The 70,627-nt window shown below is 46.9% G+C and overlaps 2 protein-coding genes and 1 long non-coding RNA gene across 4 annotated transcripts; 2 read left to right on the top strand and 1 right to left on the bottom strand.

Annotated features, from left to right (window-relative positions):
- Nucleotides 1-10,433: 10,433 nt before the first annotated feature.
- On the bottom strand, nt 10,434-14,166 carry LOC716081 (PRAME family member 18). The gene is made up of 3 exons (XM_001106795.5): nt 13,880-14,166; nt 12,912-13,493; nt 10,434-11,641 (listed from the first exon to the last, which is right to left on the bottom strand). The coding sequence occupies exons 1-3, from the start codon at nt 14,164-14,166 to the stop codon at nt 11,068-11,070; spliced, it is 1,443 nt and encodes a 480-aa protein (XP_001106795.2). The 3' UTR covers nt 10,434-11,067.
- Nucleotides 14,167-38,920: 24,754 nt separating this feature from the next.
- Nucleotides 38,921-51,780, top strand: LOC716116 (PRAME family member 20). Of its 2 annotated transcripts, XM_028839612.2 has the most exons (4): nt 38,930-39,211; nt 47,734-47,744; nt 48,526-49,107; nt 51,160-51,780. In XM_028839612.2, the coding sequence occupies exons 1-4, from the start codon at nt 38,930-38,932 to the stop codon at nt 51,719-51,721; spliced, it is 1,437 nt and encodes a 478-aa protein (XP_028695445.2). In that variant the 3' UTR covers nt 51,722-51,780. The 2 variants fall into 2 exon arrangements, with proteins under 2 accessions (XP_077829891.1, XP_028695445.2); XM_077973765.1 differs by lacking the exon at nt 47,734-47,744 and having other exon boundaries at nt 38,921-39,222.
- Nucleotides 51,781-65,677: 13,897 nt separating this feature from the next.
- LOC114678336 (uncharacterized) lies at nt 65,678-69,967 on the top strand. The gene is made up of 3 exons (XR_003729689.2): nt 65,678-65,750; nt 66,243-66,337; nt 69,873-69,967. It is a non-coding gene; the product is annotated as an uncharacterized LOC114678336 (long non-coding RNA).
- The last annotated feature ends 660 nt before the right edge of the window (nt 69,968-70,627 follow it).

Below are 70,627 nucleotides of genomic sequence, written 5' to 3'. Positions count from 1 at the left end.
CACCTCTGCCTCCCAAGTAGCTGGGATTACAGGCGCACTCCACCATGCCCACTAATTTTTGTAATTTTAGTCGTGATGGGGTTTCATCATGTTGGCCCAGCTGGTCTCGATCTCTTGACCTCAAGTGATCTGCCCATCTCGGCCTTCCAAAGTGCTGGGATTACAGGCTTGAGCCACCTCACCCAGCTTAGAGTGAGTTCAGAAATTAAAAGGGGAATCATCAAAAGAGACAGTGCAGACTCTTAAACCATAACATTGGCTTTGAGGACACGGGACAGGCACAGTCTTGGCCCTACTAGAAGGTAAAGTGTGTTTATTCACAAAAATGATGGGCTCCGCTCAGAAAACCAGCTTGGGAAGATGGAATCTGAGAATGTGAGCTGGGGCACAGGCCAGAGAGAAGCAGTGTGGCCAGACCTGGGAAGGGAGACTTTGCCAAGCTGGGAGTCACGGAGGAAGAAACTGTGGGCTCTACAGGATGTGAGAGAGAAATGAATGAGGGTCCATATGTCCCTGTCATGGCGCTGTCATCTGGAAACCTTTCCTTTAGGCTCAGGGATCTTCCCACAGTGGAACATTTCCCAGCAACCATCAGCCCCAGTCATTTTCCAGGACCTTCATCCAAATCTTAATCTCACCGAATCCCTTCCCACTCCAGTTTCATAATTTATGTTTCCTCCTTCTTAGAGTCCTTTCCTGTCCCTAATATTGAACATAGAGATTCTTATCAGGGTGTCACCATTAGGCCTACACAGAAAACTCAGGACTAGGCACAGTGGCTCATGCCTGTAACGTCAGCACTTTGGGAGGCCAAGGAGGCCTCGGATCACGAGGTCAGGAGACAGAGATGATTCTGACTAATACGGTGAAACCCCGTCTCTACTAAAAATACAAAAAAATTCGCTAAGCATAGTGGCAGGTGCCGGCACTCTCAGCTACTCAGAAGGCTGAGGCAGGAGAATCGCTTGAACCTGGGATGCGGAAGTTGCGGTGAGCTGAGATGGCGCCACTGTCCTCCACCCTGGGTGACAGCGTGACATTCTGTCTCAAAAAAGAACGAAAGAAAAAGCAAGCAAGCAAGCAAGCAAGAAACCAACCTCAGGCCTCTAATCCCAGCACTTTGGGAAGCCAAGAAAGCAGAGTGCTAGAGCTCAGGAGTTTGTGAGGAACAAGGGCAATGTGGTGAAACCCTGTCTCTAATAAAAATGCACACTATTAGCCGGGGACGGCAGTGTGCACCTGTAGGCCAGGCTGCCCGAGAAGTTAAGGCGGGAGGATCACCTGAGCCAGGTGGGGCTTCTGCTTCCCACGCCCCACTTTGTAAACCTGAGGCTGAGAGTGAGCTCAGCACCAAGAATGGTTGTGAGAATCTCTGTTGACTGAGCATCCACAAGGCACCACAGACGGCTGGTACCGAGCATCCCGGACCTCAGCTCTCCTTCCTGGAGAATCTAAGGCCCGTTGCTATTTTCTCCATTTTTAACCTGGTAAACCTGAGACTTGACCAGAGAAAAACCTGCCCGTGTTCTGGCAGCAAATGATTGGCAGACCCCTCAGGTGAGGGGCTCAGTGGAACCGCCAAGGTGTTCAACAACCTAAATGTTGGAAAGAACTGACTAACTTCCCATTCCTGCCCGTTTCAGGGGGCCCAGCAGCACCCCCAGTACCCCAGCAAGAATCCTGCACTTGGAAGCTTTTCTACCATGTCCTGTTGCCTGTTCTTCTCAAGGTGCTCATCTGCTGCCCAGCTCAGAGCAGCCTTTGAAGCCCATCTCTGGAAATGATCTGACCTATTCTCCAGTCCCACAATCCACACTGGGATTCCAAAGCTCCTACGAGGACCTTGCTCAGGTTCTCTAGAATATTCCTGAGCCTCTGTTTTCTCCCCCAGCCTGAGCTGATGGGGCCGGTGTCACTTTATGCATCCCAAGGACATCAGCCCATCTCTATTTTCCCCAATTTATATTGACCGATTTTGGTGAACATGGCAAGGCACAAAGCAGGGAGCTCCACAGCTGCTGCTCCGGACCTAAACAGGCGCCCTGGATTTCTGGGTGGTGACACTGCCTGGCTTGCAGAGGAAGACCTGACCCCTCTGGTCTTCCAAGGCTGCCAAGATGATGGCAGAGCCTAGGACAGGTCCCCAGTGCAGGGGCCATCCCTTCCCACGTCCCCCCTGGCCCAGCCTTAGAGTTGACAAGGCTGCACCTGGAATGCAGTAGGTATTTTTTTGTCCAAGTCAGGTCTCTTCTTAGCCTTAGGTGAGGCTTTTTTCAGGCGGGTGCTATGGAAGAACCCCAGGCCGTGGGCATCACTGCCATGACCACATGGTATGCATGTGTGTGTGTGTGTGTGTGTGTGTGTGTGTGTGTGTGCAGCCACCTAGAAAGGTAAAACTCTACCTGTCAGAGCTGATTCCATGGAAGATAAAAGTATAACATCCCATGTCTCTGGGAGGACAACTTCCTCTAGGAGTCCAGCAAGAAGATGTGGGACCTGTGGACAAGAGGTCCCTGAGTAAAAGCCCTCATTTGAGGATAATGTGTAAAGTTGAACTTTAGACCCTGAGGACTCTATACCCTTCCCAGAGGGTTGCAGTGGAGCCGGCACTGACTCCCAGGCACAATAGCCCAGAGAGATCTTGGGAGGGAGGTAAACCTGCTGGGGCCTCAGGGCTCAGAAAAAGCCCTGGACCTATCACCCAGTCACGCCTCTCCCACTCCCAAGTGTCTCTGGCCCTGGAACTGTCGGAGACCTCTGTGTCTTTCCCATGTGCTCCTCTTCTCCTTTCACTCAGACCTGCCTTTGCCAATGCTCCCTGCATTTGCCTCCATGTGGGGCCCCCTACCCCAGGCTCTGGCAGTGGCTGGGAAGCTAGAGGTTTTTGTGCCCACCTGGAGAAAGCCTCACTCAGCACGGGCCCATGTGGATTCTGCAATCTTTTCCTACACAGGGCCACCTACAGGTGTCATAGATGCATCTTCCCTAGAAGAGCCAATGGGGGTGGGTGAGGAATCTGCAATCACTCAAGCACCCCACATACAAATGAGAGCGAGGATCCCTGCAAGCACAGGCCCCGGGGTAGGTCCTGGCCCTTGTTGTTGCCCTCTGATCCCAGAGGCCTTGGGTTTGTGGTCATAGGATCCCTACCTACTCCCTATGCACCCCCAGCCCAAGATAAACAAATTCCTGCAGATTCCCTGGTCCATGTACTTGAGATCCCCAGATCGTGCCACTTCACTCCAGCCTGGGTGACAGAGCAAGACTCAGGGCCAAAAAAACAAAAATGTAGCCAAGCATGGTGGCGGGCACTTGTAGTTTCAGCTATTCGGGAGGCTGAGGCAGGAGAATCGCTTGAATCCGGGAGGCAGAGGTTTCAGTGAGCTGAGATCGTGCCACTACACTCCAGCCTGAGCAACAGAGCAAGATTCCATCTCAAAAAAAAAAAAAAAGAAAAGAAAATCAAAAGCACTAAGCTGTGTTTTTAATGAGATTCTGCCCCAGGAAGTCAGACATCCAAATGAAATTTCCTCATTTTTATCAGTTCCCTCCTGTTCTTTACTTCTCTTTACAAATCTATTACCTCCTCGCTTTGTTCTGCGGCTGATCAGTGGGTTAATACACACAAGATGCACACACAGGGCCTGGACATTCTATGTGGGCAATGAGTGTGAGTCACTCAAATAAAATCCCTTCTCAGGGTCCCTCCCTGCTAACCAGATGCTGAGACCCTGTTCAGTCCTAATGGGCAGATCCAGAAGAATCCATTTCTGACCATTAGCTGTGCTGGGAAAGAGCTTCGCTGCACAAGGCATGGCCCCTGCTTTGGAAGGGGACATTTACACCAGTGATTATCTGGAGCCTCAGGGCATCACCAAGCCACACCTGTCCTGATGGTGGGCAGTGGTCCTTCCTTAATTAAACTAATTGTGTCTTATAAAGATATCAAAATTCCCTTGTAGCAAAATGCTACCAATAATATAAAAATACGGCCGTGCACAGTGGCTCATGCCTGTAACAGTAGCACTTTGGGAGGCTGAGGCGGGTGGATCACAAGATCAAGGGATCGAGGCCATCCTAGCTACCACGGTGAAACCCTGCCTCTACTAAGAATACAAAAATTAGCTGGGCATGATGGCACGTGCCTATACTCCCAGCTACTCGAGAGGCTGAGGCAGGAGAATTGCTTGAACCTGGGGGGTGGAGGTTGCAGTGAGCCGAGACTCTGCCACCACACTCGAGCCTGGTGACAGAGCAAGACTCCATCTCAAAAACAAAACAAAATAATATATGAACACTAACAATCATATAGACATAAAACATGTTTAAAAATTTCTTTACCACATTCAAAAATCAAGCATGTTTTTTGGAGATCTTTTCTTAACACCCTTCCCATATCTAGCAGAATAAAGAAGAAGACTAGTGTATATAAGGAAAAGAAAGAGAGATCAGACTGTTACTGTGTCTATGTAGAAAAGGAAGACATAAGAAACTTCATTTTGACCTGTACCCTGAACAATTACTTTGCCCTGAGATGCTGTTAATCTGTGACTTTTAGCCCCAACCTTGAGCTCACAGAAACATGTGTTGTATAGAATCAAGGTTTAAGGGATCTAGGGCTGTGCAGGATGTGCTTTGCTAACAAAATGTTTACGGGCGGTATGCTTGATAAAAGTCATCGCCATTCTCCATTCTCAAGTAACCAGGGGCACAGTGCACTGTGGAAAGCTGCAGGGACCTCTGTCCTGGAAAGCCGGGTATTGTCCAAGGTTTCTCCCCATGTGATGGTCTGAAATATGGCCTCGTGGGATGGAAAAGACCTGACCGTCCCCCCAGCCCGACACTCGTGAAGGGGCTGTGTGAGGAGGATTAGTAAAAGAGGAAGGCCTCTTGCAGTTGAGATAAGAGGAAGGCCTCTATCTCCTGCCTGCCCCTGGGAATGCAATGTCTCAGCATAAAACCCGATTGTACCTTTGTTCTATTCTGAGATAGGAGAAAAAACTGCTTTGTGGCAGGAGGTGAGACATGTTGGCAGCAATGCTGCTTTGTTGCCCTTTACTCCACTGAGATGTTTGGGTGGAGAGAAACATAAACCTGGCCTATGTGCACATCCAGGCATCGTATCTTCCCTTGAACTTATTTGTGACACGGATTCCTTTGCTCACATGTTTTCTTGCTGACCTTCTCCCCACTATCACCCTACTCTTCTGCCACATTCCCCTTACTGAGATAGTGAAAATAGTAATCAATAAATACTGAGGGAACTCAGAGACTGGTGCCAGTGTGGGTCCTCTGTATGCTGAGTGCCGGTCCCCTGGGCCCATTTTTCTTTCTCTATACTTTGTCTCTGTGTCTTATTTATTTTCTCAGTCTCTCATCCCACCTGATATGAAGTACCCACAGGTGTGGCAGGGCAGGCCCCCTTCAAGTGTATAAAATTGGAGTGTGACAGGTCCCATCAGGTTACGTAAGGGCACATGTCCCCTGCCTGAACCCTGAAGGCCAGGTGGGAAGCCAAGACTCTCGTGCCCAGCCAAGAAGGTGTCCCCGAGAACCCAAGCATCTCAGACAGTATCTCAGAACCTACCAAGCAAATGAAACTGATTGCTCAAAATCAGTGGACAAAGAGCTAGAAAATTCACTTAAAAGCAGTTTGGAGACAGGAGGTGGCGCAGATTTTGGGGGCTGTTGCTGCTGCCCAGGAGTGCCCTGCATGTGAATCCTAATCAACTCATGTATTTGCCAAGCTGGGCTCGTCTGAGTCATCCTTTGATCTCTTGACTCCTCTCCGGTTTGGCGGGGAAAATGATACAGCCCGGTTTTTCTCGGAGCAAGCATGTTTTGGAATCACACATCCTTAGAGGGCAGATAATAGTCAAGTGCCTGCGGGTGATGAGTGACCTTCCCTACGGTGAGAAACCTTACACAAAGGGCATCCGAGTGAGGACCCTGCTGAGGACTCAGGTGAGAAACCCTACACAAAGGGCATCCGAGTGAGGACCCTGCTGAGGACTCAGGGCCTGGTGTTGTTAGGCAGGGACCTTGAGCAAGAGCCTCAGTTTTCCTGAAAAATGAGGATGGTGATGCCCACCACCTGTGTGACCCTGGTAGGATCCAATGAGATGGGGCAAGTTAAGGGCTTGGCATAGGGCCTGGCATCCAGGAAGAGTGAAATTAATGCATTTTTTTCCTCCTTTTTCCCTTCCAGCAGAAGCCCCCATGATTACTCATCCCTTGTTCTGAAAACTAAAAATAAAATCCTAAGCTCCCCCTATGTACTGAACAGATTCCCTCTTGGTCAAGTGTGCCCACCAGAGAAATCTTTAAAACTGTTCCTGGCCATGGCGAGATGGGAGGTTAGACATGTCTCATTTTATTTCCTTTCTTTCATGGTTTAGACACAAAAACTGACCAGCATTCATGTTAAAATAGAGATTATAAGGCTGACTGAATAGACTAGGGTCATAAGATACCAAGTTATATACAGGACCTAAGGTCTTCCCAGGCAAGGGTTAAGTCAGGGGCCCCTATCCTTAAAAAATTAACTATACACCTTTTTAACTAATTTTTTTTTGAGGTGGAGTCTCGCTCTGTAGCCCAGACTGAAGGGCAGTGGCATGATCTTGGCTCACTGCAACCTCCGCCTCCCAGGTTCAAGCAATTCTCCTGCCTTAGCCTTAGTAGGGGGTATAGCTATAATGCACTGAAATGTGAAGTCTCGGTGCAGCGTGGTGGTTCACACCTGTAATCTCAGCACTTTGGGAGACCGAGGCAGGCAGATCACCTGAGGTCAGGAGTTCCAGACCAGGCCGGCCAACACAGTGAAACCCTATCTCTACTAAAAATACAAAAAGTAGCCAGGTGTGGCGACACGTACCTGTAGTCTCAGCTACTTGGCTGAGGCAGGAGAATCGCTTGAACCCGGGAGGCAGAGGATACAGTGAGCCGAGATGGTGCCATTGCACTCCAGCCTGGGTGACAGAGCAAGACTCTGTCTCAAAAAAGAAAAAGAAATGTGAAGTCTCCACCCCAAAGTCAACATGGGAGGTAAGCCATGTGTGTGTTTATTCAATATGCATGTGTTAGGCCTCCTTCATGAATACTCAGCCCATTTCATAACCTGTTGGGTGGCTATACTTGCCAGCCCACTCAGCATAAATTCCTGCCTCATCACTTCCTCCCTGGAAGGACCAGTGGAGGATCTTTTCTGAAAGCTGCACTTTCCAGCCTGAGGCATGGCCAGCCTGCAGGCCGTAAGCTACAGAAATATATCTTTTTTTTTTTCCTTTTAAGTAGAGACAGGGTTTTGCCTTGTTGTCCAGGCTAGAACTCCTTGGCTCAAGTAATCCATCCACATCAGCCTCCCAAAGTGCTGGAATTACAGGCATGAGCCACCTTCCTTGGCCTATAGAAATAGATCTTTTTTTTTTTTTTTAAGAGGGAGTCTCACTCTTTGCCCAGGCTGGAGTTCAGTGGCACGATCTCGGCTCACTGCAATCTCCACCTCCCGGGTTCAAGTGATTCTCCTGCCTCAGCCTCCCGAGTAGCTGGGATTACAGGCATGTGCCACCACGCCCAGCTAATTTTTGTATTTTTTAGTAGAGACCGGGTTTCACCATGTTGGCCAAGATGGTCTCGATCTCTTGACCTTGTGATCCACCCACCTCGGCCTCCCAAAGTGCTGGGATTACAGGTATGAGCCACTGCGCCCGGCCTAGAAATATACGTTATAATAAAAAAGAGCCATGTGTGGTGTCTCATGCCTATAATCCCAATACTTTGGAAGGCTAAGATTGAAGCACTGATTGAGCCTGGCAGTTCTAGACCAGTCCAGGTAATATAGAGAGACTCCAGCAACATGAGACCTCCAGTACATGTTGAATAGGAGTGGTCACGTGTAGATGCTCATCACAGCACTATTCACAATAGCAAAGACATGGAATCCACTGGAATGCCCATCAGTGGTGGACTGGATTAAAAAATGTGGTACATATACACCATGGAAATCTACACAGCCATAAACAAGAACAAGATAACGCCCTTTCACCGGGTTCTCTCCCTCCCTTTGCAGCAACATGGATGAAGCTAGAAGCCATTATGCTAAGCAAACTGAAGCAGGAACAGAAAACCAAACACTACATGTTCTCACTTATAAATGGGAGCCAAACATTAAGTATACATGACATGATAATGGAAACAATAGATGCCCAGGACTACTGGGGAGTGGAGGGTGGAAGCGGGGTGGGTATCAAAAAACTAGCAAAACTGGCTGGGCATGGTGTCTCACACCTGTAATCCCAGCACTGTAGGAGGCCAAGGCTGGTGCACCATTTGAGGTCAGGAGTTCAAGACCAGCCTGACCAACATGGTGAAACGCTGTCTCTACTAAAAATACAAAAACTTAGCCGGGCATGGTAGTGCAAATCTGTAGTCTCAGCTACTTGGCAGGCCAAGGCGGGATAATTGCTTGACTCTGGGAGGCAGAGGTTGCAGTGAGCTAAGATCAGGGCACTACACTCCAGCCTGGGTGGCAGAGTAAGATGCTGCCTCAAAAAACAAAAAACAAACAAACAAACAAAATACCAAAATTATCTGATAGTTTGTCTATGATCTATAGAACAAACCTGCATCTGTCTTTCTGAAACTAAAATACAAGTGTGAAAACCTGTGATTTTCAGTGATTGGTTAGAGAGCTGACAAATCACCATCTCTTTAGAGTCACCCACTAGATTTCGGCTTTATCATTTTGGGGAGGTCACGGTTTCCTGTTTGCTCTAGTTTGTTGTAGATGTAGATCTATATTTTTGCACTGAATGAGGAATGATTTGCTCCAGTTTTCTGTCTGGCTTGTTTTGATTTGGACTGAATACATTCCCTTGGTGAATCTTCACCACTAGGTTGCTGCTTCTTCTTGACTCCAGGTGGTGGTTTAAGCTCAGGTTTACCTAAGTTTTAGTAAACCACGAGAGTGCTGCCAGTCCCAAATGGGAGAAGTCCCAACATGGCAGTGTAGGAGCGCTAGCTAGGTCAAGCCCAGGTTTTTCTGTTTTTTGATAAGGAGAGAAGGGAGGTGATAGGAAGATCTCTCATTGAAATGAGTTAGTTTCCAAAAGGATGTCTATTTCCATTAATGAGGGCTGGAAATATTTAGAATGTATTATCCACCTAAATGATTTTAGCAGTATTCTGAAAGAGAAAGTGGATGTCTTTACTGGACACAGTTACTTTAATTCAGTAAACCCCACTAGTCACCATGAGGATAGGTCAGTGCCCTGGTTTTCCTGTTTTTTGATAAGGTGTTACAGGAAGGTCTCTCCTTGAAATGACTTAATTTCCAAAAGGATGCATATTTCAATTGCTGTGGGCTAGAAATGTTTAGAATGTATTATCTACCTAAATGATTTTAGCATTTTTCTGAGAGAAATTGGACATCTTTACTAGACACAATTATGTTAATTCAGTAAAACCCACTAGCCACCATGAGGACAGGCAAACGTTGGTGATGCCATGAGGCTCCCGCTAATACACCCTATGGCCATTCCCTTCCAAGGCAGGGGGCCGCATCTTTGTGCGGTGAAGCCCTTTCCTGACATGGCCAATGATCAGGAACAGATTCTCCCGGATCTGCCCATGAGGAGTGAACAGGGTCTCAGTATCTGGGGCGCAGTGAGGGCCCCTGACAAGAAGAGGGTTGACTCAATGGCTCATCATCACTGCCCACACAGAACGGTCCAGGTCCCAGGCAGGCATCTTTTGTGGCTGAACCCGGTGAACAACTACAGGAGAAAGTAAGGAACAGATGACTGGAAAGGTAAAGAATGGGCATAAATTAATCAAAATAATCGAAGTTTAGGCCGGGCACGGTGGTTCACGCCTGTAATCCTAGCACTTTGGGAGGCTTCCTTGAGGTCACTTGGGGTTAGGAGTTTGAGACCAGTCAGGCCAACATGGTGAGACCCCGTCTCTACCAAAAATACAAATTCCCTTGAACCTGGGAGTTGGAGGTTGCAGTGAGCCAAGATCGCACCACTGTACTCCAGCCTAGGTGACAGAGCAAGACTCCATCTAAAAAAAAAAAAAAAAAAAAAAAAACCAGGTCAGGCTCAGTGGCTCATGCCTGTAGTCCTAGCACTTTGGGAGGCCAAGGTGGGCAGATTACCTGAGGTTGGGAGTTCGAGATCAATTTGACCAACATGGAGAAACCCCGTTTCTATTAAAAATACAAAATTAGCCAGGCATGGTGGTGCCTGCCTGAGATCCCAGCTACTCGGAAGACTGAGGCAGGAGAATCGCTTGAACCCGGGAGGTGGAGGTGCGGTGAGCCAAGATCACACCATTTCTCTCCAACTTAGGCAACAAGAGCGAATCTCTAAAACAAACAAACAAAAAAAAAAAAAAAAGAAAGAAAGAAAAGAAAAAAACAACAACAAAACGAAGTTTATTTGGATTCCTTTATTTCCTGCAGATGAACCTAAATCACAGATGAACTAGTATCTCTTTTTTGAATTCACCAGTAACTAAAGATTTCTGATGTATAAATCACTAAAACAGGCTAATCAATCATGAAGGACAGCAGAGTTGCCATTTAGGTTCTCTTTACTTCTGAAATTTCTTTGTATCCATCCTTGCTGAGATAACTCCCTCACTCTAGAACTTCAGGTTCTATTTCTGACTGTCTAGGACACAGGTCCCTGAGTCTCATTGACTCCATTCAACCTTTTCCCCAGTGCTGCCCCCTACTGGTTTTTGTTTTTGTTTGTTTGTTTGTTTGTTTTTTCCACTCACAGGAAGCACGTGCCTGAAGCAAAGGATTCTCTGCTCCCTTTATAACGCACCTATAGAACTGGCACAGCAGCTCCTGCCTGTAATCCCAGAATCTTGGGAGGCCAAGCAGGAGGCTCGCTTGAGCCTAAGAGTTTGAGAACAGCCTGGACAACATGGGGAAACCCTGTCTCAAATTTTTAAATAAAAATTGTAAAATAAGGAAAAAGAAAAAGAAAAGGCATCTATGTCCCAGATTTTAGTTTCCAAGTGCCTGGAGAAAAAGCTTTTTATACCTCCACCCCACTAGGCAGGGCTTCTCCAGAAGCAAAAACTGAGCTCCAGTTGTTCAGTGGGCGACGTGCCACAGCAAGGGCAGGAGACGGGACCGAAGAAGATCCTGTTGGGCTGCCTTACTTCCCTCAGTATACGCATCAGCTCAGCCTGAAGTGGGGTGAGGAGCCCCCAAACGACACGACCCCTGTTGTCAAGACTCTCCCGAGGGGCAGGATATGTTTCCAGGCTCAGCTTGCTCAGCCTGCCTGTGTGACGCAGCAGGTCCTTCAGAGTATCCATGGAGGTGTCATTGCCGTGAAAGCAGAAAGTGGTGAGGTTGGAGCAGCGACTCAGGGCAGGCAGGATGACCCTGAGTTTGGAGTTCCCAATCCCACAGTCCACTAAGAAGAGGGTCTGAAGAGTGGCAGCAACTTTCTCTAGCAGAGCTCGGAGGGGCTCAAGACGGAGGAAGCGCAGCACACCGTGACTCAGATTCAGCTGCTTCAGTTGACTGAGACTTGGGTACCGGGGCAGACACTTCAAGTCCTCTTCCTCTAGGGAGCCATAAGTTAATGCCAACGTCTCCAACGGGCTCTTGAGGCACCTGGGGAGAGCTAGAAGTTAGTTCTGGGCAATGGTACCAGTTAGAGGAGGGTGGTGGAAAATAACCTCAAGGGAAGAGCCTGGTTCACCCAAACACAAGTTTGTTCTCATCATCTAATCATGGTCCTCCTGCAAGGTGCTGCCTGGTGAGGACTCTGATCATTCAGGGGCAGTCCCATTTTAGGCTCAGTCCTTTCACCATCACTCGTGTGATTGGTTCAAGGCCACAAAATCTCTAACGCCTCTTTTCTTCATCTTCCAGCAGAAATCTTCATCTCTGGGCCACAGGGGGCCTGTGGAAGATATGCCCAAAGAACTGACCTGAGCAAGGTCTAGGGACATCAGTTAGGGCTGCCTGCCTTCAGAGGTTTCCTGACATGGCCACATCTGCAAACCACCTATCTCTTTGTACCACTCTCATGCCTGCTCCCTCACCTCCATCCCAGAAGCATGCGTTTCCCATGTCAATTACCTTTCCTAGAGTTCAAAACAACCTTTTACAGACAGAGAATTAGAGACAGGAGGCCGGGCGCGGTGGCTCAAGCCTGTAATCCCAGCACTTTGGGAGGCCGAGGCGGGTGGATCACGAGGTCAGGAGATCGAGACTATCCTGGCTAACATGGTGAAACCCCGTCTCTACTAAAAATACAAAAAAAAAAACTAGCCGGGCGTGGTGGCGGGCGCCTGTAGTCTCAGCTACTTGGGAGGCTGAGGCGGGAGAATGGCGTGAACCCGGGAGGCGGAGCTTGCAGTGAGCCGAGATCACGCCACTGCACTCCAGCCTGGGAGACACAGCGAGACTCCGTCTCAAAAAAAAAAAAAAAAAAAAAAAAAAGAGACAGGATCATTCACGTTCACTAAGCTGTGAGGACAGAGCGTCTTCTGTGAAACGCACAGGTTTGATGCACTTTCTCTTCTTTTATACCCTCCTTTCTGTTGCCTCTTTTTTTTTTTATCATATTAACTTTAAACATACTTCCTAACAAGGAATTCACAAAAGCACCCTCACTACATCTGAACCCCCACTAACCAGCTCCCTACACGATGTCCCTCTCTGTAGCATCGACCCCCTGTCATCCCTCCGCCCTTACTGGAGCCATCCCGTGATATCCACTTCAGGATATAGAGCACCAAACAGGACAATACATTCTAGTGTCCCCTTCCCTGTGACATCGCCAGTGGCTGGCACACAGTAGATGCCCACTAGTGTTTACTATAACAAAAAAAGGCTGTGCCATGGCCCACAGAGAAAGCTCACCATCCTTCCTCACCTGATCAACCGGTCCAGGTAGCCTTTGAAGAAGCAGATCCTTCTTATATAAAGCGTCTGGAGGTAGTCCAGCCTACGGAACACAGAGCTGAATGCAGCAACTAACTGTTCTTTGCTGTCAGGGCTTGGCAGGTAATAATGACAGCCATCGGAGACAAAGAGTTTGCGAAGATTCCTCATCTGGCTCAGGTAACGGCTAAACTCTACTATGATACATGACCAGCACATGTTCCAAATTTCCAACACTTGGATACTGTCTGGGTATACTGTTTCCAATATGTTTCTGAAATTTAGAATGCACGTTGAATAATTCACCACCTTAGTACAGCACAGGTATACTGAACCTCTTCTGTGCTGGACCCACCCAGAGAGGAAGCTCAGACCTTCATCCAGGGATTTCTCCTTGAAGCAAACATCCATGAACACCTTCAAGGGCTGCTTCTCTCCTGTCCTTGGGCAGTCCTCCACTGTCTGCGTCTTACTCATGGCCTTTGAGGAGCAGGACAGGGGCCTGGCTCCAGACCATATGGTCCAGAAATTCTCATCAACATCCCGCAAATCCAGCACCTGCAGTTTCCACCTCCTGTGAGTCACATGGGGGAAAAGCTCAGAATGTAGGCAAGGACCCACCCCCGACCTGGGCTTTCACTCCGCATCGAGGACCTCAGCTGCTTTTGTCCTCAGTGCCCCTCCTTCTGTCTCTTCTCCATCCCTTTCCCCCTTGGATTCTACCTGGTCCCCACTTCTAGTGCTTTTACCTTCCACTGGGAGGAAGCAGGTTCCTGTTTCCTCGGTGGACCCTGCATGGTGAGCAGTCTTTTCCCAGAGGAGCTGGGCAATGGCCAAGAACTGTCCCAGCTTTCTCACTGGCACCATCAGAAGCCCCCGGGCCACCCTCGGGCTCCCAATTTTTCTGACCCAGCTGTTTATTCCCTGGACACCTGGGCCCTCCCCACCTGGGTCACTCACCTGGGGCGAACCTTTTGGGCAAGCAGGCAATCAATCCCATCCACTACATAATGTAAGATCTCCAGATCAGGCGTCTTCATCAGGGACCCCAGAGGGAGGCGGGGGAAGGGCCAGGCCCGCACCATCACCTTCAGAACCTCGCAGCGTCTCCTAATGAAGGCCTCTACAAACAGCAGGGGGAAGAGCTCCCTGGGCAGCTCCTCCAGGACGGAGATGGCCAAGGCCTCTTCCCTCAGCAGGCTCTGCCCTGCCAGCTCCAGTAGTCTGGGTGGGGTCTGGAGGTTCATCCTGCTGCAAATCTGCAAGAAAGCAAATCCAGAGAAAAGACAAACTTCTCAGGCCAGTCCTCTCACACCCTGACTTCTCCTAGGGCAGACGTCACTACTCTGGCAGGTGTGAAAGGGTTCTTAGTTTACCCCAATTCCATTCTGCAATAATTGCCCACAGAGACATAGTTCTGCCCTTCTGGTACCAGGAAGAGTGTCTTCCAACCTCCAAGGAGCAGGCAAGACCACTCCTACTCCACGAATTTTCATTCATTGCTCCCCCCAACTTTACTAGCTCTGGGAAGTGTTACTCAGGATCTCCAAAGCTCAGCTCCTTTTTTGAGAAAAAAAATGTCTTCTCAATGTAAAGGTCTAAAACAATGGTCATGTGGCTGGGCTTAATGGTTCACAACGGTAGTCCCAGCACTTTGGAGGCCCAGGTGGGCGGCTCACTTGAGGTCAGGAGTTAAGAGCTAGGAGTTAGGAGTTGTTGGCCAGCCTGGTCAACAAGGTGAAACCCAGTCTCTGCTAAAAATACAAAAAGTAGCCAGGCATGGTGGTGTGCGCCTGTAATCCCAGCTACTTGGGAGGCTGAGGCACAAGAATCGCTTGAACCCAGGAGGCGAATGTTGCAGTGAGCCTAGATAGCGCCACTGCACTCCAGCCTGGGTAATAGAGTGAGACTCAGTCTCAAAAAGAAAAACAAAACAAAACAATAAAACAGTAAAACAATGGTAATGGGAGTCTCCTGTGACCCCAAACAGCCTGCAGTCTCAGTTCCCACGATGAACTTGGCTGGGAGAGACTAAAGGGATTTTTTAAAATTAGATGCCATTATGTTCTCTCTAAGAAGAGTAATGAGGGGCAATGCATGGAGGCTCAGAACTGTAATTCCAACACTTTGGGAAGCCAAGGCAAAACAATCACTTAAGCCCAGGAGTGGCTGACCAGCCTGGGCTACATAGTGAGACCCTGTCTCTCCAAAAAAATACAAAAAGTAGCTGGATGCACACCTGTAGTCCCAGTTACTCTGCAGGCTGAGGTGGAAGGATGGCTTGTGTCTGGAAAGCAGAAGTTACAGTGATCTGAGACTGTGCCACTGCACCCCCAGCCTGGGCAGAAGAGCAAGAGTCTGTCTTAAATAAATAAAATATTACCAGCTTTGGAATGGAGTCTAGAGAAACAAATGGATCCCACATTCAGAACAAAGACTCCATTCTTGAAAATGGTGCATGAGATCAGTCATGCTGGCTCATGCCAGTAATCCCAAGACTTTAGAAGGCGAAGTAGGAGGTTTGCTTGAATCTAGGTGTCCCAGACCAGCCTAGGTAACAAACTAAGACCCCATCACTATTTTAAAAAATAAAGTAAAATAGGCCCAGCACAGTGGCTCACACCTGTAATATCAGCACTTTGGGAGGCTGAGGCAGGCAAATCACCTGAGTTTGGGAGTTCAAGACCAGCCTGGCCAACATAGTGAAACCCTGTCCCTATTAAAAATACAAAAATTAGCCAGGCATGGTGGCACATGCCTGTAGTCCCAGCTACTCAGGAGGCTGAAGCAGAAGAATCACTTGAACCCGGGAAGCAGAAGTTGCAGTGAGCCAAGATTGTGCCTCTGCACTCGAACCTGGGCAACAGAGTGAGACCCTGTCTCAAAAAAAAAAAAAAAAAACATGACAACAAAAAATTAGCCAGTTATGCTGGTGCATGCCTAAAGTTTCAGCTACTCAGAAGGCTGAGAGAGGAGGATTGCTTGAGCCCAGAAGACAGAGGTGGCAGTGAGTCGAGACTGCAATATTTCAACACTGCACTCCATCGTAGGTGACACAGCAAGACACTGTCTCAAAGAAGAAAAAAAAAAGACTTCAGTCAATTTCATTCTTTTTTAACTGCTTGATTAGGAACTTTGAGGTTGGGCGCAGTGGCTCATGCCTATAATCTCAGCACTTTGGGAGGCCGAGGTGGGCAGATCACGAGGTCAGGTGTTCGAGACCAGCTTGGCCAACGTGGTGAAACCCTGTCTCTACTAAAAATACAAAAATTAGCCGGGCATGGTGGTGGGCTCCTGTAACCCCAGCTACTCAGAAGGCTAAGGCAGGAGAATCGGTTAAACCCGGGAGGTGGAAGTTGCAGTGTGCCAAGACCGCACCATTGTACTCCAGCCTGAGCAACAGAGCAAGACTCTATCTCAGAAAAAAAAAAAAAAAAACTTTGAAATAACATCAACTAAAACACAAATAAAATATTTGGAGTGAAGAGATAAAACTGCATTAGAGAAAAAATTAAAGCCTACATCTGTTTATCTGAAAATCGGGCAGGAAAATTCTCTGCGCCGCCTTGACCTGCATGTCGCCATCTCTGCTGGCTGACTGTGGGCCATAGAGTGCCCTTGTGGAGGTCCCTGACTTACCAGATCTCGACTCACTTTGCAGTCTGCTGGGACCTCTTGGAGAACCAAGCAATAACTCCAGGCACCACAGCTCAGGGTCTCTTCTGCAGATGTTCACAAGGTTTCTTGGACCTTTTTTTTTTTTCTTTTGTTCTTTTTTTTTTTCCCGAGATGGAGTGTCACTCTTGTTGCCCAGCCTGGAGTGCAATGGCGCGATCTCGGCTCACCACAACCTCCACCTCCCAGGTTCAAGTGATTCTCCTGCCTCAGCCTCCAAAGTAGCTGGAATTACAGGCAAGCGCCACCACGCCCAGCTAATTTTGTGTTTTTAGTAGAGACGGGGTTTCACCATATTGGCCAGGCTGGTCTTGGGAACTTCTGATCTCATGATCCGCCCGCCTTGGCCTCCTCAAGCGCTGGGATTACAGGCGTGAGCCACCACACCTGCAGCACCTTTCTTAGACCTTCCTAATCCCACCTCCCTTATCAACTTCCAGCTTCTTATTAGAGAGTGATGCCTGATTGGATTTCTGAGCTCCACCCAGTTAAGTCTGACTGAAGTTTTGGCTTTCAGCAGAATACTGAATGGAATCAGATATCCAATCATGAAACTGAAAGCACTGTAATTAGGGTGGAAGTCAAGAACTCATTTTGATGATTTTGATGTGACCAAAAAACTCCCAACCATAAGACTTTCAGGTTTTGTTTTTCTGTCTAATCTCAGGAATAGGTTGAACCCTTCCCTGTCTTCCACTCAGGACTACCGAGGTCACATATTACTACCACTCATCTCTGTTTGTGGAGTGCATTAATGAATGAATTCTTGACTTCCACCCTAACCTTAACAGGCACCGATGGAAATTACCAGTATGTGACCTTCTTTGTCCTCAGTGTGAGACAGGGAAGCTTTCACTCTGTTCCTGACATTAGACAGAAAAACAAAATCTATAAAGATTAATGTTGGGGAAATGTTTGGCCCCATCAAAAGTATCAAAATGGGCCGGGCGCGGTAGCTCTCGCCTATAATCCCAGCACTTTGGCAGGCCCAGGCGGGTGGATCACGAAGTCAGGAGATCAAGACCATCCTGGCCAACATGGTGAAACCCTGTCTCTACTAAAAATACAAAATTAGGCTGGGCGCGGTGGCTCAAGCCTGTAATCCCAACATTTTTTGGGAGGCGGAGGTGGGCGGATCACGAGGTCAGGAGATCAAGACCATCCTGGCTAACACGGTGAAACCCCGTCTCTACTAAAAAATACAAAAAAACTAGCCAGGCGAGGTGGCGGGCGCCTGTAGTCCCAGCTACTCGGGAGGCTGAGGCAGGAGAATGGCGTAAACCCGGGAGGTGGAGCTTGCAGTGAGCTGAGATCCGGCCACTGCACTCCAGCCTGGGAGACAGAGCAAGACTCCATCTCAAAAAAAAAAAAAAATACAAAATTAGCCAGGCATGGTGGTGGGCACCTGTAATCCCAGCTACTCAGGAGGCTAAGACAGGAGAATCGCTTGAACCCGGGAGACGGAGGTTACAGTGAGCCAAGATCGTGCCACTGCACTGCAGCCTAGGTGACAGAGAGAGACTCCATCTCAAAAAGCAAAACAAAATAAAATTATAAAATGTTTCAGCCAGGCACGGTGGCTCATGCCTGTAATCCTAGCACTCTGGGAGGCCAAGGCAGGTGAATCACAAGGTCAGGAGATTGAGACCATCCTGGCTAACACAGTGAAACCCCATCTATACATATATATGTGTGTGTATATATATATATGTGTGTGTGTGTATTTGTGTGTGTGTATATATACATGTTTGTATATATATATTAGCCAGGTGTGTTGGTGCATGCCTGTAATCCCAGCTGCTTGGGAGGCTGAGGCAGGAGAATTGCTTGAACCAGGGAGGTGGATGTTGCAGTGAGCCAAGACTGCGCCGTTGCACTCCAGCCTGGGTTACAGAGTGAGACTCCACCTCAAAAAAAAACAAAAACGAAAACCTACAGATCACAGTTGGCAGGCTTCCAAGCCAACTATCCGGGGAAGGACTTAGGATGCAAGCCTTACATCCTGTCCCTGCGTAAATATGCTCATCATGAGCTTCTCAGACTCTTCAACTACTCACGAAGGCTTCATCTTCTGACATTGAGAAGGACACTGATTTGATTTTGATCATGAAGTTTGGCTGATTGTCTTGTGCATCATCAAGCATTTTGGCCTGTTCGTTGTCAACCTTGGCCAATGATTGTAACTGCTGTATTGTACCCATCATTGAAGAAGGACAGCTCAGCCATGAGGAGTCCCACTGCCTTCTACACTCTCATGAAAGCATTCCAACTTGTAACAGACTTTGGAACACACTCACTTTGTTGCTGTGGGTTCTTGGGTCAATTCTCACATTCGGCTTCCAATAAACTTTTATCAAATTATTTCTCCTCAACAGTCTTAATTTCCACTGACACCAGATTGCGTGATGGTGGTTTACATTGGGATAGAGGAGCAAGTATGGTGGTTAACACCAGTAATCCCAGCATTTTGGAAAGCCCAAGTGGGCAGATTGTTGAGTCCAGGAGTTCAAGACCAGCCTGGGCAATGTGGCAAACAAAACCTCATCTCTACAAAAAATACAAAAATTAGCTGTGCATGGTGGCATGCACCAGTACTCTCAGTGACTTGGGGGACTGAGGTGGAAGGATCACTTGAGCCCAGGAGGCAATGAGCTGAGATCTGCCACTGCACTCCAGCCTGGGTGACACAGTTAGAATTTGTCTAATAAATAAATAAATAAATAAGACTGGGCTTGGTGGCTCACTCCTGTAATCCCAGCACTTTGGGAGGCCAAGGCGGGCGGATCACCTGAGGTCAGGAGTTCAAGACCAGCCTGACCAACATGGAGAAATCCCGTCTCTACTAAAAATACATTAGCCGGGCGTGGTGGCACATGCCTGTAATCTCAGCTACTAGGGAGGCTGAGCCGGAGAATCGCTTGAACCAGGAGGCAGAGGTTGCAGTGAGCCGAGATCACACCAATGCACTCCAGCCTGGGCAACAAGAGTGAAACTTCATCTCAAAAAATAAATAAATAAATAAATAAAAATAAATAAATAAATGTAGGAAGAAAAAGTATTTTAATGAATTAGATGAAGTAACCATTGTATGCTACCTCCATTAAAGGATAAGTAGCTTCCTCTACAAAATGCCCTGATTACTGATGCATCTAATAAACCAAACTATTGGCCGGGTACAGTGGCTCATGCCTGTAATCTCAGCACTTTGGGAGACCAAGGTTGGGGTATCACTTGGGCTCAGGAGTTTCAGACCAGCCTGGCCAACATGGCAAAACTTCTTCACTACTAAAAATACAAAAAAATTAGCCAGGCGTGGTGGAGAGCTCCTGTAATCCTAGCTCCTTGGAGGCTGAGGCAGGAGAACTGCTTGAACCCAGGAGGCAGGGGTTGCAGTGAGCCAAGATTGTGCCATTGCACTCCAGCCTGGGTGACAGAGTGAGACTCTGTCTCAAAAAAAACAAAAACAAGACAAGCAAACAAAAAAAGCTATTATTTATTTCAAATAGTAGAACTGTAGAGGCATTCCCTTTGCCTCTCATGTTTCCATTAAACCAATGTCTAGTTTTTTGTTTTCTTTTTTTTTTTTTTTTGAGATGGAGTCTTACTATGTCACCCAGGCTGGAGTGCAATGGCACGATCTCGGCTCACTGCAACCTCTGTCTCCCAGGTTCCAGCAATTCTCCTGCCTCAGCCTCCCAAGTAGCTGGAATTACAGGCCCTCACCATAATGCCCAGTTGATTTTGATATTTTTTTTTTTTTTTTTTTTGTATTTTTGTAGAAACAGAGTTTCACCACGTTGGCCAGGCTGGTCTTGAACTCCTGACCTCAGGTGTTGATTACGTAGTAGAGGGTAACATGATCATGGTCATGTTTTGTTTTGTTTTGTTGTTTTGCTTTGTTTTAGACAGAGTCTCACTCTGCTGCCCAGGCTGGAGTGTAGTTTTCCCATCTCAGCTCACTGCAACCTGTACCTCCTAGGTTCAAGCTATTTTCGTGGCTCAGCCTCCCAAGTAGCTTGGATTACAGGTGCCTGCCACCACACCCAGCTAATTTTTCTTGTACACCACATCCATCAATTTTTCTTGTAGAGATGGGGTTTCACCATGTTGACCAGGCTGGTCTTGAACTCCTGACCTCAAGTGATCCGCCCTCTTCAGCCTCCAAAAGTGCTGGGATTACAGGCATGAACCACTACCCCTGCCTGTTGCTTTTTTGTTGTTTTTTTGTTTTGTTTTATTTTGTTTTGTTTTTTGAGATAAGGCCTTCTTCGCTCTGTTGCCCAGGCTAGAGCTCAGTGGCACAATCATAGCTCATAGCAGCCTTGAACTCCTGGACTCAAGTGATCCTTCTGCTGCAGCCTCCTGAGTAGTGGTCATGTTCTAATTCTATATCTATTTCCCTTACACATAGGCTTCCAATCTCCATAATGTGTGTCAAACCAAAGAGTCTGATTACAGAGGGAGTCTGGAACACTGCCTAGTTAAACCCAGTTGCACTAAGGTTTTCTGTGCACAGAAATAAATTTCCAGGCCTTGCTTGGTGGCTCACACCTGTAATCCCAGCACTTTTGGAAGCCGAGTCAGGCAGATTGCTTGAGCCCAGAGGCCAGGAGTTAGTGACCAGCCAGGGCAGCATGGTGAAACTCTGTCTCTACAAAAAATAAAAAAACACTAAACCTAGCCAGGCATGGCAGCACATGCCTGTAATCCTAGCTATTTAGGAGGCCGATTTGGAGGATTGATTGAGCTGGCAGGTCAAGGCTGCAATAAACTGTGATTGTGCCACTGCACTCCAGCCCGGGTTGCAAAACAAGACCCTGTCTCGAAAAAGAAAAACAAAAATAAAGATTTTTTTAAAAATGTATACATAGCCAGCAATTGCTTTGCTTAGTGAAAGAAGCTAAACTTTGCACAGTAGAACTTAGAAAATGTTCAGTTTGAGGCCAGGCACAGTGGCTCACACCTGTAATCCCAGCACTTTGGAAGGCCAAGGTGGGAGGATCGTTTGAGGTAAGGAGTTCGAGGCCAGCCTGGCCAACATGGTGAAACCCCGTCTCTACTAAAAATACAAAAATTAGCCCAGCATAGTGGCACACACCGGTAGTTACAGCTACTTGGGAGACTGAGGCAGGAAAATCGCTTGAACCTGGGAGGCAGAGGTTACAGTGAGCAGAGATCGCACAACTGCACTCCAGCCTGGTGACGGAGCGAGACTCCATCAAAAAAAAAAAAAAAAAAGATCAGTGGTAAAACTTTTGGTTAGGGTAATCTAGTCTTCCCTGTAGGTGTAGCTAATTTTATTTTATTTTTATTTATTATTACTTTTTTGAGACAGAGTCTTCCTCTGTTGCCCAGGCTGGGGTACAAAGGTACGATCTCGGCTCACTGCAACCTCTGCCTCCTGGGTTCAAGTGATTCTCCTGTCTCAGCCTCCCTAGTAGCTGGGAATACAGACGTGCACCACCATGTCCAGCTAATTTTTGTATTTTTAGTAGAGAATGGGGTTTCACCATGTTGGCCAGGCTGGTCTCGAACTCTTGACCACAAGTGATCCACCCGCCTCAGCCTCCCAAAGTGCTGGGATTACAGACGTGAGCCACCCTGCCTGGCCTGATTTCGCTAATTTTAGTTTCAAGATATCATGTGTTCATTTAACCTTTGCAGAAGGCTGAGGATAACAAGAGCAATGGTAGTGCCATTAAATTTGTAAAATCTTCTTTAAGCATTTAATAACCTGTCCAGTAAAGTGTGTTCCTGAGACAGGATTGTTCCTTTGACCTTGACCTTCTTCATGCGCAGGAACTAGAGTGACTTGTTTCACTCTGGCTGCAGTCTGTGGATGGCTAAGCGTGAACAGCTCAGTGTAGGGTCAGGGCGACAGCTTCCCGCACCTGCCCTTTTTGACATCCAAGTTCTTACTCAGTGTAAAGGAAGAACCAGGTCACATTAACTTTTTTTTTTTTTTTTTTTGAGACGGAGTCTCGCTGTGTCACCCAGGCTGGAGTGCAGTGGCGCAATCTCGGCTCACTGCAAGCTCCGCCTCCCGGGTTTACGCCATTCTCCTGCCTCAGCCTCCGAGTAGCTGGGACTACAGGCGCCCGCCACCACGCCCGGCTAGTTTTTTGTATTTTTAGTAGAGACGGGGTTTCACCATGTTAGCCAGGATGGTCTCGATCTCCTGACTTCGTGATCCACCCGCCTCGGCCTCCCAAAGTACTGGGATTACAGGCTTGAGCCACCGCGCCCGGCCAACTATTTAAAGAGTAGCATATGTCAAGGATTTTATTGGGCGATAAATGGGGCTCTCAGTGAAAAGGGGAGTTAGAAAGGGGATGGTGCAGCAAGAAGGTGATCTTCCCCTGAAGCCATACCACCTGAAGTCAGCTGCATCTCTCTCTAGGCTTTAATGCTCATCAGCTTGTATCCCCAGCGTTCAGCCACTTGTATTCCGATGCTCAGCATCTTGCATCCCCGACCACTTGCAACAGCCGCTTGCTCTGCCAGCTGGTCTTTTTATGGGCCCAGGATAGGGTGTGGGGAAGGCCAAAAGGACAATCATTTGGACAGAAAAATGGGGTTAGCTGTTTTCACTTAGGGCCGAGGTTCCAGACTTGTGGATGGGTTTAGCTGGGAGCCCAGCTGTTCTGTATCATTTCCCTATTGCTGGCCAACAAGGTAAAACCCTGTCTCTACCAAAAATACAAAAATTTGCTGGGCATGGTTGTGTGTGGCTGTAGTCCCACCTACTCAGGAGGCTGAGTCAGGAGAATCAGGTGAAGCCAGGAGACAGAGGTTGCAGTGAGCTGAGATTGTGCCACTGCACTCCAGCCTGGGAGACAGAGCAAGACTCTGTCTCAAAAAGAAAAAAAAAGAAAAGAAAAGAAACACAATAATTTATTTGGTGTTTGTTTGTTTGTTTTTAGAGACACAGTCTGACTCTGCTGTCCGGGCTGGAGTGGCACGATCTCGCTCAAGTGATTCTCCTGCCTCAGCCTCTCAAGTAGCTGGGATTACAGGCACCCACCACCATGCCCAGCTACTTTTTGTATGTTTAGTAGACATGGGGTTTCACCAAGCTGGCCAGGCTGATCTCAAACTCCTGACCTCAGGTAATCCAACCACCTTGGCCTTCCAAAAGTGCTGGGATTACAGGCATAAGCCACTGCGCCTGGTATAATTATGGTTTAGGAGTCATGCAGCTGGAGGCTACAAGATTCTGGCCCTCCCCAGAGTGCTCATGGGGATAATATCACCATTGTAAAGCCTAACATTGGTGCTTGAGATATTTTGCAGACCCTGCACTTGACGGATCAGCTGGCACCACTCACATCAGTAAAATGGCTCATCTGATCCCATGGCCCCCACCCAGGAACTGACTCAGTGCAAGAGGACAGTTTTGACTCCCAAAGACTTCATTTCTGACCCAGTCAATAAGCACTCCTCGATGACTGGCTTTCCCTAACCCACCCAGTTGTCCTTAAAAGCTCTGATCCCTGTATGCTCCAGGAGATGGATTTGAGTAATAAAATTTCGCTCTCCCACACAGCTGGTCTGTGTTAATTAACTTTTTCTCTATTGTAGTTCCCCCGTCTTGATAAATTGGCTCTGTCTTGCCCAGGCTGGAGTGCAATGGCGTGATCTTGGCTCACCACAACCTCCGCCTCCCAGGTTCAAGTAATTATCCTGTCTCAGCCCCCCGAGTAGCTGGGATTACAGGCATGCGCCACCACACCTGGCTAATTTTGTACTTTTAGTAGAGACAGGGTTTCTCCATATTGTCCAGGCTGGTCTCGAACTCCCAACCTCAGGTGATCCACCCTCCTCGGCCTCCCAAAGTGCTGGGATTGCAGATGTGAGCCACTGCGCCCGGCATAACTCATGATATATAGGGTTAAATAAAACCCATCTGGTGAGAATTTATGATTTGTAGGGCATGACTCCCCAGACCCCTTAGATAGGAATTTGGACAAGATAAAAAAATTGAGTTTAGCCCTCATTAGTAAAAAACAACATAAATAAAATGGAAACTGATAAGATTAAATAGGTCTTAACACTCCTAAAGGTTGAGCAGACCAAAGGGAGCCCCTAATGGTTCCTCAACATCAAAGGAGCCCAATCCAGTTTTCTGCATTTACCCAACATTGGAGAAATTACTCTTCTTTTCTTTCTTTCTTTCTTTTTTTTTTTTTTTTTTTTTTTTTTGAGACAGGGTCTTACTCTGATGCCAAGGCTGGAATGCAATGGCGAGATCTTGGCTCGCTACGACATTGACCTCCCAACCTCCCAAGCTCAAGCAGTCTTCCCACTTCACATTTCCAAAGTGCTGGGGTACGAGGGTGAGCCACCATGCCCGGCCTGAAATTTCTTAGAAAGGAGGAGGCAAAGATCACAATGGGAAAGCTGACCTAGATGGCCGTGGTGGTACACGCCTGTAGACCCAGCTAATCAGGAGGCTGAGGTCGAAGGATTGCCTGAGCCCAAGAGGTTGAGGCTGCAGTGAGCTGACCTTGCCACTGCACTCCAGCCTGGGCAAAAGAGATCCTCTAAAAAAAACAAAAACAAAAAAGAGAGAGAGAGAGATTGAAAGACAGACAGAGAGAGAGGAAAGAAGGAAGGAAGGAAAGAAGGAAGGAAGGAAGGAAGGAAGGAAGGAAGGAAGGAAGGAAGGAAGGAAGGAAGGAAGGAAGGAAGGAAGGAAGGAAGTTGACCGCAATCACCTGGGGCAATGTTGAGATAGATAAATAAGAAAAGATTGACAAAGGATTCCAGTCCCTGGGCTCAACCCCCTTCAGGGATCCCAAATCCTTTTTCACTAGAAAGGGCAACATGGTCTGGGGGTAAAGAAGAAAAAAGATTCCTGAGACCAGTACATTAAAATAAAGGGGTTGATAAGATTATGCAAGTTAAAATAAAACAGACTTTATGTAAAGTAGTAGTGACTCTTTTACCTACATGTTTTATATATATATATATATAAACAGCCTGTAGCCCAGGCTGGAGTGCAGTGGCACGATCTCTTTTCACTGCAACTTCTGCTTCCTGGGTTCAAGCAATTCTCCTGCCTCAGCCTCCCGATTATAGGCACCTACCACCACACCTAGCTAATTTTTTTTTTTTTTTTGTGATGTAGTCTCATTCCTGTTGCCCAGGCTGGAGTGCAGTGGCACAATTTTGGCTCCCTGCAGCCTCTGCCTCCTGGGTTGAGGTGATTCTCCTGCCTCAGCCTCCCCAGTGGCTGGGATTATTGGCACCCACCACCACGCCCGGCTAAATTTTGTATTTTTTTTTTTAATAGAGACGGGGTTTCCCTATGTTGGCCAAGCTGGTCTGGATCTCCTGACCTCAGGTGATATGCCTTCCTCGGCCTCCCAAAGTGTTAGGATTACAGGTGTGAGCCACCACATCCAGCCAAAAATTGTATCTGACTGCAGAGTATTTTCCCTACCTAGTACTGTGAAACATGAGGCATGTACATTCACCCTTCAAGCAATATTAACTGGATGTGCTAAATGGGAACCAGTAATGTTGTCCAAGACTACAGATTGTAGAATGGAAGCTAAGGTGCTGGTAGAAACACATTCTCCACTCGATAGTTCCCTGTGGAGCATCTACTGGGCCTCATGACAAAAGCCTGTGACCATCTCCCAACAATGTCTACTGCTGTCATTGCTGGACACATCCTTCCTGCCCACTGCGCAGACTAAGCCAGCTCACTGACACCATGGCATCACAGTAAAGAAAGAGTTTAATTGGTGCCCGGCATAGTGGCTCATGCCACTACGTGATCTGCCCACCACGGCCTCCCAGAGTGCTGGAATTACAGGTGTGAGCCACTGTGTCCAGTCTAATTTTTGTATTTTTAGTAGAGACAGGGTTTCACTGTGTTGGCCAGGCTGGTATCAAACTCCCGAACTCAGGAGGTGATCCGCTCACCTCGGCCTCCCAAAGTGCTGGAATTACAGGCGTGAGCCACTGTGCCTGGCCCACAAATTGTTTTTACTGTAATTTTCCTTTGGCAGAAATGGAGGCTAGAGAGGAAAAAAACATGTTTCATAGGAAAACTATAATACACTTGTTCCTAGATTTCAACTGTGACTTTCGTTTTTGAGTTATTATTTGCCTACAAGTTGGGCTAAATCCTGAATTATTTCCTGGCTGCAATACTTCTCTAAAGAAGAACCGAGTGATATTTTTCTTTATGTTGTTTTTAATTGGCTCTTTAATGAAATAGATTTCTTTTTCATTGTGACACACCAATTTACTTTTGATCGTGAAATTATTAATGTTATTTACCTCTCATTCTTTCATTTCCTCTGAGAAAACCAGAATCACGTTATTCTGAAAACTAGAAATGATTTAACAAAGCCTGGGACTCTCCCTGTTTTAGAATCCCACTGGGCCCGATCTGTTCTGCATTGCCAATGTACTGCTTCTAAAACTACAGAAGTGCCCCACCCCCCAGGCCAAGGGATTATTGTGGAAGACGTGGATGCATGAAACTGTAAGGGCTGGTTTTGAGGGACAGAATTATTTCAAATTCTCCAACTCAAGAATGGGCACAGCCGGGCGCCGTGGCTCACACCTGTAATCCTAGCACTTTGGGAAGCCGAGGTGGGCAGATCAAGAGGTCGAGAGATCAAGACCCTCGTGGCCAACATGGTGAAACCCTGTCTCCACTAAAAATACAAAACTTAGCTGGGTGTGGTGGGCGGGGGGCGCCTATAGTTCCAGCTACTTGGGAGGCTGAGGCAGGAGATTCCTTGAACCCGGGAGGAAGAGGTTGCAGTGAGCCGAGATCAAGAGATCAGGCCACTGCACGCCAGCCTGGTGACAGAGTGAGACACTATAAAAAAAAAAAAAAAAAAATTATGTTTTGTATAGCTAATCGCTACAAGTCTAACTGAAACCAAGGTTGCAGTAGCTCAATGCATAGAATTTACAGATAAGTCAGTTTTGTAACCTTGCTTTTTGGCTTTGGTTTTAGGCTTATGTTGCTTAAAAGGTTTTAAGGGTTGATGCATGCCTGACCACCACCATGCTCATCTGGCCTAGGATGCTTTAATTGGCTGTAAGTCTTTTGGCTCTGAATCTCATGTCCCTAGGAGTCCCACCTAAGGGCTGGGTGGACCGAGGCAGGTAGCTGCGCCACCCTGTCATCCACGAGACAAATTAAAACTTTGGCCATTGATGCTGCTTCTGGCATATCTTGGCGAACAGGGGGAAAATGAGAAATAACAGTGAATTTCTAAGCCCGCTGACTGAAGAAACAGACCCCCTGTTGGTCAAGAGGGACCCCCAGTTATCCTTGAAAACTGAGTTCTCAAGGAGAACAAGATGGTGGGCAGGGGGTTCCACACACTTCACTATACTCCCTCCCTTGCTAACCACCATTAGCCATTCTCTAGTAAAAATACAAAAATTAGCCAGGCGTGGTGGCACGCATTTGTAATCCCAGCCACTCAGGAGGCTGAGGCAGGAGAATCGATTGAACTCAGGAGGTGGAGGTTGTAGTGAGCCGAGATCCTGCCACTACACTCCAGCCTGGACCACAGAGCGAGACTCTGTTACAAAAACAAAACAAAACAAAACAAAACATAATCAGTTGAATATTTGAATTCAACCAATGTATTTAAACAAATAAATAAGAACAAAAGCACCAGAAAATGATCATCTTAATTGATGTAGGAAAAACATTTGAAAAAATTCAATGACTCATTCAGGATTTTAAAAATATTCTCAGCAAATAAGAAAATAATTCCTCAATATGAATTCCTCAATGGGATTACAGGCACACACCACCCTCCTTATCAGTCAGTCCCTTAGTAAATTCCATCAGTGTTTGTTAGGATTAGGGTGGAAGTCGAGAATTCATTCATTAATGCCCTCCACGGAGAAGGAGTTGTTCTAATATGTGACCTTCCTAGTTTTGAGCTTGAGACAGGGAAGAGTTCAATCTGTTCCTGAGATTAGACTGAAAAACAAAACTTGAAAGGTTTATGGTTCACAGACCTTTGGCTGGATCAACATTATCTAAATGAATTCTTGACTTGCACCCTAATACCAACACTTTCTGTTTCATGACTGGATATCCAAAGGATTGAATGGCCACCTGAATTCACAGGCTTAACTGGGTGGAACTTCAGAAATCCAATCAGGCATTGCCCTCTGATGGGAAGTTGGTGGTTAAAAAGGGGAGGTGTGATGAGAAAGGTTCAAGAAAACTTGTGAGCACCCCCGGAAGAGATCCAGAGCACACTCCAATGAGTGACCTCCATGAGGTCCAAGCACACTGCAAACTGAGTCCAGATCTGGTAAGTCAGGGACCTCCACAAAGGGCACTCCTATGACTCACAGTAAGCCAGTCAGGATGGCAACATCGCAGGTCAAGGCGACACAGAGAATTCTCCTGCCTGTTTTTCAGATGAACAGATAAAGTCTTTGATTTTTCCTCTAATACAGTTTTATTTACACTCCAAATATATATATTTTTGTTTGTTTGTTTGTTTGTTTGAGACGGAGTCTCGCTCTGTAGCCCAGGCTGGAGTGCAGTGGCCGGATCTCAGCTCACTGCAAGCTCCGCCTCCCGGGTTCACGCCATTCTCCGGCCTCAGCCTCCCGAGTAGCTGGGACTACAGGCGCCCGCCACCTCGCCCAGCTATTTTTTGTATTTCTTAGTAGAGACGGGGTTTCACCGTGTTAGCCAGGATGGTCTCGATCTCCTGACCTCGTGATCCGCCCATCTCGGCCTCCCAAAGTGCTGGGATTACAGGCGTGAGCCACCGCGCCCGGCCTGTTTGTTTGTTTTTGTTTTGAGACAGAGTCTCACTCTTGCCCAGGCTGGAGTACAGTGGCACAATCTCGGCTCACTGCAACCTCTGCCTCCCGGGTTCAAGCAATTCTCCTGCCTCAGCCTCCTGAGTAGCTGGGAGTACAGGAGCACAGGAGCACACCACCACGCCTGGCTAATTTTTTGTATTTTTAGTAGAGACGGGGTTTCACCATGTTGGCCAGTATGATCTCCATCTCCGACCTTGTGATCCGCCCGCCTCAGCCTCATAAAGTGCTGGCATTACAGGCATGAGCCACCGCGCCTGGCGCCTGACGCCTATTCATTCTTCAATGGAGATGGCATGTGAGGATTACTTTATAAAATTCATAGAAATATTTTTTCTTCCCACCCCAATCCAAACCATTACCATGCAACTTGGTGTCAATGGAAGTTAAAGCCGTTGAGGCAGAAATAATTAATAAAGCTTCATTGGAAACTAAATGTGAGGATCGACCTGGAAGACACACTGACAAAGTGGGTGTGTACCAAAGTCTGTTACAAGTTGGAATGCTTTTGTGAGAAAGGTTAAAGAAGGGAATGGGACTCCTCATATCAGTTTGGTTTTTCTGTTTGTTTGTTTTTGTTTTCTTGACCTGGCAAGCCTCAAATAGAGTTGTTTTTTGAATGTGTCCTTTCCATTGGAAGATATAATACAGAGGCTACCATCATTGGCCTTAGATGACAACATAATAGGCTAAAATATTTTCCTTGCAAGACAACCAGTAAAACTTCATGATCAGAATCAAATCAGTGTCCTTCTCACCGTCTGTAGGTGAAGCCTTCACCAGTACTTGAAGAGTTTGAGGCACTCATGAACTCACGATCAGATTCTTTACTCAGGGACAGGATGTAAGCCAATCCTAAGACCTTCCACAGGTGGTTAATTTGGAAGCCTGCCCAGTGTGACCTGCAGGTTTTCACTGGCAATATGCAGGTGCAGGTATGACAAAGAATAACCATAACCTTCATATCACCCCCAGCTGGTGCGGAATGGGATCCTTTTGACCCTTTCTCTCCACAAAACAGGTTACTCATCTTGTGTGGTGACAAAATATATGGTCTGCTTAACAGAGAAAGAGACTCTGTAAAAAAATAAAAATAAAACAATAAGGACTTTTATTACGAAATGAGCAAAGCAATGGGAATAAATGTGAGATTATCCAGGGAGGTAAAAGAAGACAAAGATTTGAAAGGAAAAATAAGGAAGATTATATAAATTGTTTTGAAAGACTCATCCTTGCTCTTAAGGATCAAAACCAAAGGGGTATCAGTGCAATGTTGGATCGATTCCTCCTCCACCCACTCAGTAACCCCCAACATGTTTACCAAGTCTTCGTTCACTCCCAGGATCCCATTAAAAACCCAGCTCAACCCTGCCCAGCCTCGACCCTCACTTCCCTTTGTAATTTTGACATGACTTTATTACAGGACCATCAGGTTCCTATGCCTGCAGCACAGTAGCTTACCAACATTCTGAGACAGCAGGGTTTGCAGCAGAGAGTTTAATGATCACAGGGTGGCTGAATGAGAAGCTAGGAGGAGATCCTCAAATTCATCTCCCCAAGAATTACTCAGGGTTTTCAGGGGATCATGGATAGCAAGGGGCTGGAAAGTTGGTGTATTTTGGTGGCGGTAAGAGGTATGAAGTCATCAGGATGTTGAAACTGCATTTTTTGGTGAGTTGGTGCCTTGCAGGGCCCTTCAGATGAGCTGGCATCAGTAGTTTCCCTGATATGCAGAACCTGAAAGAATATGTCAAATGAAAAAGAATGTCTTACAATGCTTAAATTGTTGTCTGCAGGGCAGTTAAGGGGAACATGTAATCTAAGGTCTACATGATTTGGGGACAGCAGGCTGCCAGCAACCATGAGGAAGAGGTCGGAGAGCAAGCTGACCTCATGATGAATGCTGAGTGCGCTGCGAGCTTGGTTTATTTTGGTTTCTCCCCCTCCCTTCTTCACTGATTAAATTTATAAAGTTTATAGGTATGGTTTGAATTTCTTCCAAAGAAGTCTTAACCTAAGCCCTGAGACCACTCACGCCCTCAGTGGCACCCCCCTTCCACCAGAACGAGTGTATAATCTGCTACATTAGGTGATGTAAAACCCAGAAGACCATTCGAAACATGGAGATTTTTATTCTGATTTTGTAGGGACGACACCTCTGTTTTTACAAATCTATTTTCACTATAAAGCATTTTTTTTTTTTTGAGATGGAGTCTTGCTCTGTCGCCCAGGCTGGAGTGCCTCAGCCTCCTGAGTAGCTGCGATTACAGGCGCATGTCACCAAGCCCAGCTAATTTTTGTATTTTTAGTAGAAACCAGGTTTCACCATGTTGGTCAGGCTGGTCTCGAACCCCTGACCTCATGATCCACCCACCTTGGCCTCCCAAAGTGCTGGGATTACAGGTGTGGGCCACTGCGCCCGGCCACTGTAAAGTGTTTTTATAATTTTGATGTGGCCAAAGATCTCCCAACAATACTACTTTCAGATTTTATTTTTCTCTCTAATATCTTGATCAAACCCTTCCCTGCCTCACACTCAGGACTGTGAAGGTCACATATTAGTAAAATTCCATCAGTGTTTGTGGAGCTCATGAATGAATGAATTCTTTTTTTTTTCTTTTTTCTTTTTCTTTTCTTTTTTTTCTTTTTTTTTTTTTTTTTGACAGAGTCTCCCTCTGTCGCCCAGGCTGGAGTGCAATGGTACAATCTCTGCTCACTGCAACCTCTGTCTCCCGGGTTCGAGCAATTCTCCCACCTCAGCCTCCCAAGTAGCTGCATTACAGGCCCCCACCATCATGCCCAGCCAATTATTTTATTTTGAGACAGAGACGGGGTTTCACCATGCTGGCCAGGCTAGTCTTGAACTCCTGACCTCAGGTGATCCACCTCCTTTGGCCTCCCAAAGTGCTGGGATTACAGGCCTGAGCCACCGAGACTCGAATGAATGAATTCTTTTTTTTTTTTTTTTTTTTTTTTTTTTTGAGACGGAGTCTCGCTGTGTCTCCCAGGCTGGAGTGCAGTGGCGTGATCTCGGCTCACTGCAAGCTCCGCCTCCCGGGTTCACGCCATTCTCCCGCCTCAGCCTCCCAAGTAGCTGAGACTACAGGCGCCCGCCACCACGCCCGGCTAGTTTTTTGTATTTTTAGTAGAGACGGGGTTTCACCATGTTAGCCAGGATAGTCTCGATCTCCTGACCTCGTGATCCACCCGCCTCGGCCTCCCAAAGTGCTGGGATTACAGGCTTGAGCCACCGCGCCCGGCCATGAATGAATTCTTGACTTCTACCCTATCCCTAATGCTGTCACTTTCTTGATTCATGAAATGAATCATATCTGATATGAATGGATATCTGGTTCAATCCATTAATCTGTGGAGAACCAAAAACCCAATCAGGATTAACTGGGTGGAGCTTCAGAAATGCAATCAGATATCACTTTTTGATTGGAATTTAGCAGTGGATATGTGGAGGGGTGTGGATGGGAGTTGTGATTAGAAAGGTCAATAAAAGCTTCTAAAGACCCACAGGAGAGACCCAAAGTCTTCAAGTCTGGAGTCACTGCTCGGTTCTTCCTGAGGTCTGAGCACCCTGCAAACTCAGTCCACATCTGGTAAGTCCCTAATCTCTACAAGGACAAGCCCATTTGATCTACAGTCAACCCGTGTGGGATGGTGACAGTGCAGGCACAGAGTTATATCCTGTTTTTTTGTTTGTTTTTTTGGTTTTTTGGTTTTTTTTTTTTGTATGAACAATTTGAAGCTTTGAATTTTTTCTTTTAAATGCAGTTTTGTCTTTATTTCAAACATTTTGATTTGTGCTTTGCTTTATGTCATTTCTTTTTTTTTTTTTTTTTTTTTGAGGCGGAGTCTTCACTCTGTCGCCCAGGCTGGAGTGCAGTGGCACGATCTCGGCTCACTGCAAGCTCCGCCTCCCGGGTTCGCGCCATTCTCCTGCCTCAGCCTCCCGAGTAGCTGGGACTACAGGCGCCCGCCACCGTGCCCGGCTAATTTTTTGTATTTTAGTAGAGACGGGGTTTCACCGTGTTAGCCAGGATGGTCTCGATCTCCTGACCTCGTGATCCGCCCGCCTCGGCCTCCCAAAGTGCCGAGATTACAGGCGTGAGCCACCGCGCCTGGCCGTTTTATGTCATTTCAGAATTGGGAAATGTAATTCATGCCTATAACTGTGGGAGCAGTAATTCATGCCTATAACCTGAACACTGGGAGGCCAAGGTGGGAGGATCATTTGAGCCCAGGGTTTCAAGACCAATCTGGGCAACATGGCAAAACTCCATTTCCACAAAACATTTTTTTTTTTGGTGGGGGATAGAGTCTTGCTCTGTTGGCCCGGCTGGAGTGCAGTGGCCTGATCTCGGCTCACTGCAACCTCCACCTCCCAGGCTCAAGCAATTCTCATGCCTCAGCCTCCTGAGTAGCTGGGATTACAGCTGCCTGCCACCATGCCTGGCTAATTTTTGTATTTTTAGTAGAGGTGGGGTTTCACCATGTTGGCCAGACTGGTCTCGAACTCTTGACCTCAAGTGATCCACCCATCTTGGCCTCACAAAGTGCTGGGATTATAACCATGAACCACCAGTCCCCAGCATCTACATAAAATATTTTTAAATTAGCCAAGCGTGGTGGCATGCATCTGTAGTCCCAGCTATTTGGGTGGCTGAGGTGGGAGAATCCCTTGAGCCTGGAAGTTTGAGGCTGCAGTGAGCCATCCTCCCACCACTGCTATACTCCAGCCTGGGCAACAGAGTGAGACCTTTCCCCCCCACACAAAAAAAAGTCTTAAGCAAACAGCTAAAAAAAATCCAACTACTTGAAATCAGTAGGCAGATCCCAACCCACCCCCCAACCCTCAAAAAAGGGGAGAAAGAGTTGAGAGGCCTCTACATACTAGCATCCCATTCAGACTGTTTAATCCTACAATTGTGGTTTTGTAAGAAAAACAGTCTTAAAGATTTCCAATAATTCCCACAGTGGCCATAAATTATCCTGGGTGTGTAATTTTCCCATCAGTTTAAAAATGCACATGAGAATAACCATGAATTTTGAATGTATAGCTGGGGAGTCCCAGAAGCTTTGTCTGGGATGCCTTAGAATTTTGAGGATCCCATTCCACTTCTTAATAATATCTCTAGAGCAAAGGAAACCTTAAATTCTGTTGGAATGTGAAGTTTGGGCAAAGTGATTTGCTTTGACAAGTGTTCCTTGTACAGAATTCTCTTTTTATACTTGGTGGCGGCCTGCGCCCGCATTGTTCCACCAGTGACCAAGTCTTTCCGAGTTGCATGAAAATTGTCTTGAGATTTGCTTATGTCCTAGTGGTAATTTTTGCCCACCCATGACCAGATTATCCTGACACTAGAGACTTTTTCTCTGGAGTCCTTTATACTTGGCTGTGACCACCATAGTGGCGTTTAATTGGTCATCTTGTGCTGCCTTTAATTTAATTTAATTCTTTTTTTTTTTTTTAAGCAGAGTTTTGCTCTGTCACTCAGGCTAGAGAGTAGTGGCGCCATCTTGGCTCACTACAACCCGCCTCCCAGGTTCAAGTGAATCTCATGCTTCAGCCTCTCAAGTAGCTGGGATTAGAGGCATAAGCCACCACACCAAGTTAATTTTTGTATTTCTAGTAGAGACAGGATTTCATTGTGTTTCCCAGGCTGGTCTCCAGCTCCTGGCTTCAAGTGATCAACCCACCTCGGCCTCCCAAAGTGTTGGGATTACAGGCATGAGCCACCACGCCTGGCCTCACATTCTTTAATTTTCTCAAACTGCTTTGCTGAGCTAAGCCCATGTCTTTGGGGAGGAAACACCCTTTAACTTCTTGGAAACGTTGAACCTCTCTCACTCCCCTCAAGGATAATGTTGAATTTTCAGATTCTACATCTTCTCTTTTGTAGCTACTTAACCTTTTAATTTTTAACCTCAATCTAGACACAAGACTTTCAATTCTTGCAAGATTCCCAACAGATCCCCCAAGATCCCCCAACATATTCACATGTCGTGGTTTCTTCCCCAAATTTCATTTAAAACAATCAGCCCCACCCTGCCCGGCTCCCACCCTTCTTTTTCCTATCTAGTTTTCATTGTAATTGAATTATCCTACCTAGTTTTTCATGGTAATTTTGGCCTGATTTCCTTCAGAGAATCTTTGACCTTAATTTTAAACCGATCACATCCTCATTGTAACTCTTCCTCCCGAATGGAGACGTGGGGGTGCATGCCTGTAATCCCAGCTACATGGAAGGATGAAGCATGACAATCACTTGAACCTGGGAGGTGGAGGTTACAGTGAACCGAGATGACACCACTGCACTCCAGCCTGGGCTAGGAAGTGAGACTCAGCCCCCAACCCCACCACACCAAAAAAAAATTAAATTATACCACCCAGGTAATCACTGGATACATGAAGATTTCTATTGTGTTTTCTTAGGGAATGTCATCTCTGTCTTTGTACGACTTTTTTAACTCTGAAATATTTTGATAAATTTGTGACCAGGGATCCCTCAACAAAGATACTTTCAAGTTTTTTCTTTCTGTCTAATGTCAGGAAGAGATTCAACCCTTCCCTATCTCACACTCAGGACTATGAAAGACACATGTTAGTAAAGCTCCATGTTTGTGGAGTGAATCAGTGAATGAGTCCTGCACTTTCACCCTATCCCTAAATCTTTCACTTTGATGGATGAATATTTAAGTTCATCAGCTAATCTGGAAGAAAGCCAAAAATCCAATCAGGATTAACTGGGTGGAGTTAAGAAATCTAATCAAATGTAGTTTTCTTTTTACTTTTTCTTTTTTTTTTTTTTTTGTTTTTGAGATGAATCTAGCCTATTTCTCGGGCTGGACTGCAGTGGTACAATCTCAGCTCACTGCAACCTCTTCCTCCTGGGTTCAAGTGATCCTCCTGCCTCAGTCTCTCTAGTAGCTGGGACTACAGGCACACACCACTGCACCTGGCTAATTTTTGTATTTTTAGTAGAGACAGCGTTTTGCCATGTTGGCCAAGCTGGTCTCAAACTCCTGACCTCAAGGGATCTACCCTTCTCAGCCCCCTAAACTGCTGACACTACAGGTGTGAGCCACTGTGCCGAGCCAAGGTGTTTTCTGATTGGCAAAGGGGTGATGTGATTAGAAAGGTCCATAAAATCCTCTAAAGATCTATGGGAGAGACCTGAGGCCTGGAGTTACTTCTTGATACTGTGAGGAGTCCAAGCACCCTGAACACTGAGTCCAGATCTGGTAAGTTACCACCTCCATAAAGACACTCCCATTTGATCTGCAGTCAGCCAGCTTCAGATGGTTTCAGGCAGCCCAAGATGGCACAGAGAATTATCCTATCTGTTTTATCAGATGAATGAATTTTGGCTTTGAATTTTTCTCTAAATGCAGGTTTGTCTTTATCCTCAACATTTTGATTTATGCTTTGGTTTTTGCTGTTTCAAAAGTCTTAGATAAGAAGTTTTTGTGTTTTTGTTTTTTGTTTATTTGTTTGTTTGAGAAAGAGTCTCACTCTGTTGCCCAGGCTGGAGTACAGTGGGGTGATCTCGGCTCACTGCAACCTCCGACTCCCTGGTTCAAGCAATTCTCCTGACTCAGCCTCTCAAGTAGCTGGGACTACAGGCGCCCGCCATCATGCCTGGATAATTTTTTTTTTTTTTTTTTTTTTTTTAGTAGAGATGGGATATCACTGTTTTCCAGGCTGGTCTTGAACTCCTGACCTTGGGATCCACCCACCTCAGCCTCCCAAAGTGCTGGGATTACAGGTGTGAGCCACCACACCCAGACTTCTTGACATTTTAAATACATATTTTGTGATTTTGTGTGCCCTTAAATTATAGTTCATAGACTTTGGGGTATTGTGATTTTACAAGTTAGGTTTTCCTTTTTACTAAAAGTTTTTTTTTTTGAGACAGGGTTTCACCCTGTCAACCAGGCTGGAGTGCAGTGGCGCAATCTCTGCTTCCTGGGTTCAAGCGATTCTCGTGCCTCAATCTTCCAAGTAACTGCAATGGCAGGTGCATGCCACCACACCCAGCTAATTTTTGTGGGCTTTTTTTTTAGTAGAGACGGGGTTTCACCATGTTGGCCAGGCTAGTCTCCAACTCCTGACCTCAGGTGATACAACCGCTGTGGCCTCCTAAAGTGCTGGGATTACAGGTGTGAGCCACCACACCCGGCCCCTTCAATAAAAGTTTTAAAACATTGTATGTAATATATATATATATATAATGTAATTACATTCTATGTAATATATATATATAGACATAGTCTTGCTCTGTCACTCAGGCTGCAGTGGAGTGGCCCGATCTCAGCTCACTGCAACATCCACCTCCCAGGTTCAAGTTATTCTCCAGCTTCAGCTTCCCGAGTAGCTGGGATTACAGGTGTGTACCACCATGCCCAGCTAATTTTTTGTATTTTTAGTACAGACAGGATTTCACCATGTTGGCCAGGCTGACCTCAATCTATCTGCCTGCCTTGGCCTCTCAGAGTGCTGGGATTACAGGCATAAGTCACCATGCCCAGCCATTTTTAATGGTTCATTTTTAATATGTGTAAGAGGTGTGTATGCAAACATCTCTGTCTTGCGAATGATGCATAACACTGTCACATAGCTTTCAAAGTTTCCCACTGAAATTTTCAATAATGAGGCTGAGACGGAGGCTCATGTGTGTAATCCCAGCACTTTGGCAGGCCAAGGCGGGTGGATTGCTTGACTATAGGAGTTCAAGACCAGCCTGGACAACATAGGGAAACCCATTGTCTTTAAAAAACGTCAAAAACTAAAAGGTTAGCTAGGCATGGTGATGCATGCCTGTGGTCCCAACTGCTTGGGAGACTGAGGTGGAAGAATCCTCTGAGCCTGGGAGGTCGAGGCTGCACTGAGCGGAGATTGTACCACTGCACTCCAGCCTGGGTGACACAGCAAGACCCTGTCGAACAAAAAAAAAAAAGAAAAAAAAGGAGGAAGGGAGGGATGAGGGAAAGAAGAGAGAGAGAAAGAGAAAGAAAGAAAGCTTAAATAATGAAAAGAAAACAAATGGAACCCATTCTAGGGATGCCCCGTGAATGTTCCCAACCAGCTAATTTGTAGGAACTGGGAATGTAGGCACGTAGGCTTGTGACACTCCCATTCCCAATGTTTTAGAACCTTGAGTAATTAGAAATTTCCCCCAAAGGTGGGAGGGGTTAGTTTTCAGGTTCCTCCATGCTCACTAGTCACTGGATGGAGCACTGGATAGAGAGGAAGGGCTAGTGCGGGTCCTGCCTCCTCACTGCTTGGGAGACGCTCATGCTGATGCAGCAGAGGCAGAATGCTGGCTTTGTGGCCATGAGTACAGAGTAGAATTGGAGTAAACTGAGGACTCTTTCACCCTCGCCAGAGCGGTGACTTTGGCCCTGGGAGAAGATGAGATTGCAGGAGCTTGGCCTAAGAGTGATGCCTTTTCTCTGGACTTGTCCTGTGGAACTTTTCCTTGCAGATTCATGAAGATGCGCATCCGGACTCCACCCAGACTCCTGGAGCTGGCGGGGCGGAGCCTGCTGAGGGACCAGGCCTTGACCATCTCCACCCTGGAGGAGCTGCCCACGGAACTTTTTCCCCCTCTGTTCATGGAGGCCTTCAGCGGGAGACACTGTGAGGCCCTGAAGCTGATGGTGCAGGCCTGGCCTTTCCTCCGCCTTCCTCTGGGGTCTCTGATGAAGAGGCCTTGCCCGGAGACCTTCCAAGCTGTGCTCGATGGGCTTGATGCACTGGTTACCCAGAGGGTTCGTCTCAGGTGAGGTGGCCCAAATGGGCTGGTGGGGAGGGCCCAGGTGTCCAACAGAAGGAACAGCTGGGTCATGAGGAGTGAGGAGGTCCAAGGGGGGCCCACAGGCTTCTGATGGTGCTGGTGAGGAAGCTCAGAGAGGCCTTGGCCATTGCCCAGCTCCTCAGGGAAAGGACTGCTCACCACACAGGGTCCACTGAGGTAACAGGAACCTCTCTTCTAGTGGCACTGAAAGGCACCACTGAAAGTGGGAAGTAGGCTGGGCACAGTGGCTCACACCTGTAATCCCAGCATTTTGGGAGGCCAAGGCAGGTGGATCGCCTGATGTCAGGAGTTGGAGAGCAGCCTGGCCAACATTGTCTCCAGAATCGGTTCCTGCCGGGGCGTTCGTAGTCTTGCTGAGTTCAAAAATGAAGCCACGGACCTTCGTGGTGAGTGTTACAGCTCTTAAAGATGGCACGAACCCAAAGAGTGAGTGGTGGCAAGGTTTATGGTGAAGAGCGAAAGGACAAAGCTTCCACAGCGTGGAAGGTTGCTGTGGAAGCAAGCAGGTTGCCGCTGCTGACTGGGGTGGCCAGCTTTTATTCCCTTATTGTCTCCTCCCATGTTCCATTTCTGTCCTATCAGAGTTCCTTTTTTTCAATCCTCCCCATGATTGGCTACTTTTAGAATCCTGCTGATTGGTGTGTTTTACAGAGCACTGATTGGCACATTTTACAATCCTCTTGTAAGACAGGAAAGTTCCCCAAGTCCCCACTCGACCCAGGAAGTCCAGCTGGCCTCACCTCTCAATCCCCCCTCTAAACAGGACACCCCAACTGCTGTTGGGAACTGGGTGGTGACCGCTCTAGCTACTTCCAGCTGGATAGAGGCAAAGAGGAGCCCTGCAGTTGTAGCATCCTCCAGAGAGGAGCTCTCTAGGCCAGTCAAAGGGCCAGTGGGTCAGTCCAGAGGTTCTAGGTAGAAGTTGTGAGTGGAGCTCATTTGGGGTTCCATTTGTAAGACTGTCTGTAGCTTGATGACCTTGATCCTGGAGGAAACAAATTTGACAAGGAGGTTAAAAATACAGGGCCCGAAGGCGAGTAATAACAAGATGGGTGTCACTGGATGTAGAAAGGGGAGAAGCCAGGTCACCCAACTCCAGAGGTTGGTATAATAAGAGTTTGAAAGGCGTTGTCTGATTTCAGAAGCCTTTTCCTGTAAACACCGGGCAGCATCTCATACTATCCCTGACTGGTTAGTGTAAAAACAACACTCTTCTCCTAAGAAGGTGCAGAGTCCTCCTTTCTTAGCAATGAGGAGGCCTAGGCCTTGGCGGTTTTGGAGAGTCACTGCTGCCAAAGGGTCTATTTGGGATTGTAGAGTAAGGATAGATTTTGTTATTTCTTGCAAACTGCCTGAGAAATCCTTTGAGTGTGGTAGTAGGATAATGATTTAGATAAACTAGCTATTCTGGTTCCTGTAGCTGTGGCCATTCCTAACCCTATAAGTAGGGTTATTAGTTGTATGGCCCTGTACTGACAGACTTGAGCTTTGAGGGGCACTGATGGGGTCTGATTTCCTGGGGCAATGTCAATGTTGGGACTTAGGAAGACTAAGGTGCAGGTGCCTGTCCAGTTAGTGAGGAGGCAGATATAGGTTGAAATTCCATATTCTTATAGAATATGCCTTGGCTGGGTAGGCAGAACTGGTTGTGTACGTTAAAAAGCAGTGTGAGTTTGTTGTTTTCAGTTTCCCATACTCCTAGAGTACTTGCCAAGGTAGCTCCTGTGAGCGGCTGGAAAGGGGCGTTGGGAGCAAACTGAGTGGCTCCCTGTGTTCTATTTTCTCATTGGAGAATAAAAATTTTGTATCTACTAGGAAGCATTCAAGAAAGTAATTGAAAGAGGGGATGAGAAGGCATTCACTAGTGGTGGGGGCATTGCTGCAGGGGGGTCTAGGGGTGAATGGTCATGCAGGGAGTATGTTTGCCATTACCCAACCCGGACTGTTTGTTAAGCAGGGAGGAGGTGATGGCTTTTGGGGTCCCTGAGAAGCAGACAAGCCATCTGAATGGAGCTGTTTGGGTGACTCGGAAGTCACTATGATCAATGGGGACTTGAAGCTGTAGGGTGTAATTACTCTGATGGGGTGGTATGCCCCAGGGGCAGGCCTGATAACAGATTGGGTTGGATGGATAAAGGGACTTGGAAAGTTAAGATGGTATTCATGGTTACAGGGCCGCATATGGATTTTTCATTGCTCATGTAACAGGTGAGGTTGGAAATGTAAGAGCATAAAAACTGGATTGTGCATCCTGTTAGGGTATTTTTGGTCCTATCAGAGATGGGGAAGTCGGCTAATGATTGCATATTTAGAAGTTGGAGAGGGTCTTTTCCTTCATAACGGGGGTGGTAAGTTAAGTTAGTAAAGACCCAGTTTTTTGCGGTAATGGGAGCATCAACGAAGCAGTGGCTGATAGAGAGATACAAAGCCAACAGTCATCTGCCGGGGAAGGATTGGACTGGTTTAACAGAAAGTGGGTTGAGAGTCTTGTAGAGGTATATAAGTTTTCAATTATTATCTTTTTTTTTTTTTTTTTTTTTGAGACGGAGTCTCTCTATGTTGCCCAGGCTAGAGTGCAGTGGTGCGATCTCGGCTCACTGCAAGCTCCATCTCCCGGGTTCACACCATTCTCCTGCCTCAGCCTTCCAAGTAGCTAGGACTACAGGCACCCACCACCAAATCCAGCTAATTTTTTGTATATTTAGTAGAGACAGGGTTTCACCGCGTTAGCCAGGATGGTCTTGATCGCCTGACCTCGTGATCCGCTCTCCTCCGCCTCCCAAAGTGCTGGGATTACAGGCGGGAGCCACCGCGCCTGGCCTTCACTTATCTTTTTAAGGAGGAAGGGGTTTTTCCTCAGGATCAGTTGTAGGAGCCTTTTTAGTCTGGGATGTTTCCTTCCAAAATAGGAGACACAAGTCCTCCAGTGGTTCACAGTTGTATTGAGGCTGATCTGGCTGATCTTGGGACTCCTGAGCTGAGGGTCCCATAGGTTCTTCAGGAGGTGTCCAAAGTTTAACTTGGCTGTGGTGAATGCAATATTCCACTCCTGCCACCTTGACTGAAGTAGGGGTAGAAATAATTACCAAGTATGGTCTTTCCCACAAGGAATTCATAGATGGGGAGGCAGAGGGGAGGGACTTGTCCAACACTAGATCTCCCGGTTGGAACAACTCTATTCCCTTGTCTCTGTGACATCCATCGGGTAGGTTTTTAAGGTTTTGTTGATATTTTGTCAAGGAAGTTATATCCTTGACCAGGTTGGCCATTTCCTGATCAAGTAGGAAGTCATTTGTGAGAAAATGTTGTCCATACAGTATTTCATATGGACCAAGCCCCATTTTGTGAGGAGAATTTTGGATTCTCAACAAGGCAGTGGGCAAGAGAGTAGGCCATGGGAGATGAGTTTCTTGTGTTAGTTTCCTTAAGTGTCTCTTGAGTGTTTCTTTTGCCTTCCCAACCTTCCCTGAGGATTGTGGCCTCCAGGTGCAGTAAAGGTGATATTGTATCCCTAGGGCCCTGGAAATTCCCTGAGGTATTATGGCTTTAAAAGCCAGATCATTGTCACTTTGGGGAAGCCCAAATCTAGGAATTATTTCATGAATTAGGACTTTAACCACTTCCTGAGCCTTCTCTGTCTTGCAGGAGAAGGCTTCTCTCCAATTTGTAGAGGTATCAACACAGACCAACAAGTATTGAAATCCCCTTGACTTAGGCATATGCGTGAAGTCTAACAATAATAATTGAAAACTTATATACCTCTACAAGACTCTCAACTTAACCCACTCTCTGTTAAACCAGTCTAACTGCCAGTCCTCTCTGGGATAGTGCCCTATTCTTTGTTCCCCCAGAGAGGCCTTATGATGAACCAAGGGATTATTCCTTTGGCACACCTCATAGGCTTTGACTACTTGTCAGATGGTCAGGAGGAGATTTTGCCCTGTAAATAGGGATTTGGCCATTTGATGAGTGCTCTCAATACCCATATGAAAAGTTTACTGGAGGGTCTTAAGTATTTACCACTGGCTGGCTTCGGGTATGAGTACCTTTCCCTCTTCTGTCGTTGACCACCCCGGGAGGAGAAAACTATGCCCCCATGAAAGTCCCCATTCTGTTTCTGTCAGGAAATACTGGGGCTTAATCTCTTGGAGAGGGTTGTTCCATACCAAGTGTCCTTCCACAGGAATTTCTAATGGGAGGTTCTGCCTGGCAGCAATTTTGGCCTCAGTGTCTGCCTGACAGTCTCCTTCTGGCTTTTCTCTTTACCTTTGTGATGGTTTCAGCAGTGTAAGACTGCCACCTCCTTGGGTTTTTGCACTGTGTGCAATAACTCCATGATTTCCTTGTGTTATTTAATGGGGGTTCCCCCAGAGGTTAGGCACTCCATTTCTTTCCATATTGCCGCATGGGCATGTATGATTAGATAAGCATACTTGCTATCTGTATACACATTTATTATTTTTTCCTTTCCCAGTTCTAACACTCGGGTAAGTGCCACTAGTTCTGCTAACTGGGGGCTGGTCCCTGGGGGAAGAGGCTTACTTTCAAGTACTGTTACGTCACTAACCATGGCATAACCTGCCCTTCGTATCCCATTCCCCACAAATGAGTTTTCATCGGTTTATGGGTTAAGGTCAGGATTGGCTAAGGGGATTTCCAAGAGATCCTCTCAGGCGGCATAAGTCTGGGCTACAATTTGTTTGCAGTCAGGCTCAATTGGTTCCCCATCCTCTGGGAGAAAAGTAGCCAGGTTGAGGGTCACTGTGCATATTTGAAGCACCATTCCCTCAAAGAATAGCACCTGGTATCTAAGCAGGTGGTTGCCTGATAGCCATAAATTTCCTTTGGCACCTAGTATGCCATTTACATCATAAGTAGTCCAGTGAGATCCTTTCCTTGTATTATTTTGATAGCCTCTGATACTAAGATGGCCACTGCCGCAATTACCCGTAAACTGTGAGGCCAGCCTTTTGCTGCTACATCAGTTTCCTTACTTAGGCATGCCGCTGGTTGTGGGGTTCTCCCACAGTCTGAGTAAGGACTCCAAGAGCTATTCCCACTCTGTATGTGACATATACAGAGAAGTTTTGTCCTGTGGGAAGGCTTAAGGCTAGAGCTTGTACTAGGGCCTGCTTTAAGGTTTTGAAGGCTGTTTCTGCCTCTGGTTGCCATCCTACTAGATGAGTATATAGAGGAATTACTGTCTTATTGATGGCACTTGGTCTCCACTGAACATTTGGTTTTTGCACTCCTAGAATTGGGGTGTTGCAGGGACTGCTGCATTTTCTTACTAAGACTTGAATTTTTAAATGTCTAACAATATCCTGCAATCCTTTACGAGCTTCAGGCCTTAAGGGATATTGCCTTTGATAAGGAAAAGTGTTGGGTTCTTTTAGCCTGATTTGGACTAGGCGGGCATTTTTTACCCTTCCAAATTGTCCTTCCAATGCCCAGACTTCAGGGTTGATTCCCTCCTCAAGCCAGGGTTGAGGACAACAAATGGCTAACTTGTTCCCCATATTCATATAGATAATAGCTCTAGCTTTGGCTAATATGTCCCTCCCTAATAAGGGTGTGGGACTTTCAGGCATAACAAGAAAGGCATGTGAAAAGAGCAAAGTCTCCCAATTACAACTGAGGAGGCGGGAGAAATACCTGGTTACAGGCTGTCCCAGGATTCCTCGGATGGTAATGGACCCTGAGGACAGCCATCTAGGGCAGGAGATTAACACTGAGAAAGCTGTGCCAGTGTCCAGGAGGAAGTCAATTTCCTGGCCTTCAATGGTTAAACTTACGCAGGGCTCAGTGAGGGTGATGATATGAGCTGGCGCTTGCCCCAGGTGCCCTCAATCCTGTTGTTGGATTATCTGGTTGGGGGCTTCTGGCCCAGAGAACCTTTGTCCTCTGGGGCAGTTTGCCTTTCAGTGATTGCCTTGGCATAGTGGACATAGGTGAGGGGGTGTCTTGTTTCTCATTGGACAAATGTCCTGGCAAACCACACTGATAAAAAAGCCTTACCAGATGATTGGTCTGCTCCATTTTCTGTCCTCTCTGAACCACCAAGGGTTGTTTGTCTGAGGACCATGACTAAGGCTGTGGCCTTTCTCTTATCTTGTTTTTCCTTTTTGAACTGTACCTCTTGGTCCCTATTATAGAACACCAAGGTTGCCAGGTTGAATAAAGCCTCGAAATTTTGTCCAGGGCCCCAGGCTAACATTTGGAGTTTTTTCCTGATATCTGCAGCTGATTAGGTAATAAACTTAGGATCAATTGACCCTTGAGGGAGTCAGGTGACAAAGGAGTATATTTTCTTAAGGCCTCCCATAGGTGCTTGAGGAAGGCAGTAGGATTTTCTTCCTTTCCCTGAGTTATGGTGGACATCATTGAATAATTTATGGGGTTTTTCCCATTTCTCCTTAGTCCTTCTAAAACACAGGTCAACAGATGTTTGCGACTCCAGTCCCCATGATCTGAGTTGAGGTCCCAGTGGGGATCCATATTGGGGATGGCTTGCTAACCAGTAGAGAATTTGTCCCTTTCTTCAACTGTCATTCTATTATTTACTTGACTAAGATACCAGGTATCTCCAAACTCTCAGGCTGCAGCTAAAGCCACATTTTTTTCATTTAAAGCCAGGGTTTGATCTAACAATAGCATGATATCTCTCCAAGTGAAGTCAAAGGTTTGCCCTGGACCCTGTAGGGCATCTATATACCTATCAGGATCATCTGAAAACTTCCCCAGGTCTACCTTGATCTGCTTTAAATCAGAGAGAGAGAAGGGGACATGTACCTGAATTGCCAAATTCCCCTCTCCTTACAGCTTGAAGGGGTCATAACCGATAGCCTGGGATGGGAGATTGTGGTCCCTTGGAGACTTCTTTTCTTGTTTCCTTCTGGGTGGGGGAGATTAGAGGAGGCTCATCATTAATAGGAAGGAGAGCTGTAGGGAGGCTAGGATATGGGTGTAAGCTGAGAGGTCCTCCTGTGGAATGTAGATTGCAAGCTTTGCATAGTTGTGGATTATCCTTCAATGAAAAGAAAGCTTGGACATAAGGTATTTCACTCCATTTGCTTTCCCTCTTGCAGGAAAGGTCAAGCTGCAGGATAGTATTGTAATATATACTTCCCTCAGGTGGCCATTTTTCCCTCTCAGAGAGATAATAATGGGGCCAGGCTGTAGTGCAGAAAAAAATAAGCTGCTTCTTTTTCAGGGTTTGTGGGTCAAAGTGGTCCCAATGGCTTAGAATGTATTTCAAGGGTGAGCTTGTTGATGCCTGAGTGTTTCCTATCTAAAACAGAAAAAAACCACCTGCGATTTTGGTCTATTTTTTCCCCCACCCAAGAACCCACAATGGTCCCTGAACCCTGCTGTTCGGAATAGTTGTACTCACCGAAGCAGCAGCGGAAACACCTGTTTTCCTCCTGACCATAAAAAGGACTGAGGAAGGTTGGATTTAGTGGCCTTTACCAACACATTCTCAAAAACCTGCACCCTTGCCATTCCTCTTAGACGACAAAGAGGACCAAGAAAGGTCGGATTTAGTGGCCCTTACCAATGCATTCTTGAAAACCTGCTAATTAGTCCTAAGCTTTTTCTCCTGTTGATATTGGGACCCTACCCTTGTCTTATAAAGATGATATTTCTCAAGTGGAGGACCATACCCTGAGGGAGGGAAGGGATCTCCAGGGTTGGAAGAGTGATGCCTTTTGTCCTCACTTCTCATCATATGACTAGGAAGGCTATCCCCCTCAATTTTGGAGTCTATAATTTCTGAGGTTCCCCATATCCTAGCTTCAGGAATAGCCTTTGTTAGACCTGCTAGTCTGAGGAGGGATCCTAAAATTCCAGATTGTCCCCCTCACAACAGGGCTGTGGGCAAAAATTGTCTTTCTGATTGGTGAGCCTAGGTGCCTAAAGAAGGGAACAGTGTCTCGAAATTTATATTAGAAATAATCCTTATAGAAGAAACTAGAAGAGCACCAGGGACAGGAAGTGGTTTCTAGATGCAGGACTAGCCTCGGAAAAAGAAGTGGGAGGAAGTTTGTCTGACAGGCATTAGGACCCAGGAGGCAAGGGTCAGGATAGATAGGATAGATGGGCAAGTCTCACTTGGGCAATGTAACTTTGAGAGCTCCACTCATGGCTTCAGGGTTAACCAACTTTTTTGTTGGGACCCCGGAGCTGAATGGCTTTCCTGTCTGTTGACCCTCAGTTCAGCCCAGAAATGCAGGAAAAGTAGAAGCTGGTTTCAGGAAAACCAATGCTCCCAACTCCAAAGAGTCAGGGGGTGTTAGCAGGCCCTTTCCCAGAAAGCCTGACACCCATGTCTTTAGTCCAGCAGCTGCGCTAGTCACTTTTAACCAGCTGATAGGTGCCCAGTAATTAGCCCCCGAATTCTAAGGAAAAATAGGACAGAATGAAAGGGGTCTGATGGTACTTATCATGTGGTGAGATCCTGGACGAGCCCCCAAGATTTGTCCAAAGTTGGTTCCTGCCGGTGGGTTTGTGGTCTCGCTGACTTCAAGAATGAAGCCGCAGACCTTGAAGTGATTGTTACAGCTCTTAAAAATGGCACAGATCCAAAGAATAAGCAGTAGCAAGGTTTATTGTGAAGAGCATAAAGACAAAGTCTCCACAGCATGGAAGGGAACCCAAGTGGACTGTCACTGCTGGCTGGAGTGGCCAGCTTTTATTCCCTTATTGTCCTCTCCCATGTTCCATTTCTGTCCTATCAGATTGCCCTTTTTTCAATACTCTCCACTATTGGCTACTTTCAGAATCCTGCTGATTGATGCATTTTATAGAGCGCTGATTGGTGCATTTTACAATCCTCATGTAAGACAGGAAAGTTCCCCAAGTACCCACTCGACCCAGGAAGTCCAACTGGCCTCACCTCTCAACATGGTGAAACCCCGAATGAGTTAAAAATACAAAAATTAGCTGGGCATGGTGGCAGACACCTGTAATCCCAGCTACTTGGGAGGTTGAGGCAGGAGAATTGCTTGAACCCAGGAGCTGGAGGTTGCAGTGAGCTGAGATTGCATCACTGCACTCCAGCCTGGGCCACAGAGGAAGACTTTATCTCAAAAAAAAAACAAAAAACAGTGGAACTGGGCAGGATTCAAGGGTAAACCAGTGTGGAGAAAAGTCAGAGAGAGGGAGAAGAAGCAGGGAGGAGGAGGAGAGGAGCTGATATCCAGGATGTGAAGTATAAGTTCAGAAGTGAGTCCTTACATTCTTAGCTTCTCTACTATTTTTCCACAGGAGGTGGAAACTTCAAGTGCTGGATTTACAGGATGTCAGTGAGAACTTCTGGATGGTTTGGTCTGAAGTCATGGCCAGTGGGTGCTTACCAAATGATATGTGGAACAGAAAACCAGTGCAGCACTGTCCAAGGATGAGAGGACAGCAGCCCTTGACAGTGTTCATAGACCTTTGCCTCAAGAACAGGACTCTGGATGAATGCCTCACCTGCCTCTTTCTATGGGTCAAGCAGAGGGAAGGTTTACTACACCTGTGCTGTAAGAAGCTGAAAATGTTGGGAATGCCCTTCCACAATATCAGAAACATCCTGAAAATAGTCAACCTAGACTGTATCCAGGAGGTGGAAGTGAATTGCAATTGGACACTACCCGTCCTGGCAGAGTTTACCCCTTACCTGGGCCAGATGAGGAATCTTCACAGGCTCATTCTCTCTGATGTGGACATCTCTCACTACATTTCCCCAGAGAAGAAGAAGGAGTTTGTTACCCAGTTCACCTCTCAGTTCCTCAAGCTGTGCTACCTCCAAAAGCTTTATATGAACTCTGTTTCTTTCCTTGAAGGCCACCTGGACCAGCTGCTCAGGTGAGGAAGGGTGGTGAGCTTTCTCTGCAGACCACAGCAGAGCCTTTCTTGTTACAGTGGGCATCTACTGTGAGCCAGCCTATGAGGATGTAACAGTAAAGGGGACACTAGAATGTCAGTGCATTTCCCTGTTGGAAGCTCTGTCCTGAAATGGGTATCACACATTCATCCCAATGAAGACAGAGGAATCAGCTGGGGTAGATGCTATAGAGAGGCTGCCATGCTAGGAAACTAGCTACTGGAGGGTTCAGATTTAGTGAGGGTGCATTTGTGAATTCTTTCTGAGGATGTGTGTCTAAGTTAAGATGATGAGAAATAGGCCAGGGATGCTGGCTCATGCCTGTAATCCTAACACTTTGGGAATCTGAGGCAAGAGGATAATTTGAGCCCAGGAGTTTAAGACCAGTCTGGGTAACATAGCAAAGACCCCTGCTAACAAAAGAATAAATAAAAAATATAAACAGATAATTTTGCTTTTTCTGAGATGAAATTTCACTTTTATCACCCAGGCTGGAGTGCAGTGGTGTCATCTCGGCTTGCTGCAACGTCCGCCTCCCGGGTTCAAGCAATTCTCCTGCCTCAGCCTCCTGAGTAGCTGGGATTACAGGTGTGGGTCACCACACCTGGTTAATTATTTTTGGGAGAGGCAGGGTTTCACCATATCGGCCAGGCTGGTCTCAAATTCCTGACCTCAGGTGATCCACCCACTTCAGCCTCCCAAAGTGTCAGGATTACAGGCGTGAGCCACCACACCCAACCCAAAAACAAGATAATTGTTTTTTTGTTTTTTTGGGTTTTTTTGAGACGGAGTCTTGCTCTGTCGCCCAGGCTGGAGTGCTGTGGCTGGATCTCAGCTCACTGCAAGCTCCGCCTCCCAGGTTTACGCCATTCTCCTGCCTCAGCCTCCCAAGTAGCTGGGACTACAGGTGCCCGTCACCTCGCCCGGCTAGTTTTTTGTATTTTTTAGTAGAGACAGGGTTTCACTGTGTTCGCCAGGATGGTCTCGATCTCCTGACCTTGTGATCCGCCCGTCTCGGCCTCCCAAAGTGCTGGGATTACAGGCTTGAGCCACCGTGCCTGGCCAAAAAACAAGATAATTGTTAAGAAGATGATGGGAAGTGGGGAAGTGAAGTGGGCACTGAAGAGGGGAGTGCTCAGCAAACCTGCACGTCTCAGAACATAAGCTCTGTGCTCAACAGCTTGGTGAACATGAATTACCCATCTCTAATTCCCTGTCCTAATGGTTGTTTTGAGTTCCAGGTAAATTAATTACCTGAGAAATGCATGATTCTGAAACAGAGGGTCAGGGAGCAGGCACAAAGAATGATGAAAGAGATAGATGGTTTGCTGATGATACAGGCATGTCAGGGACTCCTGCAGCCTGCCCACCCCAGCTGATGTTGCAGGATCCTGCCTGGATTTGTCCTGATGCCTGGGTCTCCACTGGGCTCCTGTAGCCCACATAATGTGTTTTTCTGCCTGACAGATGAGGAAAGGGAGCTTTAGGGATTCTGTGAACTTGATCCATTCCTATAAATGATGGTGAAAAGACTCAGCCTGAAATGGAATTTTTATTTCTTTTTCTTTTGAGACAGAGTCTCACTCTGTCACTCAGGCTGGAGTGCAGTGGCATGATCTCTGCTCACTGCAACCTCCACCTCCTGGGTTCAAGCGATTCTCCTGCCTTACCCTCCCAAATAGCTGGAATTACAGGTGTCCGCCACTATGCCCAGTTACTTTTTGCATTTTTAGTAGAGACAGGGTTTTGCCATGTTGGCCAGGCTGGTCTCAAACTCCTGACCTCCAGTGATCCGCCTGTCTCAGCCTCCCAAAGTTCTGGGATTACAGGTGTGAGTTACTGTGCTGGGCCTAAAATGGAATTGATCTCAGTGGCAAAGCTCTTCATCACGCAGCATCCTAAGTGTTGACCAGACAATCAGAATGACCCTGGGCTTGGGCAAAATGGTCTTCGTCCTTCACCTTGACATTCCCCACCACCCTCAACTCACCCCTACAATTCCCCAGAACTAACTTCTTGCTCTCTCTCCCCAGCTGTCTGAAGACCTCATTAAAGATCCTCGCAATAACTAACTGTGTGCTTTTGGAATCAGACTTGAGGCATCTGTCCAAGTGCCCGAGCATCGGTCAACTAAAGACCCTGGACCTGACTGGCATCAGACTGGCCAATTTCAGCCTTGTGCCTCTCCAAGTTCTGCTAGAAAAAGTTGCAGGCACCCTCGAGTACCTGGACTTAGATGACTGTGGCATCGTAGACTCCCAAGTCAACACCATCCTGCCTGCCCTGAGCCGCTGCTTTGAGCTCACCACCTTCAGCTTCCGTGGAAATCCCGTCTCCATGGCCACCTTAGAGAACCTGCTGTGCCACACAATCAGATTGGACAATTTATGCCTGGAGCTGTATCCTGCCCCGCGGGAGAGTTATGATGCTGGTGGTACTCTCTGCCGGAGCAGATTTGCCCAACTTGGGGCTGAGCTGATGGGGAGAGTGAGGGATTTAAGGGAGCCCAAGAGGATCTTGTTCTGTACTGACTACTGCTCTCGCTGTGGCAACAGGTCATTTTATGACCTGGAGTTAGATCAGTGCTGCTGTTGAATACCTGCCTATTTGGGTAGATATATCCAACTCATTTTTCTGGACACCTGAAAACTAAAACCTAGGCCTTTCTGCACCCAGGCTGGAGTTCAGTGACACGATCCCCACTCACTGCAACCTCTGCCTCCTGAGTTCAAGCGATTCTCTTGCCTCAGATGCACCCACAGTAATGCTTCTTAAATATTTCAATGCCACATTTTAAAAGTTTCATCTAGGCTGGGCACAGTGGCTCATGCCTGTAATCCTAGCACTTCAGGAGGCTGAGATGGGTGGCTCACGAGGTCAAGAGGTGGAGACCTTCCTGACCAACATGGTGAAACCCCGTCTCTACTAAAAATACAAACATTAGCTGGGCGTGGTGGTGCACGCCTGTAGTCCCAGCTACTTAGGAGGCTGAGGCAGGAGAATCACTTGAACCCGGGAGGCAGAGGGTGCAGTGAGCCGAGATCGTGCCACTGCACTCCAGTCTGGTGACAGAGCGAGACTTTGTCTCAAAAAAATAAATACAGTCCGGGCGCGGTGGCTCACGCCTGTAATTCTAGCACTTTGGGAGGCCAAGGCGGGCGGATCACGAGGTCAGGAGAACGAGACCATCCTGGCTAACACGGTGAAACCCCATCTCTAATAAAAATAAAAAAAATTAGCCGGGCGTGGTGGCGGGCGCCTGTAGTCCCAGCTACTCAGGAGGCTGAGGCAGGAGAATGGCGTGAACCCAGGAGGCGGAGCTTGCAGTGATCTGAGATCGCACCACTACACTCCAGCCTGGGCGACTGAGTGAGACTCCGTCTCGAAAAAAAGAAAAAAATAAATACAAATAATCCGTCTCAAAAAAAAAAAAAAACAAAACAGTTACATCTTTTTGGGGAGCTGGGTCAGATCGATGAGAGATTTTCTCATAATGGCCCCACTCTAGAGCCCTATCAAGGAAGAGCCTCTGGGAGGCACCAACACTTGACTTGTTCCCTGATGACTAGCAGCCCTTCTTGAATTAAACTGGTTGTAGCCAGTAAAGACAGCCACACTCCCTTTAAGCAAAACACTAAAACTATACAGGCATCAAACACTTTTTAAATATTTCCATCTGACATTTTAAAAGTTTCATCTTTTTGGGGAGCTATGGCCGGATCAATGAGAGATTTTCTCACAACACCTCCTCTCTCTCCCCATCAAGGAAGAGACTGGTGCAGCATGTTTTGGAATCGCACATCATCCAAGGATGGAGAACGATCAAGTGCCTGTGGGTGATGAGTGACCTTCCCTGAAGAGCCTCAGGTTCCCTGTAAAATGAGGATGATGATGTCCAACAGTTTATGGGACCCTGGTAGGATCCAATAAGATGGTTCATGTTTAGGGCTTGGCATGGGGCCTGGCATAAGATCAATACATCTTGTTCTCTTTTCTCAGCAGAAGTCCCAGCATTTTTCATTTTTCTTTTCTTTTTTCTTTTTTTTTTTTAAAGACAGAGCCTCGCTCTTCACCAGGCTGGAGTGCGGTGGCGCAACCTCTGCCTCTTGGGTTCAAGCCATTCTCCTGCCCAATGCTCCCGAGCAGCTGGGACTAGAGGCGCACGCCACCACGCCCGGCTAGTATTTGTATTTTTAGTAGAGACGGAGCTTCACCATGTTGGCCAGGATGGTCTCAATTTCCTGATCTCGTGATCCGCCCCGCTAGGCCTCCCAGAATGCTGGGATTACAGGCATGAGCCACCGCTCCCAGCCGCATTTTTCACCTTTCAATCTCACCTCTGATTCCTGGTAACAGGGAGGCAACAAGAACCCAGGGCATGCGGTGGGGCTCAGGTTGTAGACGCCACCACAATTTCATCATGATTCCTCCAAACAGCAGAGCCGCAGGAGCCAGCAGGCGGCAGGGTGGGCAGTGCAGGACTTGATTCATTTCTAGTGATTGTAAGAGCAAAATTTCCAATCCGTGGGTCTCGACTGCCATCTGCTGGTAGATCAGACGAGATGGTGTAATTTAGGGTTGCAAGGATTATATTTTATGGTATTTTAAAAATTTTACTATTATGTAAATACTATTTGAGTATAAATATTTGTGTGGTCATTTATGTATATTAAAGACATAGAACTTCTAAAGAATGCAATGTAATATTTTAAGAATGGTTAACGACCGGGCGCCGTGGCTCACGCCTGTAATCCCAGCACTTTGGGAGGCCAAGGTGGGTGGATCACCAGGTCAGGAGTTCAAGACCAGCCTGGCCAAAATGGTGAAACCCCATCTCTACTAAAAATACAAAAAATTAGCTAGGCGTGGTGGCACACACCTGTAATCCCAAGTACTCAGGAGGCTGAGGCAGGACAATCGCTTGAACCCAGGAGGCAGAGGTTGCAGTGAGCCAAGATCATGCCACTGTACTCCAGCCTTGGCAACAGAGCAAGACTCCATCTCGGGGGAGAAAAACAGTCTGGGCGCAGTGGCTCATGCCTGAAATCCCAGCACTTTAGGAGGCAGGCGGATCACCTGAGGTCAGGAGTTCGAGACCAGTCTCGCAACATGGAGAAACCCTGTCTCTACTAAAAATACAAAAATTAGCCGGGCGTGGTGGCACATGCCTCTAATCCCAGCTACTCGGGAGACTGAGGCAGGAGAATCACTTGAACCTGGGAGGCGGAGGTTGCAGTGAGCTGAGATCACGCCATTGCACTCTAGCCTGGGCAACAAGAGCGAAACTCCATCTCAAAAAAAAAAAAAGAATAAAAAAATGGTTACCTTAGTTTGGATTCTCAAAACGAAAGAGATTTTTAAAACTAATTTTAAAGACACTGAACAATAATCGTTTATTCTTTAAAATATACTTAGAATAATACAATTTTAGCACTGGAAAGAAGCATTACAGGTTTTCTAAAATATTGAGTTTATTTTATTTTGTTTTGAGACCGGGACTCACTGTGTCATCCAGGCTGAAGTGCAGTGGCATGATCACGGCTCATTACAGCCTTGACCTCCCAAAGATCAGGTAATCTTCCTGCCTCAGCCCACCTAGTAGCTGGAACAAGAAGCATGCACCATCATGCCTGGCTTATTTTTGTATTTTTAGTAGAGACCAGGTTTCACCATGTTGCCCAGGCTGGTCTTGAACTTCTGGGCTCAAGCGATCCCAAAGTGCTGGGATTACAGGTATGAGCCACCGTGCCCAGACTTCAGATTATTTATTTATTTATTTATTTATTTATTTATTTATTTATGAGAACGAGTCTCACTCTGTCGCCCAGGCTGGAGCACAGTGGCACGATCTCGGCTCACTGCAACCTCCTCCTCCAGGGTTCAAACGATTCTACTACCTCGGCCTCCCAAGTAGTTGGGATTACAGGCATGCACCACCATGCCTGGCTAGGTTTTGTATTATTATTTTTATTTTTAGTAGAGACAGGGCTTTGCCATGTTGGTCTGGCTGGTCTTGAACTCTGGACCTCAGGTGATCCACCCACCTCGGCCTCCCAAAGTGATAGAACTACAGGCGTGAGCCACCGCGCCTGGCCTATTATTATCATTTATTTATTTTTATTTATTTATTACTTTGAGATGGAGTTTCACGCTTGTTGCCCAGGCTGGAGGCAATGGTGCTCTCTGCTCACTGCAACCTCCGCCTCCCGGGTTCAAGCAATTCTCCTGCCTCAGCCCCAGAGTAGCTTGGATTAGAGGCACCCACCACAATGCCCGGCTAATTTTTTGTATTTTTACTAGAGATGGGGTTTCACCATGTTAGCCAGGCTGGTCTCAAACTCCTGACCTCAAGTGATCTACCCACCTCGACCTCCTAAATTGATGGGATTTCAGGCGTGAGCCACCACACCCAGCCTATTTTTTTAATAGCAGTTTTAGGTTCACAGAAAAACTAAACAGAAAGTTCTCATCTACCCTCTTCCCCCTTCAATATAGAGCATCCCCACAGGATCAACATCCGCACCAGCGCAGAGCATTCGTCACAATCGATGAGCCACATGGACACATCACTATCACCCAATGTCCACAGTTTACATGACGGATCATTGCTGGTTTTTACATTCTATGGATTTTAACAAAGGGATAATGGCATGTATCCACCATTAGAGCATCATGCAGAGTAGTTTTGTTTCCCTAAAAGTTCTCTGTCCTCTTCTCATTCATCCCACTGTGCTCCCAGCCCATGGCAACCACTGGACTTTCTACCGTCTCTATAGAAAAAGGCAAAAGCCTTTTCTGGAACATCTAACAGGATGAGTCTTTTCACATTGCCTTCTTTCACTTGTACAATAAAATCATGCATTTAGGAATCTTTCTTTGATTTTTTTTTTTTTTTTTTTTTTTTTTTTTTTTGACATGGAGTCTCGTTCTGTTGCTCAGGCTGGAGTGCAGTGGCATGATCTTGGCTCACTCCAATCTCTGCCTCCTGGGTTCTCTTCTTCAACGTCCCGAGTAGCTAGGATTACAGGCACTGGCCACCACACCCAGTTAATTTTTGTATTTTTAGTACAGATGGGGTTTCACCATCTTGAAGGGCTGGTCTTGAACTCCTGACCTCATGATCCACTCACCTCAGCCTCCCAAAGTGCTGGGATTACAGGTGTAAACCACCGCACCCAGCTAGGAATATTTCATATCTTTTTATGGCTTTATAATAGTTTGCTGGATGGATCAGTTTGTTTATCCAGTCACCTACCATTCAGTAGATGCCATTCAGCATCTCCCTTGCTTCCAAGTTTTGGCAATTAATAATAAAGCTGCTATAAACATCCAGGTGTGAGTTTACTCATTTTGTTAAATACCGAGGAGGAGGATTACTGAATTGTACAGGTATGGTATGTTTTACAAGGATTTTTTTTCTTTTTTTTTTGAGACGGAGTCTCACTCTGTCACCCAGGCTGGAGTGCAGTGGTATGATCTCGGCTCTCCACAACCTCCGCCTCCCAGGTTCAAGTGATTCTCCTGCCTCAGCTTCTGGAGTAGCTAGGATTACAGGCACGTGCTGCCACGCCAGCTAATTTTTTTTTTTTTTTTTTTTTTTTTTTTGAGACGGAGTCTTGCTCTGTCGCCCAGGCTGGAGTGCAGTGGCCGGATCTCAGCTCACTGCAAGCTCCGCCTCCCGGGTCTACGCCATTCTCCTGCCTCAGCCTCCCGAGTAGCTGGGACTACAGGCGCCCACCACCTCGCCCGGCTAGTTTATTGTATTTTTTTAGTAGAGACGGGGTTTCACCGTGTTAGCCAGGCTGGTCTCGATCTCCTGACCTTGTGATCTGCCCGTCTCGGCCTCCCAAAGTGCTGGGATTACAGGCTTGAGCCACCGCGCCCGGCCCACACCAGCTAATTTTTATATTTTTAGTAGAGATGAGGTTTCACCACGTTGGCCAGGCTGGTCTCGAACTCCTGACTGCAGGTGATCCACCCGCCTCAGCCTCCCAAAGTGGTGGGATTACAGGCATGAGCCACCGCGCCTGGCCTAAGGATTTTTTTCTTTCTTGACAATCCCACTCGTTAAATATTGCTGCTAAGGTCAGGGACTTTGTCTCCATCGTCCTGGGGTCCCACTGCTGAGCAGGGAACCTGGCACTTGGTAGCAAATGCTGTTGACCACGTGATGCAGGGAAATGTTTTGTCATCAGCTGGGCACTGTGGCTCATGCCTGTAATCCTAGAACTTTGAGAAGCTGAGGTGGGCAGATCACCTGAGGTCAAGAGTTCGAGACCAGCCTGACCAACATGGAGAAACCCTGTCTCTACTTTAAAAAAATACAAAATTAGCTGGGTATGGTGGCACATGCCTGTAACCCAGCTACTCGGGAGGCTGAGGCAGGAGAATCGCTTGAACCTGGGAGGTAGAGATTGCGGTGACCTGAAATCATGCCATTGCACTCCAGCCTGGGCAACAAGAGTGAAACTCCGTCTCAAAGAAAAAAAAAATTGCTAACTTGGGTACATCAACATTATCCAACAAATAAATTGGATTATGAAAAAAATAGCCCTTGTGTCACTGTGGTCACTCCATGTGTACCATGAAAGTCCAGCAATTGGGTGAGCACAGTAGCTCATATCTGTAATCTCAGCACTTTGGGAGGCCAAGGTAGGCAGATCACTTGAGGTCAGGAGTTCGAGACCAGCCTGGCCAACATGGCGAAACCCTGTCTCTATTAAAACTACAAAATTAGCTGGGCGTGGTGGCACATACCTGTAGTTCCAGCTACTGGGGAGGCTGAGGGAGGAGAATTGCTTGAACCTGGAAGGCAAAGGTTGCAGTGATCCAGTGAACTCTAGCCTGGGCAACAGAGTGAGACTCTATACCAAAAAAAAAGATAAGAAAGTCCAACATAGTAAGAGGTACACAGAGGTACATGTGAGCGAGCTTCATTTGTTTCTCATCCTTTTTTCCTCCCTCTGGACAGAATTCTCAATGCAAAACATTCTAAAAACACAGAGCAAACATCTCCTCTAATCTCCTTCTCCCAGACTTCTCTCCAGAGTGTGTGTGCTAGTGTGCTGTCTTCCAGATTTTTCTGTGACTTGCTATACATTTCTTTGTTCTTTTTTTTGAGACAGTCTTGCTCTGTCACCAGGCTGGAGTGCAGTGGCACGATCTTGGCTCACTGCAACCTCCACCTCTTGGGTTCAAGTGATTCTCGTGCCTCAGCCTCCTGAGCAGCTGGGACTACAGGCGCGTGCCACCATGCCCAGCTAGTTTTTGTATTTTTAGTAGAAACGGGGTTTCATCATGTTGACCAGGATGGTTTTGATGTCTTGACCTCGTGATCCTTCCACCTCGACCTCCCAAAGTGCTGGGATTACAGGCGTGAACCACTGCACCCGGCCGCAACTTCCTATACAATTCTTCCATTTTGTTTGTTTGTTTGTTTTTTATGGGGTTTTTTTTTGTTTGTTTGTTTTTTTGAGACAGAGTCTCACTCTGTCACCCAGGCTGGAGTACAGTGGCATGGTCTTGGCTCACTGCAATCTCCATCTTCTAGGTTCAAGCGATTCTCCTGTCTCAACCTCCTTAGTAGCTGTGATTACAGGTGTGAGCCACCACACCCAGCCCTAAATTATCTTTAGTGAGGTGTTCTTTTTGTTTGTTTGTTTGTTTGTTTGTTTGTTTTCCCCCACTATTGTAAGTATTTTTAGCTTCTGGGGCCAGAAAGCTTATGCATAAAAAAGGCAGGTCTACCAGAAGGTGGAGTACTCAGCTCTTTAGAAATTAGAGATCTGGACAAGGTGGCTCACACCTGTAATCCCAGCAATTTGGGAGGCCAAGGTGGGTGGATCATGAGGTCAGGAGATAGAGACCATCCTGGCCAACGTGGCGAAACTCTGTCTGTACTAAAAATACAAAAAAATCAGCCAGGCATGGTGGTGGGCACCTGTAATCCCAGCTACTCAGGAGGCTGAGGCAGGAGAAGCACTCGAACTCAGGAGGCGGAGGTTGCGGTAAGCCAAGATTGCATTACCACACTCCAGCCTGGCGACAGAGCGTGACTTCATCCAAAAAGAAAAAGAAAAAAAGAAAGAAAGAAATCAGAGATCCCAGCCAGGCGTAGTGGCTCATGCCTGTAATCCCTGCACTTTGGGAGGCTGAGGCGGGTGGATCACAAGGTCAGGAGTTCGAGACCAGCCTAGCCAACACAGTGAAACCCCATCTCTACTAAAAATACACAAATTAGCTGGGCACAGTGGCACACACCTGTAGTCCCACCTACTCGGGAGGCTGAGGCAGGAGAAAAACTTGAACCTGGGAGGCAGAGGTTGCAGTGAGCTGAGATCGTGCCACTGCATTCCAACTTGGGAGGCAGATCAAGACTTCGCCTCAAAAAATTACAAAAAGAAATAAATTTGAGATCCCATTTTCATGTTGTATCTTGGGTCTCTCAGAGCAGGGATGCTTTTGGCTCCAAGAGCTGCTCAATCAACATAGCCAATGATTTTCCAATTTCTCTCCGACCAGGTCAGACAACCTGAGGCTTTTTTACCTAAATATGAAAAAAAAAAAAAAAAAGAACCCACATACCTGTGATTTCCATAAGCTGGAATTTATGCCTCCCTGCAGTATTAAACAATGACAGCAACTGTCAATTTCCTTTACAACTACAGCTTTTGACCAGGCATGGTGGCTCACGCCTGTAATCCCAGCACTTTGGGTGAAGATCATTTGAGGTCAAGAGTTTGAAACCAGCCTGGCCAACATGGTGAAAGCCTGTCTCTACTAAAAATAAAAAATTAGCCAGGTGTGGTGGCGGGTGCCTGTAGTCCCAACTACTCGGGAGGCTGAGGCAGGAGAATCGCTTGAACTGGGAGGCAGAGGTTGCAGTGAGCAGAGATCAAGCCACTGCACTCCAGCCTTGGCGACAGAGCGAGACTGTGTCTGAAAAGAAGAAAAAAATATCTGCAGCTTTTCATGCTAGCCAAAAATGGAGTACAACTCACATTTCTGTCTGGTCATACACTAGTCACAGATGGGGTGCAAGCCACATTTCTGTCTCGCTCTATTCTTAGGGACTTCATTCAAGTCTTTTATGGAATCACACAGGAGACGTCTCCAAAGAGGGAGCAGAAGGATGCGGCCCTAGTCAGCGACTTGTCATCCACATGTCATCCAGAAGTCACGTGCCTTGCCACAGTACAAACTCACCCTAGGTAATCTCACGGTCAAGCACTCTTACAGTGCAAACTAACCCTGATGTCCCAAAGGCCAAAAAAAATTAGGGAGCTCAAATGCAACAGAGGGTAGAGCTCAGACCTGAGAGAGACTTGGAAATCTTGGGGCTCCATGAGGAAGACAGTATATCCCTTTCAAAAAAAGAGGATTGGTGGCACCTTTTCCTGTGTTCCTCCAGGGGTTTCAGGGTCACCAGCAGTCTTCTCAGGTCCTTTCATGGTCACCAATGGATCAAAAAGATAAAATTACTATAGACTTTAGTTTAAAGATTTCAGTTGGTTTTACATGAAATTCTAGAGTCCGGCAACATTTAATCCCATTAATTGGAGTAAGTGTTCCTGTAATTAACTCTTATCTTGGGGTTTCTCAGACCACACAGTGAATATAAAATAGGCCCAAACCCACCCCAAAAACAGGCTGGAGGATTGGATTTACAAGGGGAAACATTTTCTCCCACTCAGAACCATCCCTGCACTGATGGGTGGACTTGGAGAATCTATCCTTTCACTTACGGTGAGAAAGCAACGTTCCGGCTTTATGTAGTGGTATTAAGTCCAGATCTCCATCCTTTGCAGGCTCTGGCCTATTTTCCTGTCCCTCCCCTATATAGGTATTAAAATCTATGCCCGTAGATTACTGGGCTCATAATGACTCCCTGCATGATATTTTTCTTGCCCCTCACAGACATTACTTTAGTTCACTTCCTCACCACTCTAGTTGCAATCTTCATTTTGTTCTAGCACAAAAATGCTTCTTTTTTTTCTCTCTCATAGGCTAGCTATGCATTAAAAGTAGGTTGTGGCCTGGCGCGGTGCCTCACACCTGTAATCCCAGCACTGTGGGAGGCCGAGGCAGGCGGATCACAAGGGCAGGATTTCGAGACCAGCCTGACCAGCATGGTGAAACCCCATCTCTACTAAAAACACAAAAATTAGCAGGGCGTGGTGGTGCACGCCTGTAATCCCAGCTACTCGGGAAGCTGAGGCAGGAGAATCACTTGAACCCGGAAGCACAGGTTGCAGTGAGCCGAGATGGTGCCACTGCACTCCAGCCTGGATGACAGAGTGAGTCTCCATCTCAAAAAAAAATAAAAAATAAAAAATAGTTTGTATTATAGTTCATCCAGCATTCATAAATTTGTTGTTAGGTATTTGGGTAAGAATTGGATGTCTGAGAGCTCCCAATATCTGTACGTTGATTTTGTACCTGCCCGAATTGCTGAACTATTAGTTCAAATCAGTTTACTGGTTATCTTGGATTTTCTAAGTAGACAATCATATTATCTACATTATTTCTTCATTCCATTTCAAATCCTTTGGTTAAGATCTTTAGTGCAGTGTTGTCAACAGACATATTATAGCACACCCAGCCTGGAAAGCTTCTTCTTTGTTTTTTTTTGTTTGTTTGTTTTGAGACAGTTTCGCTTTCACTCTTGTTGCCCAGGCTGGAGTGCAATGGTGCAATCTCCGCTCACTGCAACCTCCACCTCCCAGGTTCAAGCGATTCTCCTAGCTCAGCCTCTGCAGTAGCTGGGATTACAGGTATGTGCCACCATGTCCGGTTAATTTTTTTGTAGTTTTAGTAGAGACGGGGTTTCTCCATGTTGGTCAGGCTGGTCTCAAACTCCTGACCTCAGGTGATCCCGCCCGCCTCGGCCTCCCAAAGTGCTGGGATTACAGGTGTGAGCCACCGTGCCCGGCCACTGGAGACCTTCTGATGTTTCCACCATGAAGTATGACATTTGCCATAGGTTTCTGGAAAATGCTGTTTATTAATAAAACTTCTGACCTTGTATTATTTAACATCAGCCAAAAAAAACCTCTTAATGTTAAATGATTCCACTAATGCTAACATAAGCCAGAATTTTTACTTTATAACATAAGGAATATATGAATATAAGCAGCGACACTATGGAGATTTCCAAAAAGATATCAGGGCACTGGGTACATTATGAGGGCCTCAGACCACTGAGGAATATACTTCCAAAAACGAAGCAAGCAGTATCAGGGAAGCCCTTTGTTCACCTCCCCAGGCCACTGGACAAACTTGCCTTTGTCCCTTGGGAGTGTCCAGTCTTGTCCCACTCAGTTTCATATTTCTGTGTGGCCATTACCGGTACAAGAGTTTACAAAAAGCCTCTTGATCCAACTTGAGAGAAATTTCACTTGTTCCTCCAGTGAGAAGCATCACAGCCAGGTCTCTACAATTCCCCCAGTGAGGAGAAAATGGCCCTAGGTGTTCCTTATCAGGCTATGTGCTCTCAATTGCAAAAGCCTTTCAGGTTTTCAAATTATTTGAAGGCTGGGACGATAACAAGGATGAGTTATCACTATGCAGTGTGACGGTCCCTTGTAGGCACCTGCACATATGGATGTCTTAGACTTGACACAGACATTAGGTACACAGGATTTATTGGGGGAGGGGCGGTCTTAGGAGAACAGAGCTGGGGACAGTGGTGGTGCAGGACAGGGCAGAGGAAGGAGCCATGCAATGGCAGGTTTGCAGCTGGAGCTAGCTTCAGTCTCACCCCCCAGGAGCTGGAGCTAGCTTCAGCCTTACCCCCTAGGAGCTCTGGAGCATGAATCTTAGCAGAGTTGGTCCCACCTGCAGGCCAGGGGGCTGCCCTCGTCAGTGAGTTACGGTGGTGGGATGCCTGGAGGTGAGGCTGCATAACCTTCCTGGTAAGGTGGTTTCACTTCCGCCAAGGATGATCTTCTAGAAGTGGGAGTGGGCACTGAACCATTAGCAATCCACACCCATAGCAGTTAGCTGTGCCTAGTCCTGCAGATCTGGATGGGACAGTAAAGTTCACTGCACCTAAGGAAACCTGTGTCTGGCTGAGGGAAAGGCTCTGTGGGCACTGCTGTGTGACCAGAGAGCAGACACTAGGTTCTCAGGACAAAGGACTATAACAGTAGTATCAATAGTCAATGTCACTTCAGAGTTTAGGGCCTGGGCCAACCCATTGGAGAAAGCTGAGACATGCAAAGGGAAACTGGTTTCAAGAAGACACTTTTTTTAAAAAAAATGAGGCCGGGCACGGTGGTGTTGGTGGCTCACACCTATAATCCCTGCACTTTGGGAGGCCAAGGTAGGTGGATCACCTGAGGTCAGGAGTTCGAGACCAGGCTGGCCAATGTAGTGAAATCCCATTTCTACTAAAAATACAAAATTAGGCAGGGCACGGTGGCTCACACCTGTAATCCCAGCACTTTGGGAGGCCGAGGCAGGTGGATCACGAGGTCAGGAGGTCAAGACCAGCCCAGCCAAGATGGTGAAACCCTGTCTCTACTAAAAATACAAAAAAAGTTAGCCAGGCATGGGGGCCGGTGCCTGTAATCCCAGCTACTCAGGAGGCTGAGGCAGATAATTGCTTGAACTCAGGAGGCCGAGGTTGCAGTGAGCCAAGATCGTGCCACTGTACTCCAGCCTGGGCTACAGAGTGAGACTCCGTATTAAAAAAAAAAAAAAAAAAGAATTAGCCAGGCATGGTGGCACACGCCTGTGATCCCAGCTACTCAGGAGGCTGAGGCAGGAGAATGGCTTGAATCTAGGAGGTGGAGGTTGCAGTGAGCTGAGATCGAGCCATTCCACTCCAGCCTGGGCAACAAGAGCAAAACTCCGCCTAAAAGAAAAAAAAAATTAGCAATGTGGAGGAGGTAATCACTTCTCAGTGAATCTCTCTTTAAACATTTATGTATTCATGAAAAGGTACAGGAGGCTGAAAGTTAACTCATTGTCAAAACATAGTATCTTTTTCCTCCACTTAACATTGCCGTGGTCTGACTCCATGTCCTCAACATCTTCATGCAATCCAGGGGCTCCTGCATGAGAAATATTCTATTAACTTTCCATCATTGGCTGGGCCTGGTGCCAGCTTCCTATTTGACAGTGGAATCTGTTAGAGCAGATACGTGACCTACTTTGATGTGGCTACGGACAGAGGCTTCAACCTCCTTGAACATTCAAATCCCTTTTTTGTCCCTGGAGGGAGAAAGTTAGCACAGCTACTCCAGTTGACTTTAATGAGTGGCTCCTACCCACCGTATTTCTCCGAAAAGTTTTGAGCCTTGTATGACCCCTTATTCATCAGGAAAAAGAAATGACAACAGAAGAGCATGTTTTGAAGATTTACTGCTTTTCTCCCTTTGCTCCTTCCTTCAGAAGGGAGACGTGCATTACTTTTAATCCCTAGTAAGCATGGAACATAACCTACCATATCCACCTCTTCTAGTTTGAATCCTTGATTTTATTGTGACTCTGTTCAGGACGAAGAAGTAAATTCGAGATACTTAGAGGCAAAGACGGGAGGAGAAGGTGTAAAGAGGTTTTTGTTTGTTTGTTTGTTTTGGAGATGGAGTTTTGCTTTGTTGCCCAGGCTGGAGTGCAGTGGCGTCATCTCGGCTCACTGCTACCTCTGCACCCTCTGGGTTCAAGCGATTCTCCTGCCTAAGCCTCCCAAAATGTTAGGATTACAGGCTTGAGCCACCGCGCGCCGGCCCTTATCCGCCAGGTTTGTTCAGGGATGTGAGGCAGGAGAATGTGGTCTGGAGGCAGGGAACCTAAGGCCGATTCATGATGACTTCCTAGAACTAAATCAAAACGAAAACCCCAACTTTCCACACCCAAGTAACAAAAGGACCAGAGGCTACTCCCTTTGCCACTCCCACTGTCTTCTTCCATGTGGCTGAAGAAAAATGGAAAGTACCTCTGATTGGTCCCCTCCCGTAACCAGTCAGGCTGGTGGTGGGCCAAATCTTCATTTGCATAAGGCATAATTTTGTAACTTCACTTCAGCCTCTGATTGGTCCCTTCCTGCAACCAATCAGACTGATAGTGGGCCATTACTTCATTTACGTAGGGTGTATAGCACGTAACCAATGGGAAACTTCTAGAGGGTATTTAAACCCCAGAACACGCTATAACAAGGCTTTTTAGCCGTTTGCTTAGGCTTGTTTCATAGCCTGTGAAGTGTGCTTTCGTTTTCAATAAATCTCTGCTTTCGTTGTTTAATTCGTTCCTTGCTTTGTTTATGCGTTTTGACCAATTCTTTGTTCAAAACACCAAGAACCTGGACACCCTCCACCAGTAATAGAAGTTAAAGGGAACCGTTAACTTTGAAAAGTCAAATGCCATTTCCAAGGTCAGAGAAAAAGATGAGAATTGTTGGCTTTTTCAGAACTCTAATCTAGTGCTCCGTACAACCAGGCCTTTTTTTTTTTAAACTCCCTTTTGCCTAATTCAGCCTATATTGTGGTGTCATCAGAGAACATTATAAAAGAGTAGGTAATGGTGGAATTTGTTTTGTTTTGTTTTTGCAGGGGCTCAAAATTGATTTTCCATGTTGTCATTTACTGGAGCTTTACTGAAGAGGATCTGGTCAGTGTGATAAGTAAGTTAATTAAGCAGTCAGCTTTTCCCCCCGCTTCTCATCGCTTTGTACATGGATTTGGACAAACCCTTTCAGTTTCTCAGCAATTCTTTTTGCTAACGAATAGCTCCTTACTGGTTTCTGCTTTCTGAATAAATATGTATGCAGGCTGGTTTGTCCAAATGCACTTCAGGTCTATTTAAGGTGCTGCCTGGTCACAGATGGGGAGGAGTGTCAGAGAGAGATAAATCAAAGAGCTGTCACCTTCCACGGTAGCACATTGCAAGGGACATTAACTCACCTCCAAGCAAGACAGAGGTGGCCTGCCTATCTCTGGATAAAATCTCCCACTGCTGGAGGTTGGGGTGGGAGTTGGGACGAGGAGCTGTAATTGTCTGCATCAACCTTGGCTCTGGGGAGCTGACAGCCAGGGGACCTCTCCTCTCTGGAGTTCTCTCCCTGCACCATCCCTCACATTTCCTTGTACTACATTGGTTCCTTCTGATCCTCCAGGTCTCAGCTTCGGTGCCACCTCTTCCGAGAAGCCCTCCGTGACCACCTCCACTGTTCCCACCACTCACCCTGTTGATTTCCTCCACGGAACAAAGGTATCTCAGTTTGCCACGATGCACACTCTTCTTTCTTCCAGATGGCCAGCTCTAGGACGGCAGGGGCTCACCCATCGTATTCATCCGTGCTGACCGTCCACGCTCACGTTTCAGGAATTTGAGTGGCCCCGTGGGAACAGCATCTCTGCTCCTTAATGTCTGGGGCCTCCTGTGGAGAGGCCTGCACGGCTCCACTGGGGCCATTAGTGTGTGGCCTGGTCTTCTCCATGAGGTGTATACAGTGCTGGAGTGTCCGGGAGCTCCTTTGCTCACGAGTCTGGCTTCTTGGTGCTCCAGGTTTCTTCCTGTCTCTTTCCATGTGGCTTGTACCCACCAGAGTCTGCCCCACCCCCTGGGCTTCTCACAGCCTGGTGGTCTCAGGATAGCTGGGCTTCTTATATGATGCCAGATTTGAAGAGGCAAGAAGCAGAGCCTGCCAGGCCAGGTAGTCTCCTTCCACAAAGCTGACCCAGCCTCACTTCTCAGTATACTATTAAAGCCGTCCCAGGGCCACCCCACACCCACAGCCGACCTGCCTCTCCATGGGGGCATGGCAGAGCCATGTTGCAGAAGGGCATGTGGGGGTGGGAACTATTACTGCAGCCATTTTTGGAAACTTCAATCTGCAACACAGAAAGTGGAAGGAAGGGGCTGGGTGTGGTGGCTCACGCCTGTAATCCCAGCACTTTGGGAGGCCAAGGTGGGCAGGTCATGAAGTCAGGAGTTCAAGACCAGCCTGGCCAGCATGGTGAAACCCCGTCTCTACTAAAAATATAAAAAATTAGCCAGGCATGGTGGTGTGCACCTGTAATCCCAGCTACTCGGGAGGCAGAGGGAGGAGAATCACTTGAACCCAGGAGGCAGAGGTTGCAGTGAGCTGAGATTGCGCCACTGTACTCCAGCCTCGGCAATAGAGCAAGACTCTGTCTCAAAAAAAAAAAAAAAAGAGAAGGGCTGGGCATGGTGGCTCACGTGTGCAATCCCTGCACACTGGGAGGCCAAGGTGGGTGGATCACCTGAGGGCAGGGGTTTGAGACCAGCCTGGCCAATGTGGTGAAACCCCTTCTCTACTAAAAAAAAAAAAAAAAAAAAAAAAAAAAAATTAGCCGGGTGTGGTGGCACATGCCTGTAATCCCAGCTACTTGGGAGGCTGAGGCAGCAGAATTGCTTAAACCTGGGAGGCGGAGGTTGTAGTGAGCTGAGATCATGCCACCGCACTCCAGCCTGGGTGACAGAGCAAGACACTGCCTCAAAAAAAAAAAGAAAAGTGAAGGGAAGAAATGCAAGGTACTTAGAGGAGGTAGCCTCAGTAAAGCAACAGTGTAGTAACAGGAGGTAGAGAGGTGAACACCCATGTGGGACAACGATGAATGGAGATAGGAATAATGCTTCATAAAATAAATACTATTTTTGAAGTTTGGAGGAGGTATTATCGAAACATCAGGAGTTCAGCCTAGGTTCTACTGCTCACTGCACAGAAAGTCAATCACTGAGTCAATTTTTGCCAAGGAAAAAGGCTTCAATTAGGTGCTGAAGCTGAGGAAATGGGAACTGGGTCTCAAATCCATCTCTGACTAAAACAAAGGGTTTATATAGCAAGGAAGAAATGTAGCGATGTGTAAGAAAACAGGAACTAGGGAGGGGCAAGGAAGCAATCATGATGAATGAGGGGTCCAGCGTCTCATTGTCTAGATTTAGTGATCTGGTGAGTTTCAGTTCTTTTATACTTTTTTTTTTTTTTTTTTTTGAGAAGACTGGAGGAAAGAACTCAGATAAACCAAATGTGAGTTTCAAGCTATAAGATCAGAAGGGTCAATTTCTATATTTATCCAAAAAAGAAAAAAACCGATGGGACTATTGGTTTGGTTTCAGAGAAAGAGCTTACTTGTACCTAGGGGTAGAGAAGGCCACTGCATTTGGTTGTACAGGTTGTGCACTGCACAACTCTTGGGGGTGGCATTTCCAGCTGCATGCAGCAAGCCCTGCAGAGGAGAATCCAGGAAACTTCATAGAAGAGGCGGCACTTGAGAGTAGGATTTCAGTGGGTGGAAGAGGTTGGCAGATGGCATTCCAGGAAGAAGGAAGAGTGCAGGGAGCCCTACGGAAGTTATGGTTGTGTGAGCTCTCAGGTTTGGCAGGAACGTAGCATGGGAAAGGACAGTAAGTTGTGATAAAACTCAAAAAGGGGCTTCAGGGAAGATCACAGGAGGCCTTGAATGCCAGGTTCAAACTGCAGTTTATTCTCTCGGCCTGGGGTCAGCCAATGACAGCCCGTGGGCCAAATCTAACCTGTAGCCTGTGGGAATAAGACCTGTGAACTAAAGCCAGACACAGAAAGACAAATACTATACGATCTCATTTATATGTAGAATCTAAAATACTCAAACTCATAGAAGCAGAGAGTAAAATGGTGGTTGCCATGGACTAGGGAGGAGGGGAGATGAGGAGGTGATGGTCAAAGGGGATGAAGTTTCAATTATGCAAAGACGAGTCAGTTCTGGAGATTTACTATACTGCGTAGTGCCTGTAGCTAACAACACCACTGTACTGTGTCTTTAAAATGTGCTAAAGAAGTCCGGGCGAGGTGACTCACAACTGTAATCCCAGCACTTTGGGAGGCTAAGGCAGGCAGACTGTTTGAGTTCAAGAGTTCGAGGCCAGCCTGAGACATGGCGAGACCCGTCCCCACCAAACATGCAAAAATTAGCTGAGCTGGGTGTGGTGGCTCACGCCTGCAATCCCAGCACTTTGGGAGGCCGAGGAGGTAGGATGACTTGAGGCCAGGAGTTTGAGACCAGCCTGGCCAACATGGTGAAACCCCGTCTCTACTAAAAACACAAAAATTAGCTGGCCGTGGTGGTGCACACTTGTAGTTCCAGCTACTCAGGAGGCTGAGGCCCGAGAATCACTTGAACCCAGGATGTGGAGCTTGTAGTGAGCAGTGACCGCACCACTGTACTCCAGCCCGGGTGACAGAACAAGACTCTGTCTCAAAAAAAAATAAAATAAAAATAACTGGCCAGGCATGCTAGTGCACGCCTGTGGTCCCAGGAGGCTAAGGTGGGAGGTTGGCTTCAGCCTGGAAGGCAGAGATTGCAGTGAGCCTAGATAGCCCCCCGGCACTCCAGCCTGGGCTACAGAGCCAGACCCTGTGTCAAAAAGTAAATAAATAAATTGCTAAGAGGGTAAGTCCTGTGTTAAGTGTTAACATACACACACGTACAACCTGTACAACCTGTACATCACATAATATATGTTACTTATATATTTATCAAATAGTAATGATAAAGGGACTGGGAGGAAACTTAGAGAGGTGACAGAAATATCACTGACCTTGATGGTGGTGATGGTTTCATGGGTTCACACTTACTCCCAAACTCACAAAGTTGTGTGTACAGCTTTTTACATGTCCATCATACAACGATAAAGCGATTTTAAAAAGAATAAATAGTTGTAAAAACAAAATGAGAAATTATCAACAGAGATAGTAGATGGTTGACAAAGCCTAAAATATTGACTATCTGACCCTTCACAGGAAGAGTCTCGGAAGGTTCCACTGCTGTGTTTGACAGAGTGATTTGATGACAGATTCATCAGACACAGGAGAATAGAGGAGGCTGGGAGACCAGGTAAGATGCTGCTCTACTTCTCCCGGTTCCAGCAAGGGAGAGCTTGAGCTAGGGAGGGTGATGATGGCCAGACTGCCAGACAAATGAGCACCCCCACCCAGGACCAGGTGCCTGTTGTCTCATTGTGGCTGATGGGATTGCTTTCTTCAATATCACCATCACGCCTTACAGGGAGATGAGGGACGTGCCAGGAGGCTCCCCATTCTATTGGGTCCCCCATCTCCAATTTGCATCAAAGGTTCTTCATCAAGTTCTATTCAAGATTTTTTTTTAGTGATGTTCTGCTAAAACTATTTCAGTTGGAAATCATTGGCAGAAAGCCATAGTCCCCCTTTCATTTCCAGGAGCTGGAGGAGCTATTTTTGTTGTTGTTGTTGTTGTTGTTATTTTTTGAGATGGAGTCTCACTCTGTGGCCCAGGCTGAAGTACAGTGGTGAAATCTCGGCTCACTGCAACCTCTGCCTTCTGGGTTCAAGTTATTCTCCTCCCTCAGTCTCCTGAGTAGCTGGGATTCCAGGCGTGGCACGCCTGGCTAATTTTTGTGTTTTTATTAGAGTTGGGGTTTCACCATGTTGGCCAGGCTGGTTTCGAACTTCTGACCTGAACTGACCTGCCCTCCTTGGCCTCCCAAAGTGCTGGGATTACAGGCGTGAGCCACCAC

This window comes from Macaca mulatta, chromosome 1 (genome assembly GCF_049350105.2).
Source record: "Macaca mulatta isolate MMU2019108-1 chromosome 1, T2T-MMU8v2.0, whole genome shotgun sequence".
NCBI lineage: Eukaryota > Metazoa > Chordata > Mammalia > Primates > Cercopithecidae > Macaca > Macaca mulatta.
This window is presented reverse-complemented; position numbering and strand designations above follow the sequence as displayed.

Excerpts from the sequence above, each read along its gene's own strand:
- LOC716116 (XM_077973765.1), top strand. The coding sequence starts at position 38,930 with ATGAAGATGCGCATCCGGACTCCACCCAGACTCCTGGAGCTGGCGGGG. Across the intron at positions 39,223-48,525 it reads ACCCAGAGGGTTCGTCTCAG|GAGGTGGAAACTTCAAGTGC; the intron begins GTGAGGTGGCCC and ends ATTTTTCCACAG. Across the intron at positions 49,108-51,159 it reads CACCTGGACCAGCTGCTCAG|CTGTCTGAAGACCTCATTAA; the intron begins GTGAGGAAGGGT and ends CTCTCTCCCCAG.
- LOC716081 (XM_001106795.5), bottom strand. The coding sequence starts at position 14,166 with ATGAACCTCCAGACCCCACCCAGACTACTGGAGCTGGCAGGGCAGAGC. Across the intron at positions 13,494-13,879 it reads GCCCAAAAGGTTCGCCCCAG|GAGGTGGAAACTGCAGGTGC; the intron begins GTGAGTGACCCA and ends TGTGACTCACAG. Across the intron at positions 11,642-12,911 it reads TACCTGGACCGGTTGATCAG|GTGCCTCAAGAGCCCGTTGG; the intron begins GTGAGGAAGGAT and ends AGCTCTCCCCAG.